This window comes from Gossypium arboreum, chromosome 12 (assembly GCF_025698485.1).
Source record: "Gossypium arboreum isolate Shixiya-1 chromosome 12, ASM2569848v2, whole genome shotgun sequence".
NCBI lineage: Eukaryota > Viridiplantae > Streptophyta > Magnoliopsida > Malvales > Malvaceae > Gossypium > Gossypium arboreum.
Genome location: NC_069081.1, coordinates 14506445 through 14577645, shown reverse-complemented (window position 1 = coordinate 14577645; position 71201 = coordinate 14506445). Strand labels below are relative to the sequence as shown.

General features: G+C 34.1%; 7 protein-coding genes and 2 non-coding genes across 13 annotated transcripts; 5 read left to right on the top strand and 4 right to left on the bottom strand.

Moving 5' to 3' along the window:
* The first annotated feature begins 960 nt into the window (after positions 1–960).
* Positions 961–2734, top strand: LOC108479949 (probable inactive leucine-rich repeat receptor kinase XIAO). The gene has a single exon (XM_017782823.2). The coding sequence runs from the start codon at positions 1225–1227 to the stop codon at positions 2584–2586; it is 1362 nt and encodes a 453-aa protein (XP_017638312.1). The 5' UTR covers positions 961–1224; the 3' UTR covers positions 2587–2734.
* Positions 2735–3361: 627 nt separating this feature from the next.
* On the top strand, positions 3362–5940 carry LOC108478730 (probable leucine-rich repeat receptor-like protein kinase At1g35710). The gene has a single exon (XM_017781200.2). It carries the CDS (start codon positions 3684–3686, stop codon positions 5613–5615), a length of 1932 nt encoding a protein of 643 aa, XP_017636689.1. The 5' UTR covers positions 3362–3683; the 3' UTR covers positions 5616–5940.
* Positions 5941–27689: 21749 nt separating this feature from the next.
* On the top strand, positions 27690–27796 carry LOC128286298 (small nucleolar RNA R71). The gene has a single exon (XR_008276841.1). It is a non-coding gene; the product is annotated as a small nucleolar RNA R71 (small nucleolar RNA).
* Positions 27797–34162: 6366 nt separating this feature from the next.
* LOC108477202 (protein FMP32, mitochondrial) lies at positions 34163–36848 on the bottom strand. 2 transcript variants are annotated; one of them, XM_017779673.2, is made up of 8 exons: positions 36165–36848; positions 35933–36064; positions 35718–35777; positions 34990–35066; positions 34827–34883; positions 34677–34743; positions 34512–34575; positions 34163–34347 (listed from the first exon to the last, which is right to left on the bottom strand). In XM_017779673.2, the coding sequence occupies exons 1-8, from the start codon at positions 36396–36398 to the stop codon at positions 34334–34336; spliced, it is 705 nt and encodes a 234-aa protein (XP_017635162.1). In that variant the 5' UTR covers positions 36399–36848; the 3' UTR covers positions 34163–34333. The 2 variants fall into 2 exon arrangements, with proteins under 2 accessions (XP_017635162.1, XP_017635161.1); XM_017779672.2 differs by having other exon boundaries at positions 34163–34575.
* A 570-nt stretch (positions 36849–37418) lies between these two features.
* On the bottom strand, positions 37419–39853 carry LOC108477058 (probable pectinesterase 53). The gene is made up of 4 exons (XM_017779486.2): positions 39050–39853; positions 38769–38958; positions 38176–38618; positions 37419–38079 (listed from the first exon to the last, which is right to left on the bottom strand). Exons 1-4 carry the CDS (start codon positions 39349–39351, stop codon positions 37929–37931), a joined length of 1086 nt encoding a protein of 361 aa, XP_017634975.1. The 5' UTR covers positions 39352–39853; the 3' UTR covers positions 37419–37928.
* Positions 39854–42137: 2284 nt separating this feature from the next.
* On the bottom strand, positions 42138–42210 carry TRNAE-CUC (transfer RNA glutamic acid (anticodon CUC)). The gene has a single exon. It is a non-coding gene; the product is annotated as a tRNA-Glu (tRNA).
* A 31-nt stretch (positions 42211–42241) lies between these two features.
* LOC108479226 (protein CHAPERONE-LIKE PROTEIN OF POR1, chloroplastic) lies at positions 42242–45005 on the top strand. 4 transcript variants are annotated; one of them, XM_053022460.1, is made up of 5 exons: positions 42242–42376; positions 42874–43033; positions 43115–43215; positions 43840–44284; positions 44617–45005. In XM_053022460.1, the coding sequence occupies exons 2-5, from the start codon at positions 42888–42890 to the stop codon at positions 44771–44773; spliced, it is 849 nt and encodes a 282-aa protein (XP_052878420.1). In that variant the 5' UTR covers positions 42242–42376; positions 42874–42887; the 3' UTR covers positions 44774–45005. The 4 variants fall into 4 exon arrangements, with proteins under 4 accessions (XP_052878420.1, XP_017637182.1, XP_052878419.1 ...); XM_017781693.2 differs by having other exon boundaries at positions 43834–44284; XM_053022459.1 differs by having other exon boundaries at positions 43115–43218.
* Positions 45006–46191: 1186 nt separating this feature from the next.
* Positions 46192–48136, top strand: LOC108479225 (fructose-bisphosphate aldolase 1, chloroplastic-like). Its single transcript, NM_001330045.1, is given in 10 exon segments — positions 46192–46436; positions 46558–46827; positions 46920–47029; positions 47194–47284; positions 47371–47591; positions 47594–47601; positions 47603–47620; positions 47622–47640; positions 47727–47729; positions 47732–48136. Coding segments are annotated over 10 exon segments (1185 nt in total). The 5' UTR covers positions 46192–46265; the 3' UTR covers positions 48006–48136.
* A 500-nt stretch (positions 48137–48636) lies between these two features.
* LOC108479228 (B-box zinc finger protein 19-like) lies at positions 48637–50995 on the bottom strand. Its single transcript, XM_017781696.2, has 5 exons — positions 50446–50995; positions 49839–49935; positions 49605–49720; positions 49291–49509; positions 48637–49184 (listed from the first exon to the last, which is right to left on the bottom strand). The coding sequence occupies exons 1-5, from the start codon at positions 50536–50538 to the stop codon at positions 49179–49181; spliced, it is 531 nt and encodes a 176-aa protein (XP_017637185.1). The 5' UTR covers positions 50539–50995; the 3' UTR covers positions 48637–49178.
* Between the last annotated feature and the right edge of the window lie 20206 nt (positions 50996–71201).

Genomic DNA, 71201 nt, shown 5'->3' with positions numbered 1-71201 from the left:
GGAAACTCTTAAAAGAAATGAAAAATGGGGCTGCTTTATCTTACTACCTACTAATCCAAACAGATGCAACGTGGAAGCTAACTTCTTGGTGCGACCATTGGCTTCAAAACTAGCTACACTAGTCGAATGATTGTGTTGTTAATTGAGCTTCCTCAACCGTTGCTGGGGTGGTAATCAGCTATATAAAATGGGGACTCCTACTAAAATGCTATCTCATCTTTAAAATGGATTTCAAAGTTTAATATTTAATAGTTTTAAATTTGGACTCTTTTCCAAGTTGACTTACTGCTAAATCGTGTTTCAAAGGATCTATGGACGACTGCCTTTAAAAGCTACTTATGGTTGTTTCGAGAGACGCTGCTCATAAACTCTTTGATGTCGTATGATTATTTGTAGTAGTGGATGTGTTAAATGATTTTATAAGGTATAAGAGTATGGGAGAACATCATTAAAATTTTGTAAAAGGATTTGGCAATTAAATTATGAAAGGAATTGTTGATAGTCTAAGCTCTAAAAAATTTTGTACTCAAGGGATTGCAATATGTAGTGTATTATATGTGATGGTAACTTAGCATTTAGCAATAAGCATGTAAATTAATAAATAATCTTAATTTTCGGTTTATATGTTTAAATTAAACTTTAACAATAATTTATATTAATTCTTTAAGAAATATTTAAATTTTATATTTAATGTAATTTAAATACTATTTAATTTATTTTATTATTTAATATTATATTTAAAATAAATATTTTAATTTCTCCATAATATTGTTTAATAACAATATAGAACACCATAATTTTTATAGTACTTTTTCAGAAACACTTTTCTAATTCTTATATATATATATATATATATGATAATGTAACATTCAAGTAATATATGAATAGAACAGCAGCTCACATCTGTCGTCAAACCTCACGATTATAATAATTCAAGTATGAAAAGCTTTTCCAAGAAAAAAAATTCAACAAAAAACCTTTCCATATATTGAACGAAAACAGGAAAAGCTTTTCCGTCTCGTTCTATCAGTTGCCTAAATCATTCAAATGATCCAAATTTAAATACGGGATTTAATTTACACTCTGACAATTGCCCGTGAATCCACTCACTAAAAGTTACTCCGTTTTTCTTCCCAGAGTGGCAGAAACGTACTCCAAAACCCATCTTTCTCTTGTCTCCCTTATTTTCTTGCTCTGTCTCTCTCAAATCAATTTCCTTTTCTTATGAACGGCCCTCGTTCGCTGGGTTTCTCACCCTCTCTTTTGCACTTTAAAATGAACTTCCCTTTCACTTCCCAATCCCATTGTGAAATAAAAATGGCTACTTCAAAATTCTTTCTATCTTCTCTTCTTCTGTTACTTTTTGTTCATGGAGTTTTGCCAAGAGCAGAATCCAAGACGTACTGGGGAGATGTTGATGCCTTGAAACAACTCAAAAATGGAGTCCAACCTAATTCTGTGAGTCCGGGTTCTTGCTTGGGTTCTTGGGATTTCACATTTGACCCATGTGACAGCCTCTTCAGTGAAAGATTCACCTGCGGTTTCAGGTGCGACCTTACAGTTTCTGGGTTGAGCCGAGTCACGGAGGTTACTCTCGACTCTGCTGGTTATATCGGTTCTCTCTCTTCCATTTCCTGGAACCTCCCTTACTTGCAAACCCTTGACCTCTCCAACAATTTATTCTCCGGCAGGATTCCAGGCTCACTTTCCAACCTGACTCGGTTAACTCGGCTGGGTCTTTCAAGGAATGCATTTTCCGGTGAGGTACCAGCCTCGATTGGGTCCTTGTCTGCTCTTGAAGAACTCTACCTCGATAACAACAACCTACAAGGTCCTATCCCCGCGACTTTTAATGGTCTTGGTAGCTTGAAAAGGCTCGAAACTCAATCAAACAACATCTCTGGTGAGTTACCCGAGTTGGGTTCACTCAAAAACCTGTACTTTCTTGATGCAAGCAACAATGTCATTTCTGGGTATTTGCCTACAACGCCGCCACCTTCTTTAGTCCAAATTTCCATGAGGAACAACATGATTGAAGGCACAATCCCTCCAAGTCTTAAATATTTGAACTTTCTGCAAGTATTAGACCTGAGTCACAATAAACTCACCGGCTCAGTCCCTTATTTCCTCTTTAACCACCCATCTCTTCAACAACTCACTCTCGCATTCAACTCCTTTGATTCTTTACAAGCTCCCTCTAATCTAGGCACCCAAAGTGAGCTTATTGCTGTTGACTTGAGCAATAACGAGCTCCAAGGCTGGTTACCTCCTTTCTTGCCATTAGTGCCAAAGCTGTCAGCTTTATCCATGGAAAACAACAAGTTTTCGGGTATGATCCCTATCCAATACGCATTGAGAGCGGCTCTGCCTGCCTCCGGAATTGCCCCGTTTGCAAGACTGTTGCTTGGAGGGAACTACTTGTTCGGACCAATTCCAGGGCCATTGCTGGTACTCAAACCAGACACTGCAAATGTCAGCCTTGCGGACAACTGCTTGATCAGGTGCCCATCGCGTTTCTTTTTCTGCCAAGGTGCTGACCAGAAATCTTTAATGGAATGCAAGAGTTTTGGTTCTGTAATCCCTTGAATCATGTTATTTCAGCAATGTTTTTAGTTGAAACATCCATGTGTGTCTTTCTTGTCTAAGATTCCTTCTCTATTGTTCTCAGTTCGGGCTTGTTAGTTTTCAGTTTGTTAGTGGGAAATCTAAAAGAAAATCTTTGTTTTCGCATAAATTGTAATAATTTTGTATATTTTCAATATTTTGATTTTGCTCACATGGTCTTATGGGCGTGGGGGTATACGCTAGTAAACAATATAGTACTTGGGCCCTACTTGTCCTTTGAGGCTTATCAGATAGGTCCAGATAATTGCCAACCTTATTCGGTTTATTTTAGGTAACTCTTGGCCCAATTAAAGGACTTATTGCACCAATTAGTGGCTTGGATTGATAAATTTGATTACTTGAAATGTTTTGTAAGAATAATCTGCCTTTTCGTATGAACAAAGCTATGCTTCCTTATCATATCCCGTGACTGTAGAGAAATAAATGACCTGAAAGGCACAGTTCAAAGTGCATGTCGAGACAATTTTTTCCCCCCTCGCTTGTATTTACAGCTATGAAATACAGAATCAATGAAGCTGTGGGTATATATCACCTGTTGAAATATGCATGAGTTGTGATACCATTAATGCTTTACATGAATGGAGCCCGCGAATATTATTACGCTTTCAGGTCCCGCTCCCATGTAAAAATGAGATTACTGTTAACTATTCATTGGTCGAAAGTGGGATCAAACTTATCATGTCTGCAAACACAGTGCAATAATTTTTACTGGTTCCTTAACTCAAAAGCTAAGCCGATGGTCATCAATCATCATGCTTCAGTTCATAGACAAATACAAAGGATGCTAAAAAATATAATTAAGTATTTACTTTGATTCATTTGTTGCTTAAACATTAAGATCCAAAATTTTATCACAGCCGCCTCTTCCAGGTTGGCCAATAGGCTTATATTGTATGCAACTGGCTGGAAGTTCCCCCGATAGGCTAATATCCATTAATATTAACTTAATGAAAGCCGGATTAATCACATGGCAGCACTGTTTTCAATATCTGGCAACTTGCCTTCAAATGAATATATAATAAGATTGGACTTTCAGGTTCATGATTTCATAGTCATCAATGGAGATTTCATTTCATAACAATATGTTTTCTCTACTTCTTTTGCTCTTACCGTCACTATCTTTCTCACCATCAGCCTGGGCGGCCTGCAATGCAGTGGACAAAGAAGCATTACTGGGATTCAAGCGCACCATCACAGCTGACCCTTCACGACTATTGCAATCATGGATATCATCAACTGATTGCTGCACATCCTGGAAAGGGGTCGCTTGCAATTCTGTGGGAAGAGTTGTCAATGTCACACGCTCGGGCCTTGTTTCGGATGACGACGACCTTTTGGATACATTCATGAATGGAACTTTGTCTCCCTCCCTTGGGAACCTATCCTATCTTCAACTTCTTGACCTTAGCAATCTCAAAAACTTGAATGGACCAATACCACTGGAATTTGGCAAGTTAAGGCGTCTTACTCATCTTTTTCTCAATTCAAACCAGCTTACAGGGTCGATACCGGCAACATTCAAGCACTTATCTCGGCTGGAAAGGCTTTTCCTCAACAACAACCATATTTCTGGTATTATACCTTTCTCTGTTATTGGATCCTTAACAGCACTCACCGAACTTGGTCTTTCGGAAAACCAATTGAGAGGATCAATTCCAGCAACAATAGGGAAGTTGGTATTATTGACAAAGCTTGATCTTCATGCTAACAATCTTTCTGGCAGTTTGCCTACAACTATAGGCAAGCTTAAGAGCCTCAAATATCTGGACTTATCCCAAAACACGATAAAAGGCAGCATTCCTAAATCCATAAGAGGACTTTCAGCATTAGTACTCCTAGATCTCAATCAAAACCAGATTACAGGAAGCATCCCTTCATCGATTTCGGGGCTCATCTCTCTTCAGTTTTGCCGCATATCAGAAAACAAGCTGACAGGAAGTTTACCTCCATCCATTGGCCACCTCCCAAGCATTCAGAGGCTAATCCTTGAGAACAACAAGCTAACTGGGAAATTACCAGCTACAATGGGCCACCTTGTCACTCTTACTGAATTATTCTTGTCGAATAATCGTATTACCAGCAAGATTCCTTCTAGTTTCAGCAATTTGCAAAGCCTTCAAACATTAGATTTATCTAGAAACCATCTCTCTGGTGAACTTCCTACAGAGCTGGCCAAGTTGCAGAACTTACAGACATTGGATCTGTCGTTTAATCCTCTTGGACTAGTTAGCATACCAAAATGGTTTGCTAAATTGAAACTTTTTCGGCTTATGTTGGCGAAAACTGGGATTAGAGGGTCTCTTCCGAGGTGGTTATCTTCTACATCCATTTCTACGCTAGATTTATCAGCTAATGCTTTGACAGGGAAACTACCGCCTTGGATTGGGAATATGACCAGCCTTTCTTTACTTAATTTATCAAATAACGGCCTTCACTCATCAATTCCAGCTGAATTCAAGAATCTTAGGCGTCTAATGGACCTTGATCTTCATTCAAACAAGTTCTCCGGTAACCTGGATACAATTTTCTCCAAAGGAACTGATGACCCTATAGGCCATTACAACTCTATTGATCTATCTGACAATATGTTCGCTGGTCCTATTAATGACTCCGTTCTACAGAGCTCTGCAATGGATTCTATTACATCGCTTGTTCTGTCATATAATCTGCTAAAAGGATCAATACCAAAATCCATAGGGAAGTTGAGTGAGCTGAGAATCTTGAAGGTGGTAAGCAATGGCCTTTCAGGGAAGATACCAGTGGAGCTTGGTGATGCCATGGGATTGACCACAATTTTGCTTTCGAGGAACAACCTCATGGGGAGCATCCCAGGGAAGGTGATCAATTTGAATGAGCTCAAGGAATTTGACGTGTCGCATAATCAATTAAGAGGGGAAATTCCTCCCCATAAAGCCATAATCCCTGTATCTTCATTTATTGGTAATCCTGGATTATGTGGAGCCCCTCTTCCACCTTGTGAACGTTCATAGTATTTTTCATAAACAAATTTATAATAACATGGATATTTTCAATGGAAGTATTATGGTGTTTCTCAATAATATGGATATTTTCAATGGAAGTATTATTGATCCTCCATTTCTTTCCTCATCATCTTACACGACTAGACTATCATTACTTTTCGGATGTGAATGTTAGATATCAATACGAGTCTAACATGATTTTTTTCAACCTTTTTTTTTTTAATTTGATCCTATTCCCATTTCCATGTTAAGATATTTATCTAAACCAGATTTTCAAAAGATAAACAATTAGTACTAGAAGACAAGGGAAAGAAAAGTGTGAAGAGTTTTATCTAAACAGGTGAGTTTTAATTTTATATGGAAGCAGTACTGTGAAATTGTAATCTCATGCTTGTTTTGTAGTGTCAAAGAATGGAGAAAAGCTGTTTTGTAACGGCTACATCTCTCACTAAAGACTTTAAAATAGTATTTATTATTGTTAATGGGCAGGTTCATTAGGCATGCTTGTTTCACTAACTGCAGACACTTCAGTCCAGACTATTACAAATAGAGCAACGGACGGATCTTAGGATTTAAACAAATGGTCTGTAATCATAAACATGAAGACAAATGTCTTCTAACGAAGCCAATATAGTCAGAGCTAACATGGCTACTTCTAAAGGCTACATGAAACTGAGATACTGACAGACCACTTTTTAACTGCTCCCACTTGGAGGGCCAACATTTCCACTGACATGTTTTTCCCTGGGGAAATAATATAACAATACAAGGAGATCAAAGTGTTGCAGGGCTTCCCTGTGTTGAATACAGAAATGGGCCAAGGCCATTTGAGAGGCCTAAACAGACCATGTATTGCAGAAAATTTTCATTAAGCTCTAAAATGAATACTGCATCATCATGGTGCATACTATATCAAAGGATACTGAATACAATTGAAACTTTTTGTTCGTCTTTTCTCCGTTGAACACAACTTTTTATTTAGTCTCTACATATAGAGAACTTGAACACAGATAAGATTAAGCAGGGAAAAGCATGATTATTTTGATGCCTAAAATGCATCACTGATGGAAAAGTAGTTTAGAAGTTGGGAGAAGCTGAACGGTAGTTGTCAGAATGCAAATGTAGAGGCAAATTCCATTTAATGTGCATGGTTTGGCTTCAGTAAAGGAGAACTAGTCCGCCCTCCAAATGATTTTTTTGACCCACCACATCCCCAAATCCAGCATCTACCCTGGTTGCCACCTCCCCAACCCCAACCTCCTCCTCCTCCTCCATTCCCACCACCTCCCCCACCACCGCTGCCTCCACCTCCTCCTCCTCCTCCTCCTCCACCATTCCCACTCCCTCCCCGCCTCCTCCACCTCCCCTACCACCATTGCCTCCTCCACCTCCTCCTCCACCATTCCCACCCCTCCCCGCCTCCTCCCCTCCATTTCCTCCGCCCCATCCTTGACCATGACCATTGCCGTTTCCTCCGCCACCTCCACCTCCTCCCCACTGCCTCCACCACCTCCCCACCCCCACCTCCACCACCATTTCCACCACCTCCGCCACCTCCTCCCCTCCATTGCCCCTACCTTTTCTTTTCCAGTGTGGTTTTCCTTTTCCTCTACCATTGCTATTGCCACTGCCACCTCCACCATTTCCCCCACCACCGCCGCCGACACCACCAGTGTCTCCTCCTTTCCCTCCACTGTGAACATTACCGTTGCTTTGGACAAAAATTTCTTGAGAAAAATTCGTTCCTTTTTCTTGTACATTATCAATAAAAGCATGGTTCTCACTTGAGACCATATTGCTGGAACTAGCATTGGACCACCCAGGAACCCCATTGTCTCTCTCAAATCCATCCATTCCATCAACGCTACATGGGCTGATCATCAACACCACCGCAAGTAGAACCAAACCCCTTACTTCTCTTGTTACTTCCATTCTCGGTCTCAACTTGAGAATGCAAGAATTCACCCCCTCCAATCCTTTTATATATTCTTTGATTGTTATAGTAAAACAAGCAAAACTACAGCTTGGAACAGTCCCCACACGAACAAACTTGAAGTTACCAATACCGAACAGCACCTTCAAAAAGGCTGCAAAAGTGGGACAAAGAGATGAAACTATTCCTTGAATCACAATATGTCCCCACGCTATCCATTTTCCCCTGGCTAATGCAGTCTTTAAGCATACACCGACTCCAATTTAAGCTCTCTGCTTTCTTGATCTTGTTTAACAACGCTATGACTCCATACTATTTTAAACTGATACAACAATAAACAAAAGCATATGTTTTCTTGTCAAGCAACCTTGAACTTCAAGGACACCCATTGAAATGGTGATTTTATTTCCCAAAAAGAAACTAAAGACTAGGCATGCACGATAAGCCCTTCTTGAACATTCCAATTCTGAATATGCCGAAACACTATTAAATTGCTTTAGGGACTCTTAACGTATGAGATCATCGAAGTGACTTTATTTAAAATAATCATACACTTGCAGCCTGCAGGCATTGAAATAGTAGAGAAATTGTTTTCATGGTGACCTACCAGGATTATGGCATAAACCAGCGGACAGCTCATTTTAACGGGACGAGTTTATATTATAATCTTAAAAGATGAGGATATTTAATTGAAGAATACATCAGAATAGTGGAGGTAGCTTGAGCAATGCCCTAAACATATCCAGTGTGAGGTAGGAGAGGAAGATCATGGCTTTTGCTTGACGAATGAAATTTGGGGTAGTAGTGGTGGCCATGTGCGGCTGAGAAAGATAACATGCAGATTGGAGAGGCCATTCCAAATTTAAGTTTAATTTAGTAGTTGTATTCTTGAGGATGTATAAGTGTAAACTTGGTGAAGTGCAATACAGATAGATAAGGTCCTCTAAGGACAATTTATTATTATTATTTTGTTCTAAACTAAGGATAATGGTTATGAAACATAGACCCCATGTGATGGAAAATTCCCATTGCTTCAAGTAACTATTTATCATTGTTATTATTAGATGATTTATGGTTTATATTTAGAGTTTGTAATTTTTTTATAACTTTATTTTTAAAATTTAAATTTGTAATATTTTTAGAATATAATGTAACTTTTCACTGCACGTTATTATTTTTATTATTATTGTTATTATTATTATTATTATTATTATAAAAGAGTTCATAACTTTAAACTAAGAGAAAGAATTACTAATGTTGAGATACTATAAATTTATTAAATTTCAAGTCTTAAACATAATGTTGTATAAATTAATAGGATAATAACAAATTTAGTTTTTAAAGTTTATATATTTTATCAATTTAATTATTAATTTTATTTTAAAATTAAATTTGGTCTTCCAAAATGGTAGATTTGTTATTTAGTCCCTTTAAATTTTATGATATTATATATTAGTATAGTGATATATTGCACTTTGCCCCTTCCCCCAAAAAAATTATGATTCATCTCTGGCCCTTCCTAGAACAATTTTTTGGCTTCGCCCCTTCCCTCAACCTCTAATAAGAGTCACATTTGACCATCAACCTTTTACAGAATATTCAAATTATTTTTTAATGAAAATATTGAGTAAAATGTTATTTAAAATGACAATTCATGTATACTTAGACTAATTGTTTTTTCTAATTTTATCAATTTTATATTTTTCTGAATTTTATATTTTTAATATTTTATACTTTTAAATTATTTGTTGGCATAACATATATAAAAATAGTGTCATGTTAACATGAAATATATGTAGACTATTACATAGGTTACGACGCCCAAATAGTTTAAGAAAACTAATGTTTTAGTCTATATTTTCATTTAAAAAAAAAGGTGATTTGACTTTTTTTTAAAAGTCATGGTCAATTTTAACTAAAAAAAGAAAATAAGAACCAAATTAACAAGAAACACTTCTAAGATAAAGTCATTGCTAAGCAAGATGCTTTTGAATTTTTCAAAAGTGTTTTTGGGACAAAAAATCCAAAGAATTTTTTGTCCCAAAAGCAAAAGCAGACAATTTTAACTTTTATTGAAAAGTGCTTTTTTGCCCCAAAAGTACTTTTGAAAAGCATTGTTAAACCAACCCTAAGTCATTTTCATTAGATATAGGTATTAAATTCATATCAATTGCTGTAATTCATTATTTTACCGAATTATTCCTTAAGATAAACGTTAGTCATAAAAAGACTTAGAAAAATCACAAAACTCCAAATATCTTAAGGGAACGTAGTGTCCTAACCAAACACGCTAGATACGCAAAAATACCTAAACTCTAAAGATGTACATATAGTATCAGAACTCTAGAAAACCCATACACATAATACAGACAAAATCCATCTGAAACACCAAATAATAGAAATGAACAGTATTGCTAGACCCAAGTGGCATGTCATTTATATCTGACTATTTTAACTTATGTTTATTATGGTATCGAAATATCAAACTAGAGTTTAGCCAAATGCTCTGTCATAATTTGTTATGTCAAATTAGGCTCCTTAGTATGCTTAAAGAGCTTGTTCCGAGTAATTTATATGTTCTTGTCATGTTTTTACTTAGTTTTCGATCTTTTCCTTAATAAGTTAAATAGTATGTTTTATGCTACTTTTGAGACCCAAAATGGACAAATACACCATAGGGACCCTAACAATTGATTGAGTGTTGTAGGGAGTCAACGGTGAACCGAATGTGAACAAAAATATCACCTAGAAGGAGGTATCACGATATCAAAGCATGAAAGTCGTGATACCCTTGACAGTATTGAAATGAGAAGAACTGGGACCATCTACAGTGGTATCGCGTACCCAACATCCAAGGCAACCCCACATTTCAAAACTGATAAGGGTATCGTGATACCGGACCAGGGATATCACGATGCCACGGTCGTGAAGGAAAAAAATGACTGTAAGAGTAGTAATTGTCCAACTTCAACACCAATAAAAAACACACGTTAAGGGGCATTTTGTTCAACAAAAATATGGTATGATGCCTGATAAAAAAGGCCAAAGTTGGCTAGAGAGACACACACAAGACATTTTAGAGACACACACAAGACATTTTAGACACAAGTTTTAGCTTAGTTTTCTTAGTTTTTTCTTCATCTTTTTAAGGTTTAGTCTTTTTCATAGCTGTAGGGTTTAGTTTTTCTACATTTCTTGGTTTTCTTTGTATTTTCTTAGTTTACGATTTAGTCTTTGAAGTTTTTATAAGTTTCTTTATCTCTTGTGGTTATATTGACTTTGAGATGTTTTTATTTACAATTATGAACTAGTTCTCTAGATACCTAGGGGGATCAACCTTATGATAAAGTCTGTTATTTGATTTCTGTTTTACGAGATAAATACTTGAATCTTGTTCTCAGTTATGTGTGTTTATCTCTTGTTTTAATATTTTCGGGATATTAATTCATGTTTAATATGCTTAAATCAGAGGAGGAAAAGTCAATGTTTAAGAGTAGATATAGCATAATTGAGCGGAGTTGCATGCAATTCTAGAAATAGGAGGACATAAATCTACCGGATTAGAGTCAACTCAAATAGGGAATCCATAGATCAAGTTAATGTGATAATAGGGGTTTTAATTAGAAAGAAATTTCAATTAACCAACCTAGAGTCAGTTGCTCTTAGTCTTGAAAGGGATATTAGCATAATTTAAGAATTTCTATGGATCAAGATAACAATTGAATAAATCGTTTAATTCAAATTCATAATGATAGATGAAGTCTAGGTGGATTCTTTCCTAGATATTTTTTAGCTTCTTGATTATTTTTTAATTATCTTCCCAATTTATTCTTTACTGAGTTCTTTAGTTAATTAATTTAGTAGATTTTAACTTAAACCAATCACTCCAATTTGTTGGTTAAATAATAGGAAAACAGTAATTACTAGTACTTTTAGTCCTCGTGGATACGATATCTTTACTCACCATAGCTATACTATTTATCGATAGGTGCACTTGCCTTTTTCGTATTTTTAGTTAGCTTCGTAACTATCAGTCAGTTGAATTATACGCATGTAAATTATCAATATTCACGTAATTAATTAAATGCTTATGATGGAAATGTAATGACCTAAATTTTACCGATGTCGAAATAGTGTATTTTGGTCTTTATTTCTTAAAAGTAGATTCGTAAATATTTATTTAAAAATATTTACTGTAAAATGAGTGGTTAATTAGAGTTTAATTAAGTAAATTTAATTTAATTAAGAATAATTGGATAAAAGGATTAAATTGAATGAAGTGTGAAAGTTTAATTATAGAATAAAGAAAATTAAAAGGACTAAATAAGTAAATAAACCAAAAGAGTACCAAGTGTATGGTAAAAATAAAATACAAGTATAATAAATATAATACACACATTTGTAATACATATATGTATTTGCTTATTATTTAAGTAAATATTAATGTATTTATTATTATTAAATTAATATTATATGATAAATAAATAAAAAGTTGACAAATGTATGGTATGTATTGTGACATGTGTGATACTAATATACATACATTTGTAAAATACATGTATATTTATTTATTATATAAGTATATTATTAAATAATATATTATATAATAAATAGATTAGTGAAAGACAAGTGTGATATTATAATGGATACAAATGTTAAAAGAATATTTGTTATTAAATAGATTTTTATAATAGATAATTATTAAGTTATTATATTATATATATTTATATATAATGGTTTAATGAAATAAAGAAAGAAAAGAATAGAAATAGAAACAGAATAGGCCAAACGAAAAGCAGTGAAAGAAAGAAAGAAAAGAGAAAAGAAAGAAGAAAGGGAAAATTGAAGGTTTGAAGCTTGAGGTTTAAATAGGTATGTCAATTTAGTCATTTTTACTTAATTTTGATGTTTTAGAAGCTTTAGAACAAAGTTTTGATGAAATTAAGTTGATATTTTAAAAGTTATTAGATTTCTAGATAATGTTCATGTTGAGTAAAATGATGAAATAAGGGTTAAATTGATAGAAATTCAAGTTAGAAATGAAATAAGGATTGAATTGTAAAGTAATTCATAAATTTTATGTTGTAGGGACCAAATTGATGAAATTTTAAATTAAGAAAATATGCTTGAAAATTAATAGTTAAGTATGAGTTTGAACAAAATTTGAATAGAAATGAAGTATGAATTAAGATAGAAAAAGTAAGTGAATTTAGTTAAGATTAAATTGAAATTAAAGTAGAAATTTAATAGAAATTGTATTAATTAGATGTAAATTAGTAGTGAATTAACGAATATGAATTGTTTTAATTCTCATAGCTAACGTTGTCTCGGGAAATCTCGGCTAAGCAAGGGAGAAAATACGGTTTGTATTTTTATAATCCAAACCTAGTTATTAATTGTTATATTTTTTTTATTCAATGCATTTAATAAATGTTGAAGTGAGAATTATTGTGTTTATAATGGAAATGGATTAATTTGGTATGTGATGAATTTATATTGATTGAATTAAATTGAATCATATATTATAAATATATATATATATATATATATATGTGTGTGTGTGTGTGTGTGTGTGTGTGTGTGTGTGTGTGTGTGTGTGTGTGTGATGGGAATTATTTGTATTGTGTCTTTATAATTGAAATGAATTGATTTAGTGTGTGATAAATTTATATTGAATTGATTTATGAATATATGTGAATGTTTGAATTGAAATGAATATTGATGTGGAAATTGAATAATAAATATTTGTTATATTGGAAAATATATGTAGTTGGAAGTGTGATGAAATTGATAGAAAATTGTGATTATTGTGAAATTGAATATTTATTAGTGAAAAGTGAATGAAATTATATTGAATTGAAAAAAATATAGTTAATTAATTAAAATATGAATTAATTGAAAACTGGAAAGTGAATTAAATACCCTATTAACTAGTCGGGCTAGTCGGATATAGTCGGCATGCCATAGGATATGGAAGAGTACGGGTTTTTGCCGGCTTATTGATCAGGCACTTACGTGCCGACTACTGTTACTGTTACCGTTACTGTTACCGATTCGGCACTTTGTGTGTTGGATATTGTTCCTGTTACCGTTATTGTTACTGTTTCTGATTTGTTCCGATGAGGTACTCTGTGTACCGTACTGCTACTCTTACTGTTATTGTTCTGGCTTCGGCCGATGAGGCACTATGTGTCGTACTGGTGTGTTGGTTGGATCCGTGTATCCGTATAGGTCCGAGTCATGTTAATAGGGGTAAATAAAGGAACTGGAAAGATTGATATTCTTGAATAATTTAATTGTTACTGTATATTTGATTTTCTTGAATAATTGATCTTCTTGGATAACCGATCAATTAATTGATACTGAATAACTAACTATTACTAAATAAATAATTGTTCTGATTGACTGATCGTTAATGAATATTACTGATTGATTAATTGCTATTGAAAAATAATAAATGATTTTGAATTTAAAGTAGACCAAAACATTGGTTGGAAAGTGAATGTTTGAATACTCATTGAGTTTGAATAGTTCAATATATATAAATTAATATGTTTTATAATTGTTTAAGTGTTCAGATTATAGAAATACCACTGAGTGTATACTCAGCGTACGGTTTGTTTCCGTGTGCAGGTTAAGTTAAGGTTAGATCATTGAATCAGCATCCCAGGCCGATCCTGAATTCGATGAGGTAAAGCATGTTGACTATTGGTAATGGCATGCACCTAGGATGTCTTATGAGAGTCATTTAGGTTGTGAAAGTATTGATAAAATAAGTAGATTATGATTGGAAATGGTATATAGTATGAATTTGAAATTTGAAAGAAAAATTCGTAGTAATTCTCATTTAGTCCTGAATTGATTTTACTGTTCATATTGGACGCGATGGCCCATTAAAGGGACGTCATCTTAAAATTATGATGAGTCTGAACGTTTATATTTAATTAATGTCTGTATTGTACTGTACTGATTGGTAATGTCTCATAACCCTGTTCCAGCGACGGTATGGGGTTAGAGGTCGTTACAGGAAAAGTGGATAATTGACTTTCACTACTCATTGAAGCTAAGAAATTTGTCCAAAAGTGAATTATTTATTCTATGAATAATGAAAATTATGGTAACAAATTAATATTTTTTAGATATATATTTGAAAGTTGAAGATAACGTGTATATTTGATATAAATTATTTATTTGTTCGTTAAGGTTGTTAGCATTTATATGTGATAGCATATTGTATATCTACTCAAAGGAAAACTTAGATTGATTGCATCTCTAAAATCAATATTTGAGCATTTATGTATTGTTTTGCTTTTATGTATTATTTTGCAACTATTTCTCTTTGTTAGTAAGTTTCATCTATTACTTTATGTAATGGGAATGATCAAACAAATTGAGCCTTAATTTTTTTTTGCGAATGACTACTACCAATAGCATTAATACTACAATTCCAAAAACTAAAAGTGCGAAAGAATATCTTATGTTTGTGAAAGAATGTTTTCATTCTGCAGATAAGTCACTCGCTGGTACCTTAATGGCACAACTCACGACCATGAAGTATGATCGGTCGAGAGGAATGCAAGAACATGGCACCGGGATGGCTAATATTGTAGCAAGGCTAAAGACCATAGGAATGATGGTGGACGACTCTTTGAACTCACTACCTCTAAATTATGGGTAATTCCAAATTAACTATAACACTATTAAAGATAAGTGAGATGTTAATGAATCAACCAGTAAGCTTGTTCAGAAGGAAGCAATGTGAATGATTCAAGGAAGTAATTTCATTAACCTTGTGGGTCAAAGAGCTGACAAAGGACTTAAGGCAAAAACCAGTAAGTTTAAGAAAATAAAAAACTCTCTTGTCAATGTCTCTAATGGTGAGAAAAATGAATGAATAGCAGATAAGTGTCATTTCTATAAGAAAGTAGGACATTATCAGAAAGCTTTCCAAAAACGTAAAGCTTGGTTTAAATAGAAAAGTAAATTTTATGTTCTGTATGTTTCAAATCAAACTTAACTGAAGTTCCTAATAATACTTGGTGGTTTAATTCTGATGCTACTATTCATGTATCAAACATGATGCAGGGATTCCTATATATGAGAAATCATATGAAGGTTTCAATTGAAGGCATAGGGACTTATAGTTTGGTCTTGGATACTTGTTATCACTTAAACCTATTTCAAACTCTTTAAGTACCTTCAGTTTCTAGAAACCTTATATCTATTTCAAAACCTTGACTTTTTTAGATTTTGTGTTAAGTTTGGGCTTAGTTTTTTCAGTTTATTTAACAATAATATCATTTTAGGTTCAAGAAACATTATTGATGGTTTATTTAAATCGAAACTTGATAATGTCTTTGTAGAATCCTTGTTGATCATATTAATGTTGGAATTAAGTGTAATATACTAAATGAAAATTCTGCTTACTTGTGGCATAAACGTTTGGGCCATGTATTCAAAGAAAGGTAAAAAGGATTATTAAATAATAAAATTTTATTGAATCTAGATTTTACTGATCTTGGTGTATGTGTGGATTGCTTTAAGGGAAAGCAAACCAAATATACTAAGAAAGACGCCATAAGAAGTACCTAGCTTCTTAAAATAATACACATTGATATATGTGGGCCTTTTAATATTTGATAGCCGTGAAACTAACTAAAAATTCGACTAAGGCAAGCGCACTTATCGAACAGTAGTATAGTTATGGTGACACCGGGAATATCGTATCCACGAGGACTAAAAGTACTAGTAATTAGTATCTTTTTATTATCTAACCTAAAAATTAAAAGATGTTTTTAAACTAAAACTAATTATCTAATTAACTAATATTACGACAGAGATTAAAGTTGGAAAATACTTTTTAGAAGACCGATGGAGAAGACAATACCCAAGGAAGAATCTACCTAGACTTCACTTATTACTTCTAAATTAGACGATTTATTCACTTGACTTAATCCGTAGAAATCCCTAGTTTATGTTATTATCTCTCTCGAGACTAAAAACAACTGACTCTAGGTTGATTAATCGAAATCTCTTTCTAATTAAAATCCCTATTTTAAAACCCCTATTGTCGCATTAACTCGATCTATGGATTCCCTTATTAGATTTGACTCTAATCTAGCAGATTTATATCGTCCTATCTCTAGAATTGCATGCAATTCTGCTTAATTATGAATGATTTACTCTTAAATAGAGACTTTTGCTCCATGAATAAGCACATCAAAAACCTGAATTAACATCCTGGAATATTAAAACAAGGGTTAAAACTCACAATTAAGAATAAGAACAAGTATTTATCATATAATTCAAATAGTAATAAGATTCATTTTAGGTTTTATCTCCCTTAGGTATTTAGGGAGTTTAGTTCATAATAATGGAAAACATCTCAAAATCGAGAAAACAACAAAACATAAAGAAACCCAAAGAACTTCTAGGGAAATTGAATGGAGATCTTCAGTCTTAAAGTAGATCCGGCTTCCAAGCTGATTCCGATGGCTATACTTGAGTATCTCCTACCTTCTACTCTACATGTACCCTTTGATCCTCTTCTCGGGTGTTTATATAGACTTTGGAATGCCCAAAATAGCCTAAAATTACCTTTTTTCGAATAGAATTAGACTTTGGCTCGACAGGGACACGGCCGTGTGCCACACCCGTGTGCAGATGCTCAGGTCGTGTACAATTCTGACTTGGTTTAATGTCGACACGGTCATGACACACGGGCGTGTGGTTTACCTGTGTAAAAATGCCTAGACCGTGTGAAACACTGAATTAGGCCCAATTTGTCCGTTTTTGGCCTGTTTCATGCTCTTTTTACCTTCCTATGCTCGTCTAAGTAAAAAAACATGAATTTAAGGGATTAAGAGCATCGAATTCAATGAAACTAAGAAAAAATCATCCATAAATATGTTAAACATGGGGTAATAATATGTATATATTATGGTTTATCAAATATCCCCACACTTAAGCATTTGCTTGTCCTCAAGCAAAATCCTCAACTCTCAATTAAAATAAATTCTTCTCAACTTATAATTCTCATTAATAATGTATTTAAATAAACCACAAGTAATCATATATTGAGAGTCTAACTAAAAGAACATCAAAGTTTCACACAATCCGAGTTGAGCATTTTAATCATAAAATTATAGGTATCACCCTTTATCTAAGTAATTACCTTTAATTCCAAATCAACGAGGGTTGACATCCTCACTAAAGATTCACTCAAATCATTCAAAGTGTTTAAGGTTTAGTAATTAGCCCTCAACAGTTAAGCATGAAAAGTTATTACCATAGGCTTGCATGAAAATCAAATCTGCACCACTATAAATAAGATGATACACAAATCACAAGGTCTTTAACAGGGTTGTAATAGGGCTTGGGTTAAAGGTGTGGATAAAGGCTGAAAAAGAGAGGGTTAGAATCGAGATTAATTTAATAAGTTACCGAACTTAGAATAATAAAGCTAATTACTGAATTAAAAAAAATTGCCAAAATTAAAACTATCCAAAACTAATGAAATGAGATTTTCTCTCAATATAATGACTTTAACTTATCTAAGCTCTTTAGAACAATATGTAACTGAATGAATATAAATATACGAATTTTTTTTTTAAGAATAAGAACAAGTACAATAATGGAAAGTACATAATAAGAAATAATTCAGGAACTGAAATGAAAGAACATAGTTAGGTAACTAATCAAATCAAATCTCGATAAAAAAAAGGAATTCAATAAAAAAAGGAGAAATCAAAAAGGGTTAAGTTGTGGGCTAACATTAAATGAAAAATCAAAAAACAATGGTTAAGGCTCAAAGTGGTTCATTAGGGGTCAATTATGTGGGTAGGCTTTTTATGGGGTAAACGGGTTAAAACCTAAGTGCCTTTATCATCTCAATATATCAACTCAAGGGTGTGGTCTTGACATGCATAATCGAATCAAGTTCTAGAATAACAAATCAATGTTGACACACTCATAACCAATAAAATCAGTGAGCAAGAAAGATATATGCTCTAAAAGGCTCAAAATCTCACAAAAATTATGGGTATTTGATGTCAATCCTGTAAATTCAAAACTTCAAGATAATACCTCAATTCAGGGAAACAACCTAGCAATTTTAATTCTCAAAATTCAACTTATCATGCTTGATTCTCTAATGCCTTTAAAGTTTAAACAATCAATGCACAATTCCCTATGATTAAATTCAAAACATATTAATAAAAATTTTAAATCAATCAGAATTTACTCTAATAATAGTCTGAGGAAATTAATTGAGAATGAGATAAAAATTTAGGGATTTTCCAAGAATCATATAAATAACCTCCCCACACTTAGAATGTACATTGTCCTCAATGTACGAAGATAGATAATAATAATATAAGCATAGTATCAGAAGATAGGGGGGTTGGGGTGAACAAGGATGGAGAAAGGAAAGAAATGAAGAAATATAGGGAAGAAAAGTGGGGTGTTGGTCACCGGAAGTTCATCGGAGAGTGGTGGCCGGAGTGGAGGGGATGAATAGTGGGGAAGATGAATAGTGGTAGTGGGGTTTTAAATAGGAAAGAGGGAAAAATTAGGGTTAGAGGAGGGGGATAAATGGGGACCACGGTCGTGTAAGCCCCGTTTTGGGCCACACGGCTGTGGCCCACGCCCATGTGGTGTGTTCCTAGCCCATTTTTTTTGTGAATTTTAAGTCAATGTCGCACACGGTCTCTTAGAGACGCCCGTGTCTCAAGGCCGTGTGGTGCACACGACCGTATTGCACGGTTGTGTGCACGTTCGTTTTCTTCTCCCACGCCCATGTTAATGAATTGTGCTTGTGGTCTGATGTTTTAAGTCAGTATCACACACGGCCTGTGGACATGCCCGTGTGTCTCACACGACCGCATCGCATGGCCATGTGGTGCTTCATTCGCTTTTTCTATGCCTGTTGTAGGTCCAGCACGCCCGTTTCTGGTAATCAAGATTGCGCATGATTTTCGGGCACAGCTGTGGCTTCAGTCCGTGTTGTATTCTAATATTGGAAGTTTCAATTGTTTGTGTAAATTACCACACGGCCTTAGGCACGTCCGTGTTCATAATCGTGGGACGTCCACGACCGCCTCGTACGGTCATGGTAATTTTAATGCATGTCGTGCCTCTGCTGGTTTTTGAGAAATTAAAGTGCAGTTTCACCACGGTTTGGGACACGCCCACGTCCCTAGCCATGTGATGCATACGACCATATCGTATAGTCGTGGCTATTTATCGGAGCTCGTGTGTCATCTTGGCTTGGGGAAAATGTTTGTTCTGTTTTAGTACGGCCATGGCCACGCCCGTGTGTCCTTCCCGTGGTGCTCCCCTAGCCTTGAGCACGCCCGTGTGCTAGGCCGTGTGTGCCAAGAATACCTGCTGTTAGATTGTAAAACAAATAGAAAAACAAACTAAAGTTACTTAGTGCGGTTAGTGCTTGGGTTGCCCCTTAAAAAGTACTTATTTAGAGTCTAAGCTCGACTTTACCTTGTGGGTATGTTAGGCCGGTTCGCGGAGTGGTAGCTTCTCTCTATTGTTTTTAAAATTCTCACTGTTATAAAGTTTAAGACAATGTTCATTTACCTTGAAAGTGCCTTGGGTTGGGTGACTTACCTCTATTGTGCCATATGGAAAAACAGTTTAGACTACGAAAGGACCTGACCATCGTGATTTAAGCTTCCCATGAAACAATTTGAGCCTTGAGTTGTATAATAGGATAAGATCTCCTACTTCAAATTGCTTGTGTTACTTTAAACGAGCATCATGGCGGCGCTTCGTTGCTTCATTGTATAATCGTGAGTTCTCATAGGCATTAGCTCGCCATTCATCTAACTTGTTCAGCTGCATCAATCTCTTTTCACCTGCGAGTTTGGGATCAAAGTTTAGAAATTTTATAGCCCAAAATGCTTTATGTTCTAGTTCAAACAGTAAATGACAACTCTTCCCATAAACAAGTCTGTAAGGAGATGTTCCTATAGGGGTCTTAAAAGCAATTCTATAGGCTCATAAAGCATCATCTATTTTCTTTGCACAATCCTTCCTATTTGACTCTACAATCTTTTTTAGGATACATTTGAGCTCTTGGTTCACGACTTTGACTTGTCCACTAGTTTGAGGATGGTAAGGGGTAGCTGTTCTTTGGTAAACTCCATATTTCTTAAGGGTTTTATCAAATTGAGCATTACAAAAATGAGTAACCCCTATCACTGATAATTGTTCTAAGTGTTCCAAATCGAGAGAAGAGTTTCTTAAAGAACCTTACCACCATTCTAGCATCATTAGTAGGTAAGGCTTGGGCTTTCACCCATTTAGACATATAATCAACGGCTACTAAGATATATTTATTCCCAAATGAGCTAGGGAATGGACCCATGAAGTCAATACCTCATACATCAAATATTTCACATGAAAGCATGTACGTTTGAGGCATTTCGTCATGTTTAGAGATATTACCTGTTTGTTGGTATTTATCACAAGAAGTAACATACCTGTTGGTGTCTATGAATAGTGTGGGCAAATAAAAACTTGATTCGAGTGTTTTATGTGCAGTCCTAGTACCACTGTAATATCCTTCAGTTGGTTTTGAGTGGCAATGTTCCAAGATTCTAATTGCTTCTGACTTCGTAACGCATCTTCTAATAACTTGATCTGCACATATACGAAAAAGAAAATGATCTTCCCAAAAATAGTTTTTCACATCAGTAAAGAAGCGTTTCTTTTGTTGATGTGTCAACCCTTTTGGTGCAATGTTAGCAGCTAAATAATTCGCAATGTCTACAAACCAAGGTTCCTCAGAGTCAGATATAGCAAAGAGTTGTTCTTCAGGGAATGAGTCATTTATCTCCTATTCTCCAAGTCCCTTGAGATGTGGGTTTTCTAATCTAGATAGATGATCTGCTGTAAGATTTTCTGCTCCTTTCTTATCTTGAATACTTAAATCGAATTCCTGCAACAATAAAATCCATATTATTAGTAGAGTTTTTGCATCTGTTTTATTAAGGCGGTATCGAATAACTGAATGGTCAGTGTAAATAAAAACTTTAGATAATATCAAATTTGGTTCAAATTTATCAAATGCAAAAACCACAGCCAACAATTCTTTCTCAGTCATTGAATAATTTTCTTCTGCGGCTGTCAAAGTTTTGCTAGCATAATAGATTGGTTGAAAATGCTTGTCTTTATGCTGTCCAAGAACCGCACCCATTGCAAAATCACTCGCATCACACATTAGCTCAAAGGGTAGATTCCAATAAGGTGCAACTACAATTGGAGCATTAATTAATTTATCTTTAAGAGTATTAAATGCTTCTAAACATTCCCGACTGAAACTGAAAGGCACATCTGTTTCTAGTAAATTCGTTAAAGGCTTAGCTATTTTAGAAAAATCTTTAATAAACCTTCTATAAAATCCAGCATGACCTAAAAAGGTTCGAATATCCTTAACTGAACTAGGGGGAGGTAATTTCTCAATAGTTTCAACTTTCATTTTGTCAACCTCGATTCCCTTACTAGAAATTTTATGGCCTAACACAATCCCTTCACGAACCATGAAGTGACATTTTTCCTAATTCAGCACTAGGTTCATTTCCTCACATCTTATTAGCACTCATTTTAAATTTTTAAGGCAAAGATGGAAAAAATTACCGAATACCGAGAAGTCATCCATAAATACCTCCGTAATGTCTTCCACGAGTTCATCAAAAATGGCTAACACGCATCACTGAAAAGTAACAGGAGCATTGCATAATCCAAAAGGCATTTGTCGATAAGCAAACGTACCGTATGGACATGTAAATGTCGTTTTCTCTTGGTCCTCAAGAGCTATTGGTATTTGGAAGTAACTAGAGAGTCCATCTAGGAAGCAATAATACATATGCCCAAATAATCTTTCCAACATCTGATCAATGAACGGTAAGGGAAAACGGTCTTTTCTTGTGGCATCGTTTAATTTCCTATAATTAATGCAAACTCTCCATCTTGTGATTGTTCGCGTTGGAATTAATTCATTCTTCTCATTGGCCACAACAGTCATGCCTCCTTTCTTAGGAACAACATGCACAGGGCTCACCCAAGAACTGTCAGAAATAGGATAAATAATTCCAGCATCTAGAAGTTTAATTACCTCGGCTTTTACAACTTCTTTCATGTTGGAATTCATTCGCCTTTGAGCTTGCACACAAAGTTTATACTCATCTTCCATTAAAATTTTATGTATGCAAAAAGAAGGACTGATCCTTCTTATGTCAGAAATCTTCCAAGCTATGGCTCTTTTGTGCTCCTTCAACACTTGGAGTAACTCGTCCTTTTTGGTTGGCTGTAAATCTAAATCAATAATCACTGTTAATGTGAAATTATTTCCAAAAAATGCATATTCTAAGTGATCTAGCGGTTGCTTTAATTCCAATTTAGGAGGTTCTTCAACAGAGGGCTTTAATTTTAATTCATTGTTTACCTCAATACCCTCGTAACTCTTCTGTCTCAGTGAATGCTCATTGGAATTTAGTTCAGATTTTATCGTACCTATCGCAGAATCATCATAATTTACCTCCTCCCCTTGGGCAAGACACAGTTCCAACGTGTCCTTATGTACGATTTCCTGTAGAGAATCTTGAGTAGCATGATCAATAGAATAAATAAAATAACAGGAGTCATCTTGTTCCCTAGAAAATCTAATGGCATCATAAATTTTAAAAATAATTTCTTCGTCACCTACCCTCAGCACAAGCTTACCGTCACCCACATCAATAACAACCCTAGTAGTGGCTAAAAATGGGCGACCTAAAATTAAAGGCACCTCAACATCCTAATCCATGTCAAGCACAAAAAAATCAACAGGGAATATGAATTTATCTACTTTTACAAGCACATCCTCTATAATACCCCTAGGATATTTAATAGATCTGTCAGCTAGTTGAATACTCATCCTAGTAGGTTTTGGTTCCTCAACACCAAGTTGCTTGAACATTTTGTAGGGCATCAGATTAATGCTAGCGCCTAAATCAGCTAGTGCCTTCTCAACATTTAAACTACCAATTAAGCAGGGAATAATAAAATTTCCTGGATCTTTTAATTTGGTCGGCAGTTTATTTTGGAGTATGGCCGAGCACTCCTCGTTGAGTTCCATTGGAGACAATTCTTCAAACTTTCTTTTATTTGTTAGGAGCTCCTTCAAAAATTTTACGTATGTAGGCATTTGCGAGATAGCTTCAACAAAAGGTAAGTTAATATGTAACTGTTTAAAAAGTTCAAGAAATTTACCGAATTGTGCATCCATGTGGTCTTTTTTCAACTTTTTTGGGTACGAGATTGGTGGTTTATATTCCCTCAACACCTTTTTTTATTGTTTTCGGGTTTCACCTCCTCATCTTCTTTTCTGTCAGCTTCTGGTGGCAACTTCTTTGCAATTTCAGTTAACATCTTCCCACTCCTTAATGTAACTATTTTCACATCCACTTTTGGATTGGGTTCGGTGTTACAAGGTAAACTCCCCGGTGGTCTTTCTGAAACCATCTTAGCCAACTGTCCTATTTGATTCTCGAGCCCTTGAATTGATGCTTGCTAATTTTTAAGTGCAATTTCAGTGTTTTGAAAATGAGTCTCCGCTACTGAAATAAACTTTTTCATCACCTCCTCAAGGTTCGGCTTTTTCTCTTGCTGCTAAGGTTGTTGTTGGAAGCTTGGAGGGGGTGGTGGTCTCTGATTGCCTTGGCCTCCCCATGAGAAATTTGGGTGGTTCCTCTAACCTGCATTGTAAGTATTACTATAAGGATTATTTTGAGGCCGAGGATTATTACTCATATAATTCATTTGCTCATTCTCCATGTTAGGGCTGTAGGATGGATATTCTAAATTGCTCATTCCTCATCCACTTACATTGCATTGCATTACTGGATGAACCTGTGTAGAACCAAGTAAGCCATCTGTAATACCCCCTACCCGTATTCATTGCCGGAATAGGGTACGAGGCATTACCGGAGTTTACGAATTAACTTTTTTTAACTCAATATAGCCCCTTTATAGATATCTAACCTTCCCTGCAATATTAAACCGAGACCAATCCACATCAACCAATCCAATTCAACATATTTTCAAGATAGATTCATGCATTTTTATAAGATAACCTCATCACATACCAAAACCAAGATTTGTTAGCCATACCAATGGCTGACCTTACATTCATATCACATTAACATTTACTTTATTAGCTTATACATGCCATTGATTTCCAAAATAAAGTTTCTTGATATACCGAAATCTTGAAGTTGATAGTGTGATGTGTCTCCAACCAAATTCGACCTCCGAGCTCTTAACACTACAAAACAGGGAAAAAAGAAATAAGGTAAGCACTTTATGCTTAATAAGCTCATGTAACAAGAATTATACTTACCTAATATTTTCAATTCAATACAATAAACATTCAAATATCCATTCAATGCATTATTACCCTAACATGCACAAACTCAACATTCAAGTTAGTATAATAATTTCCATGTGTCAATAATGTACATACCATGATTGATGAGCTCATCGATACCATGATTTCCATTCTCTTGTTATTTTTCCATATTTATCCCATTAAATTTCTTAGAATTTCGATGGATTTTTAGAGGTACACTTTTAGTGTACATTTCCGGGTCCGTCAATTCATATTCATGTACACATATTTCCATTTCAGAGAGCACACTCCTACGAACCTCATCTTTATAGCGAGATTACCAATCCAGGCTAAATCCCCTGTAATATAAACTCATAGAGTATTGTTGGGATTACCAGTTCAGACTAAATCCCCTACAACGACAATTACTCTAATGAGCTTGGATCTGAATTACCAGTCCAGGCTAAATTCAGACCCTAATTCGGATTACCTGTCCGGGCTAAATCCATTTTCTACATATTCTTCGGAAGGGCTATATCAGAATAGGATCACCTGTCCGGGCTAGATCCTTTTTACCGTCAATTCCTTTTCAGAGATCCATCGAAATTTCCTTTCATTCAATCGGGATTTCTTCCCATTTTTATCAAATATATCAATATTTCATCAATTTTCATACAATGAACATTAAAATCATATTCACATCAATAACATACATTTCAAGCATCTAAGAATATAATTCAAGTTACACGAACTTACCTCGATACTTGTTCGTATACACAAATCTACTGATCCCGAACTTTTTCTTTACCTTGATCTAACTTCGTATTTGAATTTTCAGGATCTAAATAAATAAATTTAAATATAAATTTAATACATTTCATGTTCATATGCAACATTCTTTATAATTCAACTATTATTTATAGTTCATTCAAAAGTGTCTACTTGAGTCATAGTCACTAAATTATTTTTATCTTGAGCTAAAAAACTCCAAATTAGGATATGCTAATTTTTCTTCAAACTAGACTCACATATCTTCTTACCATAAAATTTTCAGGATTTTTGGTCTAGCCAATAAGTACAGTTTATTCTTTAAAGTTACCCCTGTTCTGCTGTTTGACAGTTCTGACCCTTCTTTACTAAAAATTAATTATCTATTCATACAAGATTCAAATGATGTTCTCCTTTGTTTCTATTAAAAACATACTCATTCAGGATTCTAGAAATATAAATTTAAGACCATAATTATTTTTATTCATTTTTTTATGATTTTTCAAAGTGAAAATAGGGGAACCCGAATTCATTCTGACCTTTTCTCACAAAATTTATTATATCTAATGATTTACAAATCCATTTATTACACCGCTTCTTCTATGAGAAATTAGACTCAATAAGCTTCAATTCCATATCTTTTTTATCTTTTAATTAGATTTCTAAAATTTATGGTGATTTTTTAAAGTTAGTGTATTTCTACTGTCCAAAACTATTTTAGTGCAAGCTGTTTATTACCATTTTTTCCCTAAGCTTTTAATAAATAATAATTTCGTCCCTACTCAATTAGCCTCTTAATTGAGCTAATTTTTCTCAATTAACACTTTATTCTATCACTTTAAACTACCTTATAACCTTTGGGAATCAGAATTTCAGCACTAGACTTTAATTCCAAACATTTTTACAATTAGATCCTAAAAATCAATTTCTATTGAAATTACCTAATAAAATCATCTTATAAACAAATTAAAGCTTAAATTTTATTCTATTTCATCATAAACTTACAGCACTCAACCATGGTGACTTTCAGTTTCATCCATAAAATAAAAAACTAATGAATTTAATAGTAGGACCTAGTTGTAAAAGTCTTAAAAACACAAAAATTATAAGAAAAAGGCAAGGATTAACTCACTTGGTGCAAAAAATATGGAATACTCTCCTATGGTGTTTTGGCTGATGAGAATGAAGAAAAATGAAGAGAAATCTAGATATTTCCTATTTAGTCCTATCTTTATTTAGTTAATTATGCAATATTCCAAATTTGCCCTTAAATCATCAATTTTCCTACTGATTTCATGCCCTTGCCGTCCAGACCAAATAAATTTTGGGTCTAATTGCCTTTTAAATCCTCTCTCATTAGACACTTAAGCTATTTAATCATTCTAGCAACTTTTACACCTTTTCCAATTTAGTCCTTTTCATTTAATTACCTACCCAAACGTTAAAATTTTCTAACAAAATTTTAATATCACATCACTAACATTTTATAAATATTTATAAAAATATTTCCTACTCAGTTTTACGAGATCAAGGCCTCGATACTTTGTTTTTACCCAATTCCTTCAATAATTCCTTTTTTTCTAACTAACCACTAAATCGGTAAAATTTTTCTATCGATATTTTAATACGATTTTCCTATCATATAAATATTCATGCAAAAATAGTAAAATAAATTTCTCTTTAAATCGAATTTGTGGTTACGAAACCACTGTTCCGATAACCTTGAATTTAGGCCATTACACCATCAATTTTTCTATTCAAAAGTTCTACCTGATTGGAAAGCATAGTAACCGAATCAACGTTAAAAACGTCGGCTGCTTTTTTCGGCTTTGTCCTCATGACTTGCCACTGATAATTGTTTAGTGGAATCTCTTCTATGAACTCATAAGCTTCTTCAGGTGTCTTATTATTGATAGTTCCACCAGTAGCTATGTTGATCATTTGTCTAGTCGAGGGATTCAAATCGTTGTGGAAAGTTTGAACTTGCAGCCAAAGAGGCAACCCATGATAAGGGCACCTTCTCAATAGATCCTTGTATCTTTGTCATACATCATAAAGTGTTTCTAAATCCATCTGCATAAAAGAAGAGATATCATTCCTTAATTTAGTTGTTTTAGCCGACGGAAAATATTTAAGCAAAAATTTTTCAGTCATTTGTTCCCAAGTGGTGATTGACCCTCGTGGTAACGAGTCCAACCACTGTTTAGCCTTATTCCTTAATGAAAAGGGAAACAACCGAAGGTGAATGGCATCGTCAGAAACACCATTAATCTTAAAAGTGTCGCAAAATTTCAGGAAATTTGCTAAATGAGTGTTTGGATCCTCGTCCTGCAAACCATCAAACTGAACAAACTGTTGTATCATTTGAATAGTGTTAGGTTTTAGTTCAAAATTATTTGCAGCAACAGCTAACAGCAGGTCCAACTATACTCGATTCAGTTCCTGTTAAAGCAGGTTTAGTATAATCATACATAGTACGAGGAGCGGGATTCTAATCTACTGGATTTACAGCAACTACAGAAGGTAACAGATTATTCTAATTTTCAGCCATCTCCTCGGTATTAGTGTGAATATCGCCCTCTCGCTCTTCCTCTATGTATTGTAGACTTCACCTTATTTCTCTTCGGTTTCTACTAGTTGTACTCTCGATCTCACTATCAAAAAGAAAAGGTCCTGACGGGTTTCTTCTAGTCATAAATTATAAAAACCTGCCAGAAGTAAATAAAAGAAAATTTAGTAATTAAATTGCAATAAAAATAAAAAATGGCTAAAGTAATAAAAATTAAGCGTTCCTAATATCTTAGTCTCTGGCAACGGCGCCAAAAACTTGATGGTCGTGAAACTAACTAAAAATTCGACTAAGGCAAGCGCACCTATTGAAAATAGTATAATTATGGTGAGACCGGGAATATCGTATCCACGAGGACTAAAAGTACCAGTAATTGCTGTCTTTTTATTATATAACCTAAGAATTAAAGGATGTTTTTAAACTAAAACTAATTATCTAATTAACTAAGATTATGACAGAGATTAAAGTTGGAAAATACTTTTTAGAAGACCGATAGAGAAAACAATACACAAGGAAGAATCCACCTAGACTTCACTTATTACTTCTGAATTAGACGATTTATTCACTTGACTTAATTCGTAGAAATCCCTAGTTTATGTTATTATCTCTCTCAAGAATAAAAAAAACTGACTCTAGGTTGATTAATCGAAATCTCTTTCTAATTAAAACCCCTATTGTCGCATTAACTCAGTCTATGAATTCCCTTATTAGATTTGACTCTAATCTGGAAGATTTATATCGTCTTATCTCTAGAATTGCATGCAACTCCGCTTAATTATGAATGATCTACTATTAAACAGAGACTTTTGCTCCACTGAATAAACACATCAAAAACCTGAATTAATATCCTGGAATATTAAAACAAGGGTTAAAACTCACAATTAAGAATAAGAACAAGCATTTATCATATAATTCAAATAGTAATAAGATTCGTCTTAGGTTTCATCTCCCTTAGGTATTTAGGGAGTTTAGTTCATAATAATGGAAAACATCTCAAAATTGGGAAAACAACAAAACATAAAGAAACCCAAAGAACTTCTAGGGAAATTGAATGAAGATCTTCAGTCTTGAAGTAGACCCGAATTCCGAGCTGATTCCGATGGCTATCCTTGAGTATCTCCTGCCTTCTACTCTACGTATCCCCTTTGATCCTCTTCCCGGGTGTTTATATAGACTTTGGAATGCCCAAAATAGCCTAAAATTACCCTTTTTCTGAATAGAATTAGACTTTGGCTCAACAGGGACACGGCTGTGTGCCACGCTCGTGTGCAGCTGCTCAGGCCGTGTGCAATTCTGACTTGGTTTAATGTTGACATGGCCATGACACACGGGCGTGTGGTTTACCCGTGTGAAAATGCCTAAGCTGTGTGAAACACTGAATTAGGCCTAATTTGTCCGTTTTTGGCCCGTTTGATGCTCTTTTTGCCTTCCTATGCTCGCCTAAGTATAAAACATGAATTTAAGAGATTAGGAGCATCGAATTTAATGAAACTAAGGAAAAATCATCCATAAATATGTTAAACATGGTGTAAAAAATATGTATATATTATGGTTTATCAATATTCCATCTTTTAATGGAGAAAAATAGGTTATTACCCTTATTGATGATTTTTCAAGATAATGTTACATGTATTTGCTTGATGAAAAACCTCAATTAGTAAATGCTCTTGACATATACATTAATAAGGATGAAAGACAATTAGATAGAAAAGTGAAAATAGGAAGATCTGGTAGAAGTGGTGAATTTTATGGGACATCTATTGAATCTGGACAATGTCCAAGTTCATTTGCAAAATTCTTTGAAATTCGTGGCATATGTGCACAGTATTCTATGCCAGACACACCTCAACAAAATAGTGTGGCAGGAAAGCGTAATCGAACTTTTGATGTGTTGCGAAACTAACTAAAAATTTGATTAATGCAAGTACACCTATCAATTAATAGTATAGCTATGGTGAGCAAAGATATTCTAACGAAGAATAAAAGTACTAGTAATTATCGTCTTTCTATTATTTAACCAAATAATTCGAGTGATTGATTAAACTAAAAATAACAAAATTAATTAACTAACGAACACGACAAAGAACAAATCACGAAAATAATCGAGTAACAAACAAGAAGCGAAACAATATCCAAGAAAGAATTTACCTAGATTTCATTTGTCACAATCAATCTAAATTACGCAATTTCTTTACTTAGTGACTTGATCCGTAGAAATTCCTAAATTATGCAAATATCTCTTTCGAGCATAATAGCAATTGACTCATGCTGTGGATTGCATGCTATAGATTTATTTGAAATTTATTTCTAATTAAAACCACTATTGTCACATTAACTCATGCTATGGATTTCATTTGAAATTTATCACTAAATAAAACTCCTATTATCACATTAACTCATGCTATGGATTCCCCTATTAAATTTTGACTCTAATCTGGTAGATTTATGTTATTCTATTTCTAGGATTGCATGCAACTCCACTCAATTACGCAAGATCTACTTTAAACAGGGTCTATTCAACCATCGATTTAAGCACATCAAATATGGATCAATAATCTAAAAATACTAAACCAAGAATTAAGCACACATAATTGAGAACAAGAAACTAAGTATTTATTGCGTAAAATAAAAATCCAAAAGACAAAATCCATTATAGGATTCATCTCCCCTAGGTATTTAGAAAATTAGCCCATGGTTGAAAATAAAAAACATCTTAGATACAATATAACCAAAAGAAACAAAGAAACTCATGATAATCTCCTAATAAATTAAATAGGAATTTTCTATCTTGACGAAAATCTGCTTCAAACTGGCTTCAATTGTGTTGTTCGAGTCGTTTTCTTAAATATTCTATGAAGGCTTACTCCTATCTTCTTATTTTTATCATATATGTCTTAGAATGCCCCAAAAACCTAAAAATAGTGATTTTTTGTAGTTCAGTATGTAACTTCACAAAATTGACATAACCTACAACATGCCCATACAGGTCACATGGTTGTGTTTTCTGGCCATGTGAAATGGTTCAACCCGTGTGGTTTGGTCGTGTAGAATGGTTCAACCCGTGTAGCTCATGTAGCTTGCTATGACACTCAGATTTTCTCTCGTTTTTCACTCTTTCTGCTCACAAGTGCTCTATTAAGCATTAAAACATGAATTTAAAGGATTAAAAGTATAAAATTTACAATTAACATCAACTAATCACCCAAAAAAGCATTAAGAATATGGTTAAAACATATTACTTTTAGCACTTATCAACTTTATTAAATATGTTTGGGAGTATGATGATTAACTCTTCATTACTTATATCATTGAGGATGCATGCACTTAAATTTGTTATATGGTTATTAAATAGGGTTCCTAGTAAGGCAGTTCCATAAACTCCTTTTGAGTTAAGGATTGAAAGAAAATTTAGCCTTAGGCACCTACATGTTTGGAGTTGTTAAGCAGAAACAAGAAAATATAATCCATGTGAAAGAAAATTTGAATCTCGTATGATAAGTGGATACTTTATTGGTTATCTAGAGAAACCTAAATGATGTAGGTTTTACGTACCAATCATAGTTCGAGAACCGTAGAAATTGGTAATCATAGATTCCTTAAAAATGGTGAAGTTAGTGAGAGTGTTTCAAAATAAGTTGTGGATATAAAAGAAATTGGAGTAGAATTTCCCACACTTATAATTTTCTTTTATCCACAACTACCACAAATGTTGTTCCAACAATTAATCAATGTTCTAATAATGTTGAACAACATATAAATGATGAAACACATCTAGAAGAAACTAACTCACAAAAATTTGATGAAAATGAACCACAAATAATGTCATTAAGAAAATCTTAAAGAGAGAAAATAGGTTATTCTTGATGATTTTGTGGTTTATTTGCAAGAATCAAAATTTGATATTGAAATCAATAAAGATCCAGTTTCGTTTTCACAGGTCATAAATAGTGATGAGTTTGATAAATGGCTAAGTGCCATGAAAGATGACATGAAATCTATGGAATAAAACAAAGTCTGGAACATTGTTGAATTGCCAAAAGGTTCAAAATGAGTTGAATGTAAATGAGTTTTTTAAAACCAACCATGACTTAAATGACAATATCGGACAAAATAAGGCTAAACTTGTTGCCAAAAGTTACACTCAGAAGGATGATATTGATTAGAAAAAAAAAAAAAACCTTTCTTACCAATCTCTAAGAAAACCTCCTTAAAAATTATTTTGGTGTTGGTGGCTTATTATGATTTAGAGTTACGTCAAATGAATGTGAAAATAAAATTTTCAAATGGAGATCTTGAGGAAGAAGTTTTTATGGACCAACATGAAGGTTTTACAGTTGAATGAAAAGGTCATATGGTGTGTAAACTTAAGAATTCATATATGGACTTAAAAAAAACTTCGCAGCAATGGTACATCAAGTTTAATGATAATATAGTCTTTTGGATTTCAAGTAAACATTATTGATCGATGTATATACCAAAAGATTAGTGGGAGCAAGTTTATTCTTAGTTATATATTTTGACGATATTTTGCTTGCTACAAATGATTTTGGTATATTGCATGAGACAAATTTTTTTCTCTCGAATAATTTTGAAATGAAAGATATGGGAGAGACATCCTATGTGATAGGAATTGAAATATTCCATGATAGGTCACAAGGATTGTTAAGATTGTCCCAGGAAAACTATATTAAAAGATTTTAAAGAGCTTAAATATGTATAACTATTCAGTAGAATTGTTCCTATATATGTATAACTATTCAATAGGAATATGTATAACTATTCAGAGAGATTAAATAGAATCAATTCTTTATAATTATGTTGTGGGTTGTTTGAATAAAGAATCACATGCTCATGTATAGAAGATCTAATTGGTTGAAAATAATTGGATATTAGGATTTAGATTTTACTAGATGTCTTGATAGCAAGAGATACACTTTTAGCTATTTATTTATATAGTTGATGAAGCTATGTCATGGAAAAGTGCTAAATCATTTACGATGGCATCATCTACGATCAAAGTAGAATTTGTGGCATGTTTTAGGGTTACTATTCATGCATTATGGTTGAGGAATTCTATTTAGAGACTTGGGGTAGTCGACACCTTTACCAAGCCGCTGAAAATTTATTGTGATAATTCTGCAACAATATTTTTCTCCAAAAAATGACAAATATTCTAAAAGTGCAAAACATATGGAATTAAAATATTTTGTTGTTAAGGAGGAAGTTCAAAAACAAAGAGTGTCCATAAAGCGTACTAGTATTGATCTTATGATAGCAAATTCATTAACTAAAGGCTTACAACCAAAGACATTTAAATATATATATATATATATATATATATATATATATATATATAGAATAGGTCTTGGTTGTATTGATGAATGAAATTTTATAATATTGTGACACTGTGAGCTAATTATGGTGATTTTGAAATAAAATGAACATATTTCTTGTTTATTATGATCTTGTGCACATAAATTTTAAAATTATTTAAAACGGGAATACATTTATGATTACTTAAAAGAAGTATGTGACTTAAGCTACATACAACTGCCATAACTCACATTTGCATTTCACAATAATGTGGTAATGATGATGAGTTTTAGATTTTTTTATGCGCGCTCAATGTTTATTATATTAAAGTTTTTGTTTTATCTCATTAGCCAAGTGGGAGAATGGAAGATTTTAACCCAATTAAGTCTAAAATAACGTGACCAAATTTAAAGGAGATAAAGTTTTTAGTTTTAATAGAAGTAAAAGTCATTCATTCGGTTATTGATGGAAGTATCGGATTAAAAGTTGATAATTATAAATTGATCTACCTCCACCACACAAAACTATAGATAAAATTATAGCCACCATCACTTAGGGTTTGTGTGATAAAGTTGAACAGGACTTAAAAGTAGCTAGTAAAATCATATTGGACTTCTCATTTCTTTTCAAAAAAATTTGAACAAAGAACACCCAATATATGTATTCTTCCTTTTGCAAAAGGAGAGTTAAGGTTCAAACTTGATGTCTGTCTCTACCCAAACCCTCACCCATTCCAATCCTAATGGCACAAAAGAACAGCTTCACAAGAAATGAGCTGTTTTCCATTGTAAAGAAAAAATTAGAAAATAAATAAATGAAATATAAAAAGAGCTATGGTTTCTTCCCCTTTTGAGGTTATACTGAGTATGCTAACATTGCAGGTTCAGATCAGTATACGAACTACAGCAAGACCAACAGCAGTTATGGAAACAAGTGTACCTATGCAGTATTTTATCAAGTCATATTTTGCACCTTCCAATTGAGCCTCTAATGCGTGAATTTCCTGAAAAAAAAAGTTTTATAATAGGACTAAAGAAAACAAAAAATGTCATGAATTCAATTAAATAAACCAAAACCATTTCTGGTTCACGGAAAAACACTAACCCGATCAAGTTTGTTAGTGAGGTTAGATGTTACAGCATTCTGATTTGTAAGCTCATCCCTTATTCTCCTGCAGTTGTTAGAGAACACACATGCATTATACTGTTTCGAGTGGATTTTATGGGAAAATAAACGTATCTTTCACTTTCTTACCCTCTTTCAAGATTCAAATCCAATCTATGTTCAGCAGTGACTTTGTCAATTTCATGTCTGCGTCATAACCAATACCCTTATCAGGGGATGATCGTAATAGGGAATATGCACATTCAGATTGTTACAGGCAAATGGAGATACATGTTAGACTCAAAAGTCAGACCTTAATTCACTGCGCATCTTCTCTATATCATGTCGAAGCTTCTCGTTCTCATGTTGCAACAAAGAAAAATGGTGCTCCTGCATAACTTAGTGTTCAGAAAGATCACTCATTTGAACAGACAAAGAGGCATCAACTCAGATCCAATCCTTGGTCAGCATCACAAGAATTGTTTAATATTCAACACTTACCTGTTTTTCCTCTTTCCCTAAAAAGTAGTTCTCAAGAGATGTTCCCATCAATAATACAGAAAACATCAGGTCTAATACCAATGATTTTTCAAATTTGATTTTAATAGTAGAGCTTTACAGAAGTGTAAATATAAAGAAACCCATGTTGTTGGCAGAGCAGAGCATCAGTTGACTAATTTGAAATCTCACAATAATCTTTGGTGTATGGCCACCGTTAATCAACTTACTGAAGCAATTTCATCTAATCTAAAACCATCATTCTATACTGTTTCTCCCATTCAAGCAATCAAATGTTAATAGTTGGAAACAAGTTTCAAAGTCCCAAAGCAAGTTATCACAGCATGAAGGGGAGCCTAAACATGTTAACACTTTGGATAGCAATTTGCTAGGTGCCAAGAATTCAGCTTTCCTCCATCAATAAGAAACAATTCAACCTAAAGGGATTCAATTAATACAAAACGTATAGATAAATAAAAGCACAAACATCAATAAGTTCTCAGATTCCACTTACAATAATCAATGTACAGAAGTGGTACAAACCTGAGAACCTTGAACTTCTGACTTTAGCTTGGAAAGATTGGCTTCTTGAGTCATTTCACTCTACCAAAGGGCAACCTTTTACGAGTTAATAAAAGAAAATAGGAATAAAATTTTGGAAAAGCAAATAAACAGATAAGATTTATTCCATATAACCCGCCTTGCATTGTAACAACAAAGTGAAGTTTTGCAAAGCGAATAAGAGAAAAAACCCATACTTTCTGCATCTCAGACTTGGAAACAACGGAAAGAGACAGATTTTCCAAGCTGCCATTCAAAACTTCAGTTATGGCAGCTGTTATGGCCTCGGCTTGCTTCGAAGGCAGACCTTCAGCCTCTAATCTCCTAACCTAAGGATAATGCACCCTTTCATTATTCTCAACATTGAAATTTCCCAGTATCATCTTTTCAACATCTTTAAAAAAACAAAAAAGAAATCTTTGAAATTACCAAAGCTAATGTGTCGATGAGAAACAATCTCTTTCCATTTGATTTTACGAGCTGCTGAGAAACCTGTCTCCATTGTGAGAAGGGACAAGGAGAAAGTGACAATCGAATGGCTGAGGGAGGAAACGTCGAGGCATCAAGAGGGGAAACCACTCCTTTGAATCTGCTAACTCCCCCTATCGTCCAGGAATTAGGTCCGATTTGACCCACCCGTTTACAAGCGGCCACGGCGGCCATTAAATGGGAAATTTGAATAGAATAAAAAAAAATGCAAACTGAAAATCCCAAGGAAGAACCCACCAATCTCGTACAGATTGTGAAGAGAAAGTTTTAAGAAGAAAAGGAAAAGATGGGTTAGTAGTTATAAGACCATTTGGTTTAGAATGACATGAAACCCAAAAAACAAGAATCTGCTGCCGCAGAGTTTGAGGAAGAAGATAAAAATGAGGATGGGATTTCGAGCAGCCAAAGAAAGTTTTAGTAATGGGGGCATTGCTAATGCTAGCTAAAAGGGGGGGGGGGGGGGATGCCATTGGTGGCTATTGTCTCGGGAAATGGAAGGAGATATTTCACGGTGGTTTCATCACTATTAATTTCAAGGAAAGAAATCCTTTTTGACTTTTCAAGACCACAGAGGCTCAAAATTAGTAACTTCTAAATCATGGGATCTGCTTGTTTTTCTGTTTTTCCGACAGTAATACTATTTTTTGGGTATTGGGTACTAAATAAAATTAAGAGCAAAAATCAAATTTAAGAAAGTTCAAATTTCATTTTGATAAATTACATATATCTGTCACTTTAAAATTAAAATATTCATCATTATAATTTTTTATTTAATTATTTTAATTAAAATAATTATTCAAATTAATCACATTCATTAAAAATTCTTTTAATTTATTAATAGATTATTGATATGACACATTAATTTATCGAATAATTGATATTAAATATTTTGACTTTTAACTAAAAATAGAGAATTATCTATCATTAGAGATTACCGCTTATTGAAATTTTTGATATCCAACTTGACATGCGATTTGCCAATTTTTTGATTGGGTGAGTCTCTAAGTTTTATTTTCATATATTGTATTTGTATGTTTTAGGAGTGAAACTGGTTTCTACATGCGTCACAGGACTGAATTTTAGTCTAACAAAGCTTAAACAGAAGCCAATTTCAACTCTTGAAAAACATATATTGATGCTTAAAAACAGTAAGTGAAGCAAGCAAGAATCTCAAGAAAGAAAGCACAAGCAAAATGAAGTAAATGCTCTCTGTGTTATTAATGAATGAATGAAGGATTACAAAAGTTTATATTTATAGTTGAGTTTAGCTGCATCTCACAGTAGAGACCAAATTATTCCAACAAATCAAATTCAAATCTATCTGCAAACAAATTTAAACTTTTTTATAATCCAACAGGTTGACCAAATGGTTATTCACTCTGCATCTGATCCTCCTCCAACACCAACTCTTTCTGCTCATTATTTCTACAATTACTTTATTTGATGGCCAGCTACATATTCCAGATAAAACCCCAACACCCCAAATTAACATGAACCATCTCCCTGTCTCCCTCTGCATCTAAAGCACACGGATTTGTTGCACACACAGTATGGGAAATCAATGGTAAATAAATATTGATTTGTTCTTGTTATTATTCTTCCGTTTTAAGAGGATAAATACATTGTCGGTTGGCTTCTGCTCAAGTTGGTTGACTTGAAGAACTACTTGGTTTATAAACTAGAGCTCGAAGAATATACGTATCCTCATAAAACCGGAAGCCAACTATGCCCATCAATGAAATCAATTGAAATAAACGGTTTTGCCTCCTGTCGTGTAAGTTCTCTCGCCCACGAAACTCGCCCACCAAATTCAGCTCCAGGTCCTGAGCACTTATACTGTCCGTAAAACACAGTCCTGCAATTTAATTCGACACATTAATCGAACTTGTCAGCTACCTAAATTGAAGAGTTAATCAAATGAAGGAAAGAAGGTTCTTTTTTTCTTCTTTACATTTCTCTATTTTTGTCTCCCCAGTCATACCATCCTCTAGGGGTGATGATCTTGTCCATGTAAGTATAAACAAAGACCACCCTAGAGAAAACGCCCCAAGCCCGACCGAGATAAAGGGCGCCCGATCCCGTGACCTTGCATTTAACGAAGGAGAAGCCTGTTTCCTCAAGCATGCTTTCCCTTTTCTGGGCTGTCAAGGCTCCATAGCTGTTGGTTACGACATGCAAGTGGCAGTGTTTATACAGGGAAAGCCCATTTCCGAATATGAAATCTACCGAACCTTGGATGTAGCAGTGTCTGAAGTAGTGCCTGCCAATGTGATCGTAAAGAGTATCTTGTGCTCCAATAAACTTGCAACCGATAAAGGCTGATGCATCTGCTGATATCCTCAGTGCCACTGCTTGCTTTCCTAATGCACCTGACGGCGGTAATGGTGCTTTGTTCTACCAAAGACAATCTACAACTTAACATAAAGATTATGGCTGAAAAAGAACTAAGAAGAACGACATTGATGATTAACATAAATATAGGATGAAAGAACTGCTTCAAATTGGAAGTTGACATGAGACTGTAATCTAAAGATAATGGCTGACCTTGAAGGTTATGTTCTCTGCAATGAAATATGGAGAATTAATGGCGAATGTTGCAGAACCATAGGTGCCCAGTGAATGGCCTGACTGCCCCATTTTGTCAGCTGTGTCATCCCACTCAATCACGGTTTTGTCTGCACCAGCACCTACTATTGTAATGTAAGCCATGGTTGCAGGGATTTCAATCTTCTCTCTGCATTTGTCTTTAAAATTCCTAATTAGAAACTAAATGGCTATCTGCCACCTGTAAGTAACAAAGCTATAGAACAAACTCTAGATTTTACCTGTAAATTCCTGCTCCAATGGAGATTACAACCCGACAGTGATTAACGACTGGAATCGAACTAATAGCCTTTTTCACTGTGGCAAACTCCTCAAGACTTGGTTTTTTGTTTACTCTTATGGTTAAGCAGGGCTTTAATTTGTTCTTGGGTTTTCCGAAGAGAGAGTGCTTGAACGAAGACTTTTGTTTAACCCAGTTCATATAGTCTTTTTCAATCACCTCATATTGGCTAAGCCTGTTTGAGGTTACTGCAAAACTTGCACCACCCAACACCAAGATAAACATGAATAGCCTCATTATCATTTTTCAATTGCCAGTAAAGCTACCAGGACTGCTTGAAGGATATTGATTGATTCTGGGTTTTATAGTTAAATGAGAATGGAGCTCATTGCATGGGTATTGAACTTAAAAACTTTTTGGTTGCTGTGGAATATTTAACGACCCCAAAAACCCAAAGAGGATGATGGAGTTGTAATTTAATGACTGGCAAGGGTTGCCTTGTATCTTGATGGGCTCTCCCTACCTGCCATTCCCTTTAGACCAAGCGGTGACTTCCAGTCGGTTCTTTTTGTCAGTTCATGGTTTTGCCAGGCATTTGCAAGAATCCTAGCACAGGTCATTTGCTAGGGGTATTCCGTGAATGTATCATGGATGTACTCATTTTTCACTTTCAGCTTAAACATACATTACAAGATTGAAAGCAACAAGAGCTCCAAGACCAAAAATGAAGATGATGGACCCCCTTCCAATTCCCTTCTTTTCCTCCTAAACAGAAGTAACCCACGTTAGTCCATCCTGGTGTGAAGTTACTAACACACAATAGAATTTACTTTTGATATAATAATTGCTGGCAAGTTTTGTCATGGGAATTTTTTGGGGTTTTCACTTTTCACTGCGCTTTGACATTTTGGGTATCAATGGACAGTGGTGCAGAAAGTAGACAACATAAATAATGGACGTGGGCCATATTTAATGTCTCTTCCTATTTGTAGGTTGCTAATGAGCTAAGAGAAACAACCAATGCAAACGAAATTGTTACCGGGCACAGGCGGAACAATATGACAAAATTATAAGTTTTGGATTGAATCGAAAGAAAATTTTTTAAATTAATTGAGTTGATGAATTATATTTTATTATTTTAATTTGATTTAATTTTTTTTGAATTGAATCGAGTGAGATAGAATTCGAATCGAATCGAATTAAATATATTTGTTTAAGTTAAATTAAAAAATATTTTAAGCCATTGTAATCATCATGTTATCTCTGTAATCAAATTTGTCTATTATAAAATTTTAACACGAATATTTTATGATATCATCAATAATTCAATTTTAGTAAAAATTATAAATATTCAATATGATAAAACAGTTCAATAATATAAATAATACAAAATGTGAAATTTCATTTAATAATATAAATAATATATATAAATAAAATTATTATTATTTAGGTTTAGGAATATTTTTTGGATGATTTTAATTTTTTATTCAAGGGTAAAGGATGAGAAGTAAAAGTTTAGGGAGAAAATAAAAAATTTTAGAAGTTGAGGGAGTAAAATTTGGAGGGGGAATAAATAGGAGGAGTAAAATTTTGAAAGGAAAAAATTCAAAAAAACGAGGGGATGGGTTGGGGTATTCAATCGGTTAACTGACCCGAACTACAATTAACCGAATTAACCAATCCTTTTAAACCTTTAACCGTTAACCAAACAGAAATTTTTTCAAAAAAAATTATCCAAGCTGAACTTTTTCGGTTAATTCGGTTGGTTAACCAAAATTTATATATATTTTTTATTTTTGGTTAAAACAATTATAAAACATATAAAAAGTTAACCGACTTAATCGACCAATTAATTTATATTTCCAAAAACTTAACCGAACAGACCAAATACTTATATATTATAATATTATTTATTAAATGCGGTTAATTCGGTTAACCGATCGATTTCGAACTGAATTAACCGTTAACCGAACTTTCAAAAAATTATTAACCAACTCCTAACCGAATTAATTCAGTTAACCGACCGATTAACCGAATTCGATCGGTTAATTGAATTAATTTGGTTTTATCCGAAATTTGCACACCCTTAAGGATGGTTTAGGGTAAAAGGGGGTAGAATAGGAGGGAAGCAAAAGTTATGAAAGAAAGTGGGAGACAGTAAAAGTTCTGGGAAGAAAGTGAAGAAATTTAGGAGTTTTGAGTAATAAAATAAATTATTATAGTTTGATATTCGGTTTATTTGAATTATTCGAATTATTCGAATTTGAAAATTAAATTCGATTCAAACTCGAAATTTGAAAAATAAATTCGAGTTGACTCAAATAACTCGAAATTTAAATTTTTTTGAGTCTAATCGTGTTTTACTCACCCTTAATTGTAATTGAGATGATGATGAAAATTTTACCTCTTTTCTTGTCTCAAACTATTACCAAGTTTTGCTTCAATTCATACAATCTAGAGATTCGTACAAAATATATATTAATATTATAATTATGAATGATAATAACATTAATAATCCGGAAAAGTCCGGGTTTGGATCTTTGGTTTCATTGTTATATCAAATATGCTTAAAGCAAACATGAAACAATTTTTTTTCTTTTGAAACATCTGAATAGGGACTGGAAACTCGAAAAATAAGCAGAGAAAACATGGATAGATAAACAAAGACAAATTGCAGGTTTTGAGCCCACTTTTGATTTGGTCATGTGTCTTAGAGGCTTTGAATTGTGTGGTGCATCTTTCTTGTTTATTGTTGTGTTAGAAGTGGCAGAGAGTGCAATTCTGAAACTAATTCATAGGACCTCCCTGCTGCCTTATTTCCAATTACTTACCTTTACTCAGACAGAGTGGCAGAATTTAAATCTTCGCATACTCTTGTGTGGCGAAAAGAGAAATACAATTCAGCCATTTCTATATCTTAGTAGCAATCAAACATCCAATAGGATGATGAGTAACAAAAACCCATACCAAAGTGAGCAAGCAAAAGAACAAAAAAAGCAAAAATAATAGTAAGCAAGCTGTAACAAAACCCATACCAGTAACAAAGTAAGCAAGCAAAATGGGGAAAAAGAACAAAATGAGCAAAACATTTCCGTTGCCGGGACTCGAACCCGGGTCTCTCGGGTGAGAGCCGAGTATCCTAACCAACTAGACTACAACGGATCGATGATGTAAGATTCCTTTGTTTTATATATTTATTAATTATTTGTCATTTTAACAGGTAACCAGGGTTTAGGTTGTTTCCCCATGGTTCTCACACTCTGCTTCCCTATCCATTACAACACTTTCTAGCTCGACCCGACTTTGTATTTTCAGTCATCTCAACAAGGTATGTTTTTTCTCCTCAATATCTTTCTCAAGCACTTTGATTTCGGCTTCTGAATGCTTACTGTGTAACACCGAATAATCTGTGAGCCATGGGTTGAATTATTCTTACATTCATGCGGCCCTTGGCCTTTAGTTCTCAATTGATGTGGAAAAGTTAATTGCTTTCTAGCCCTTCGTTCCTGCGATTTTAGCTAAAGTATAGTTGAGTTGATAATAGGTCGTTTCTCTGATTAGCGTTTTGATTGTATATTCTTAAGGATTTTCAAACTACACTATTGATTGAGTCGTAGGAAAAGAAACGAAATGTTCCTTTTAGATGTTGTCAAGGAGGATGAATGAATGAATTCATATTAGATTCAATGTAATGGAGTATACTGCTTAATTTTACAGAGGATGTAAAATAGGCATTCTGGCATTCTAACTTTTGTTTTTAATCTTTTATGCAATTCTAGTTGCCATATAATGTGGCTAATTGAGGCTTTTTTTCATGGAAAACAGCGAGTACTATAAAAATGAGTGTCTCTGGACTGATTGCCAGTCCCTCAAGATGTTGCCTTCGGCTATCTGACTGCAATCAAGGGTTGGTGTGCAGGCAAGTTCCATCTAGTCCAATTGCCAGCAAACCTAAGGCGAAATTTGGCAAGCTTCATCTTGAAAGGTAGTGCTCTAGTAACATGAACTAGTAAACTTTGGGTTTGGTTATGTGATGCCATGATCATTTTTTTGTATTATGGTGCAGAAGTAGGTTGACAGTTTCTTTCAGAAGGTGGAAGATGCAGAAAACTCATCTGATCAAATGTGCAATGGATGCTTCCTATGGCGATATGGCTAGTGAATCAGGTGGTAATATTCATTACAAGGACTGAACCTTTTTCTTTTTTTCCTTTTTTTCATTTTGGATTTATTGTTTTGATTAGCTTTGAATAAGTACACATGCTATGTTAATAACCTTTTGTTGGAAGTTGAAACAATTTGAAAAACCTTTTTTACTTGCTAGTTTCTGCCTTGAAGAGATGTTGCACATGGTGTAAAGTTTAAACTAGCAACTATTTTGCATTGATGTATATTTAATCGTTTCTTTGGATCGATGATTGAGGGGAAATTATCTTAGTAAGTGTATATCCTTTCATAAGTCGGTGATATCTGATTCTGAGTTCAAGATTGAATAATTTCTTTGTGATTCGGATATACTGTAAGCACAGCTGTCGCATAGCTTTTGTTCTTTGAGCATGAAGGTAGTTTAACCCTGACATTGTTGGTTTCTTAATCAACTTGGATATACTTCTTATGTGTGTGTTTGCCAGGAGCCTACAAATTGCTCTTTGCTTATGGAGAATTGTTCCACTGAATTGTACTTTTTTCCTGATTTATTGTTGCTGACCCCATTTTATTAAACTTTGATATTTATTGTTAAAAGGTATTTACCTTATGGAATTTATTCAATAACTGCCTTTGCAGGAGCAGCTATGTTTCCTAGAATTAATGTTCGGGACCCATACAAACGGCTAGGAATAAGCAGGGAGGCTTCAGAAGATGAAATTCAAGCAGCACGGAACTTCCTTATTAGTAAATATGGGGGGCACAAACCAAGTGTGGATGCAATTGAAGCAGCCCATGACAAAATAATTATGCAGAAGTTCTATGAAAGGAAGAACCCAAAAATTGACATCAAGAAAAAGGTCAGGGAAGTCAAACAATCCCGAGTTGTACAGGCTGTGACAAGCAGATTCCAAACTCCAGCCACTAAGTTCATTGTAAAAACATCCATAGCATTTATAGTGCTTGGAGTTCTCACTGTTCTATTCCCAACTGAAGAAGGCCCAACCCTGCAAGTAGCTATATCACTGATAGCTACCTTCTATTTCATACATGATAGGTTGAAGAGCAAAATCCGAACTCTACTTTATGGGTATGTGATAACTTTATGGTGTTAACCTAAAATGTAACATGGTACCCTTGATATTTCTTTCCAAGGCATTTTGTCCTTCCTTCTTTTCTCTTTAACCCTCATCATAATACTGTTTTTAGTCGGCTATGAGATTAACATCAATGCTTAATACTTGTCAAGAAGATGAATGTTCCTTAGAGATCCTTCCATCTATGATCTATGGAAACAGCAAACAGCTTCATTTCATGTTGTCTCGCCTCTTCTAAACGCATTCCTCAAACATCTTTGCTATTGAACCCCAAATTTTTGGACCGTTAACATGCTTTAGTAATCAATTTGTTGCTGCATTGCAGGGCTGGAGCTTTTATATTCTCCTGGTTGCTGGGAACCTTCTTGATGGTATCAGTGATTCCACCTATTCCTATTCTTAAGGGCCCAAGGAGTTTTGAAGTGCTGACATCATTGATAACCTATGTGCTACTCTGGGTTTCATCTACATATCTTAAGTAGTGCTAAAGCACCAGGTTTTCTTATTATAAACTCCCAATTTTGAAGTAATGGATAACCAAAGATTTTCTTGGTAGTAGCTCATTGATCATGTTATTTTAGCTTATGAGAGCTGTGTCATATTTCTACTTTGGGCATTGATACTAAAGCATAGTTTGTGGATAATTTTTTTTTTGTTGACTGGTAAAAAATGTAAAACCAGTTCAAAGTAAAGATAGGTTGTTGATTTTCTGAATTGTGGTTTCTTATATGCTTTTACTTCTTGTTCTTTTCCCATCTTTGTGACTAAGATTCTAAATTGCCATGGAATCTTTCTCTAGATTTTCTTTTTTTTTATATGAACAGAGAATTTGTTTGTGGGGTTGAGAATTGGTTAGACAGAAGTTTATATGCTTTACTTGAATAACCTGAGCTCTAAGATGCCCCAGAGATTTAGCGGCTAAGAATAGCTGTGGGATTGTTCATAAGTGTTTTGAGGATTTTTAGTTGCATGGTGTCTGAATCTGTTCCACAATGACTCCTTGATGTCCTTTGAGGAGCTTTTCTCTTCTCCACAATCAATGGTGTCTGCTTATTTGTTTTATTAGTTGCATTTTCCATATGCATACAGTTGCCAGATCTTTAGATTATGGGGCCTATGATGTCTACAAGAGAATTGCTTGGTCATTAGCTCACTTCTGCAGCTTGAGGTAACCAATGAGGCTACCACTGATTCTTTACCGCTTCCCCTTACAATCGCTAGAGAATTGATTGAAAACTGTCCTTGTCAGACAAGTTTGCACCTTGTCGTAAGGCTGCAGAATTAGTGGTCCCTGGCCACCTGTTGCTTCGAAATACTATACTATACTATACGTGTTTTTGGTGCATGTAGAAGAGGTGCTTCAAGCATTGAGACTATTGTCATTTATTTATGTTCATCTTCACTTCCCATCAGCATGTTTGTAACCAGGAGACTCTACAACTTGATTTCTTTATTTGAAAGATAATGAATGCATCAAATTGGTTTCGAGCAGGAAGTTAATTTGCTGGCTAATCAGAAGAAAAATATAAATATTCCAAAGGTGTTTACAACCCTTTTAGTAGGTTGTCTGCATCTTGCCTTTTGGGTGATTTTAAGAAAGAAAAAAACTCAAAATAATAACAAACAAAAATCAAACAGCTACAAAAAAGATCAGGGTTTTGGCATTGATTTCATTTTTATTTTCCTGGTTTTACAAATTTTAGAAAATTAAACCTTTTATTTCAAGACACAAATTCCACAAGATATGTATGTCTTAAACCCCTACCTCACAATCACATCAGCCACACCTCTGCCATACCAAGTTGCCAAGTAAGCATCCATCATGTCAGTTGATGATTGGCCCATGTATAACAGCCTCATGCAAGATATCTCTTGGCAGGGGCTAGCAACTATAATTTAGAGAATTGGAGCTTAAACGTTGTGTCAAAAAAGCTTGAGCTGAGAGATAAGAGAAAGCACTGAAAAAGCAAAACCATGGCCTCTGCTTCTCTCCTCAAGACTTCACCAGTTTTAGACAAGTCTGAGTGGGTTAAGGGTCACACCCTTCGCCAACCTTCCACTTCTGTGGTGAGGTGCCACCCTGTTGCACCCTCCGGACTAACTGTGCGTGCAAGCTCATATGCCGATGAGCTTGTCAAGACTGCTGTAAGTGTTCATATAGTTCTAAGCTCTTCCACAATTTGCTCAAGATATATGCTAATACTAAGAAACTGAGCATTTGCTGAAAGAAAGAACAATGATTTTACTAATTGTTGGATGTTTGTAGAAAGCTATTGCTTCTCCTGGCCGTGGAATTTTGGCCATGGATGAGTCCAACGCTACCTGTGGGAAACGTTTGGCCTCAATCGGGCTAGAAAACACGGAGGCTAACCGCCAAGCCTACAGGACGTTGCTTGTTTCAGCTCCTGGCCTTGGTCAGTACATCTCAGGTGCCATCCTCTTTGAGGAAACCCTCTATCAAACCACAATTGATGGCAAGAAGATGGTTGATGTTCTTGTTGAGCAGAACATAGTCCCTGGTATCAAGGTCGACAAGGTAAATCTCATGTCCCATTTTATGGAGGAACATCTGGTTTTTATTTCTAAGTTGTATATGTTACTAGGAGCATGATAATATAAACCCTACAGGGTCTTGTTCCACTGGCTGGTTCAAACAACGAGTCATGGTGCCAAGGTCTTGATGGCCTCGCTCCACGTTCAGCTGCATACTACCAACAAGGAGCTCGTTTTGCAAAATGGTGAGGTTTTTATTCATATGGCCCTCCGTTCGAAAATTTTTCAGATTTCCGTTAGCGTTTCCCTTGTGTTATCCATACAGACAAGTGACATAAGGATTACATACATATATTCTCATTCATTCGTTATGTTTATGCTATTAGTATGCTTCCAAATGTTATTATAGGCGTACTGTGGTAAGCATTCCCAATGGACCAACCGAACTTGCTGTGAAGGAAGCAGCCTGGGGACTTGCTCGCTATGCCGCCATCTCTCAGGTAAGATGAACTAAATTTTATCACAGTACTGTCTCAATTGCATTTTCTTTGGCACTAGATAATCTTTTGGATGTTTGGTCATGCAGGACAATGGATTGGTTCCAATTGTTGAGCCAGAGATCTTGCTTGATGGTGATCACGGAATTGACAGGACTTTCGAAGTAGCCAAAAAGGTATGGGCTGAGGTTTTCTTCTATCTTGCACAGAACAATGTGATGTTTCAAGGTATCCTCCTGAAGCCAAGTATGGTCACTCCCGGTGCGGAGTGCAAGGACAGGGCTACTCCTCAACAAGTTGCTGATTACACCCTCAGCCTCCTCCGCCAAAGAATCCCTCCAGCTGTCCCTGGAATCATGGTAATTGGCTACGATAATATAAGTTCTTTAACATGCCTAGAGGAAACTTAGCAGCTAATGGTTGTTTGGTTGCATTTTTTTGGCAGTTTTTGTCTGGTGGGCAGTCTGAAGTTGAGGCTACCTTGAACTTGAATGCAATGAACCAAGCTCCAAACCCATGGCATGTGTCATTCTCATATGCAAGAGCCCTTCAAAACACTTGCCTGAAGAAGTGGGGAGGCAGGCCTGAGAATGTGAAGGATGCTCAGGAAGCGCTGCTCATCCGAGCAAAGGCCAACTCTCTTGCTCAACTCGGAAAGTACACTGGCGAAGGAGAGTCAGAGGAGGCCAAGCAAGGAATGTTTGTCAAGGGTTATGTCTATTAGCATGTTTGTATCTTCAACAGCTCAATGAATTTCCTGCACTGAAAATTTAATTGAAAGAGCAGAACACTGATCTTTCATTATAAACGCCTTTGTTTTCCCCATTTTTCCCTCTTAATAATTATGTTAAAGCATAAGAATTAGACCAATCCATACAAAAACTAATGTGAGCTCTGTGATCGTGCACGTGGAATACTAATCTAACTGCAAAATGTGACTTCAACCATAACTTTGCTCATCCTCAGGGAAATAAGACAAGTGCATTAACACCCATATCAGATACAGACAAGGTTTTGAATATTTAGGAAGAATGCTCACATGACATAACTCAGGCCCAACCTGGCTACTGTGAGAAGATATTCTGTTATACTGAAATTGTCCATACCCTTATTTCAAACTGTACGAAGAGTCTCACATGTCTAGACGTTGCTTCAACATGTATTGTTAGCCTCCATCCCTTCTGCTACCATTTGTCATCATCAGTGCTCCATCTGCTTCTCCTTATCCTTATCAGTAGGCTGAAATGGGAATCCCACAACTGTAATGTTTTCCATACATAACTTGCATCAGGATTTGGTTATTTGGACCGTCCTCCTATACAAGTATAGCACTACTCAAGTATTAATCATAGGCATTCTCAAATAGTCCTATTTGCTTTATAAGTCAAACAAAAAACAAATTTTACAAGAATGTTTAATAACATTATGGAATCCACAAATGTACCATTCATCAATGAAATCTCTCAGTTAGACTTAAAAACCAAGCAGATGTTTGTCAACAATGAAACTGTCGGTACTTCCAAGAACTAAAACAACGCAACTAGCACTGAAATCATTATCTTTAGGAGAAATTCCAAAAATATTATCTTAGTCTTTGTTAATACAAGCCAATTATTCTTTAAGGTACAACATTTTCTGTTCTAAATTCTATCATCCTCCATTTGACCTCATGAACTTTATGAAGATCTCCAACACCCTTTTATGAATTTTCCATATCTATCCTCTCAGCCCGATTCTGCAATCTGATTGAGAAGTCATACAATCCTCATACATAGCTTTGAATCTTTCCACGGATATTGAAACAACCGCATCGCCATTGCAAATGAAAAGCAGAGGGCCTCCAAGTTCCAACCAAGACAGCCTCTTAGTCACACTCCTTAATAAATAATTGCAGATATTACCCCTAAACATGTTGAAAGAACAATTACACCATGTGTTTCAAATGCAGTGAAAGAAAAAGATAAGCATGTTTATATAGGTATAGAAAATAGTTTAAAAGTAGTTCTAACCTGATTGTTTGAGGCTTGCCCATGTATTCGATGAGGCTTCATATTTAAATCTATCATTTTAGTATCGGTTTCGAGATGGCCAACAGCAGCAGCAGCAGCATCTGCCCCATGAACAGGAGAGACCTTGTGATTTTGTTGCTTCTCTCGAACAGGTGTTTTAGGTGGATGATTTTGGCCTCTTCTGGTCTCATCTATATGAGCAGGTTTATCCCCTGGAAACTATATAAAGGACGAGAAATCAAATTCCAATGGCACATTAAAACTCCAGGAGAGAATATATGACCCAAATTCTTTACAGAGATTAAGTAACAAACCTCTACTCTCTGCCTTAAGAGAAGATTTCTTCCATGAGTTCTTTTACCTCCAACATGTACAATCATATCACATTGCAAACAAAGGGAACTTCCATCTATCTCGCAGTAAAAGAAAGCTACATTGGTAGCCAAGAGATGATGAACGTAAGTTTAAGAAACTTGAAACTTCTAATGGAGCTGATATAGCAACAAAGCTCTATAATGAAAGGAAAAGACAAAAAGACACCTGCATACCAGGTGCATTTTCACATATGTCACAGCGAGGAACATCACTGGGATTTGCCAAACCAACCCGGACATGTCGGCTAGCAAGTTTATTGCACATGTGGACCTGTTTAAAGCAAGGGTTAAAATTTTCACCTGCAATCTATAACAACGAAAGAATTGAAAATCTAATCCATAACAAGTTTGAAGACGCATCCTTTTGGTAACAATGCAAACGAGGTTTTTGAGATGAATAAAATCAAAAGATATAGCAATATATTTTTATCAATATTTGCAATTCCAGCTAGAGTTTATAGAAAGAATAATCTGAACAGTTGCTTGCTTATGCTAGAAGTAAGTAGTACAGAAGAAAGCGCTTAAAAGACTCAATTTTGAAGAAGAAAAGAGGGACCTTTAGTTGGGTTTAATGGAAAACCAGATTCTGTCAAGTATCTAGAAATAAACAATGGGACTTTCATGCAACCATGTCAAAATCCTGCCTCCTAAACAGAAGAAGAACAGACCACAAAATCCCACATGGGGTGGGGGGTCCATTAACAGGTAAAACAGACATCCCCCCCACCCCCCCAGATGTATATTTACATGAAAAATAGAATCAATTGAAGAAAGAACCAACCTTTTCATCACAGGGACGGCAAAGAGCAGCTTCATCCGCAGCACAGAAGACAATAGCAGGAGCACTTTCACAAGCATCGCAAAGGATTCGCATAATTCTCTCTCACTCTCATTCTCTCCTAATCCACAAGCAAAACTATTCCTCTCTCTCTTTTACACAAAATAATAATAAGACACCCCAGAAACAAAAGAACCACCCCAAGTAAAAAGCAAATGAAAACAGGCCAGTTTTATAATCAAATGAATATGATAAGTAGAGGCCGCTGTTGTCGGTGTTGGTTGGTGATAATGATGATGATGGCAGGCAAAGACTAGGACTGGTGATAAGGGAGAAAAAATAATATATGTTTTTCTTTTCTTTTATAATATTAGGAAAAGATTAGAGGAAATCTATAAAATGGCAACAAAGACAACAAATGAAATAATGATAGAGAGAGAGAGGAGGGGCTGGAAGTGGAGGTGTTATTAAAGTTTGGTTTGATTGATTTGGGTATTTGCTTTGCTCCCTTAATGAGATGAGCACCACAAGTTTTCAAAGAAAGACTTGGCTTTTATTAGTTTTGAGTGGTTGAGCGCGTCTCTTGCTCACCACTCACGTATCTGCAATGGGACCCTGTTTTTTCCTCTTCTTCCCACGTGTATACATCCATGGTGAGATGGTGGTGTGAGCAGGGAATTTTGTTAAGTTGTCATAAAGCACTCAAAACAACTTCTCTTATAAAGTGGGCTGTCTGGCTGATGATACCTTGTAAGGAAGCATATCTAGTTTCTATGATTGTTATACAATTCCCAAATCCTTTGGTTGGATGGTTGTATCCCATTTAATCCTATCTAGATTTTTTTTAATGACAAATGTATTTTTCATGTGTCTTCTATATTTTATGAAAATTAATTATTTCAACTTTATAATTGTCATTTTCAATAATATAATCTGAGAGAGTTATTTTCTTGAAAACTTTTTTCTTTTATCTTTCTTTTTCTTGACAATTTATGGTCTAATAATAAATATCAATTATCTAAGTTTATGTATTAAAGCAATAACAAAAGGATGAAATTTTACATATTTCACCCTGCACAATGAAGGTTCAACTATAGTCATGGTAAAATTGAAGTTACCAAAATTATTTAGTCTTGGTCCATTGCTATGATTGATTGGCTAAGGCTAAGGTGGATAAGGATGGGGTTTAAAACAGAATCAACGGTTAATTTTAATAATAATAATAAAAGTTAGAGGTGGCAAACAATTGCATTTCGAACACTAAATTTGTAACAGATCGATTTTAGGGTTAATTGGAACAGTAGTTACGAAACTACTATTTCGAAGCCATAAAAATTATTTTAATATTATTTTATGTGTGATGACATGATTATAAAGGTGCATGAAAAATTTGGTGAATTAATTTTAGCGTTTGAGAGCTTAATCGCGAAAAAAGACTAAATCGCATAAAGTGCAAAAGTCCTATTTTAATAGTTAAAGGTGTCAAATAGCTAGAGAACCAAAATTGAGGGGTCTTTAAAGGGTAAATAGGCCCTAAAAAGAGTGCTTGGCCGGCCATAGGGACAAGAATGGTCAAAAAGGCAAATTAGGTGGGTTTTGGTAGTTATTTGACTAAAATAGAGATAAAAAAAAAAAAATGATATAATCCCTTTTCACCATTTCCTCTCCACCGAAAATTCAGCCATTGTTGGGGTTTGAAAGCTTGAAAATTTCAGCAACTTGTAACCCTCTCAAGTAAGTGATTTTGATGGTCTTTCTTGATTATTTTTGTATTTTTTAGAACCCTTGTTGCATGAGCTTTCAAATGAGGGGACTATTTTGTAAAATGGTTGAAAGTCTTTGTAACACCCCTAACCCGTATCCGCTGCCAGAACAGGGTTTCGGAGCATTACTACTATTTACAGATCACTAAAAAAAATTTTAAATACTTACCGATTCAATGCATCATATAAATAAATATATTATCATTCAATCAACAGTTTGACACTTGTATAAGCATCAAACAGCAACATTGTTAGTATACTTGCACATATCTCATATAAATTCAGCATTGATATATCTATTTTCTCGACATATCGCACTTGAGTTTAATAATAGTCTCAACTTACATAAATTCCTTGTATCAACATATCAAAGATAATCATATATGTACATGTCATGAAACATATCATGCTCTTATCGTTTCTTCATAAGCATATATCATTCATTTCATTATATCAATATTTCATGCTCCATCATTTGCATATATTTTATGTATATTTATTCCAGTAATAGCTTATATCAAACTTAACATAAATTATATTCCATGTACTTATACTTATTTCGTTTATCTATCTTCATAATTATTTCATATAACCATTCGTCATCTGATACATATTACCTGAATATCAGTTGTTCAACAGATGTTAGAGCATCTCCCATCCACGGTCTTATTTATCTTTGACATGATGCCATAGTGTCTTTCAACTATGGTCTTACTCATTTTCTGTCATGTTGCCATGGTATCTTTCAACTATGGTCTTGTTCATTTCATATCAAGTTGCCATGGCATCTTTCAACCATGGTCTTACACATTTCATATCAGGTTGCCATGGTATCTTTCAACCATGGTCTTACACATTTCATATCAGAGAGCACACTCCTACGAACCTCATCCTTACAGTGGGATTACCAGTCCAGGCTAAATCCCCTGTAATATAAACTCATAGAGTATTGTCGGGATTACCAGTCCAGGCTAAATCCCATGCAACGACAATTACTCTAATGAGCTTGGATCTGAATTACCAGTCCAGGCTAAATTCAGACCCTAATTCGGATTACCCGTCCGAGCTAAATCCATTTTACACATATTCTTCGGGAGGGCTATATCAGGATAGGATCACCCGTCCGAGCTAGATCCTTTTTACCGTCAATTCCTTTTCAGAGATCCATCGAATTTTCCTTTCATTCAAACGGGATTTCTTCCCATTTTATCAAATATATCAATGTTTCATAAATTTCCATATAATGAACATTCAAATCATATTCATATCAAAACATGCATTTCAAGCATTTAAGAATATAATTCAAGTTACGAACTTACCTCATTGCTTGTTTGTGTTTATAATTTCATTAATCCGATATCTTTTCTTTTCCACGATCAAGTCTCATATTTGAGTCGTCGGATCTTTATAAATAAATTTGATCATCATTTTCATTCATTTCATCTTCTAATGCATTTAATTAATGCTCTAGGCAAAATTACCATTTTGCCCTTAAACTTTAATTAATGACGATTTAGTCCTTAGGGTCGGAAAATAAAATTCTTGCAATTTAATCCTTATTTCCAGCTATTATTCTCATATATATTGATAACAGTCCATGAATTCTATAAAATATCGAATTTTCCATAATTTCAACACTTTTCAATTTAATCCCTAAAACATGTTTTCCCCGATCTCGAACTAAATTAATAATTTCATTCAATTTTGTAATTTAAATAATAAAATAATCCATTTCATGCAATTTGGTCATTTCGACATTTTATAAAATTACCCATAAAGTTTTGCTTTTATTCAATTTAGTCCCTAAGCCTAAAATATGCAAATTAGCCATGCTTAATGAATATTCATATATGTTTTCCTCCTCCTCCTCTCCATTCCACATCCTTGATGTATGTAGCACACTTGTAAGTAACATTATCTATAATCTTTATTATTTACTTCTATGAATATTCAAGTCATCCATCCATGTCATAGTCACTAAATTATTTATATCTGGAGCTATAGGACTCCAAATTAAGATCCGATAATTTCCTGAAACTAGACTCATATATCTTCTTACCATAAAATTTTAAGAATTTTGGTTTAGTAAATAAATCTGATTTATTCTTTTCTTTAAAGTTACCCCTATTCTCATCATCGGCATGATTTGTGACCCTTCTTCACTAAAAGTTAATTATCTCCTTGTACAGAATTCGAATGATGTTCATATTTGTTTCTATTGAAAATAGACTCATTCAGGATTCTAAAAATATAAATTTAAGCCCCTAATTATTTTTATCCAATTTTTTTATGATTTTACAAATTTAGAATAGGGGAACCCAAAATCATTCTGACCTTGTCTCACAAAATTCATCATATCTCATGATTTAGAATTCCATTGCTTACATAATTTATTCTATAAGAAACTAGACTTAAGAAGCTTTAATTTCATATTTTATTCATCCTATAATTTGATTTCTACAATTTTTTATGATTTTTCAAAGTTAGACTACTACTGCTGTCCAAAACTGTTTTAGTACAAGATATTAATTACCATGTTATAACATCCTTATTTTCTTTTTCTACACCATTTCTCATCACTTTCTCTTAGTTTTTCTTCACTAACATATCAAGACCATAGGACCTTATGTAAGAAAACTCTACTATAACATTATTTCCATGCTTTATCAATAATAACAAACTTAAAAACATATTGAAATCTTGATTACTTACCTTTTCTTATTGACTTCAATCTTTAACTTGATTTTTCTCTCTCCTCCAGGTTCGATTTCTTGAATCCAACTTGATATTCTTGCTCCCCATCATCTCCTTGCTATCTTTCGCTCTTGATGGCTATGGAAATTCTTTCAATTTTTAGGTGAAAATAATGAATTTTTGGTGGAAGGACTAAATTATAAAGAAAGCAAACTTCTTTTCTTCTTCTTATCTTACGTTAGTTTGCATGGGAAAGGAAATGTTCTTCATCTTTCCTTCCTTTTATACTAAATAAATAATAATATAATAATAATAAACATCTCATAAAATATTAATAAAATAATATTTATCTAATTAATTAATTTAAAATATCATCAACATAATCATTACATTCTAGAATTCTCTCTCTTACTAATTGACCATTTTGCCCTTCATGATCTTTTAGAATTCCATCCTTGAGTCATCACTTAATTTGGTAAAATTGCAATTTAGTCCCTCATAATTTTTTTACCTATTCAATTTGGTCCTAATTCATCAAATTTTCTTGGTTTCTAGATCATTCCACCCTTAAAATATTTGCACCATTAGTCCTTCAACTTTTTTATATTTACACTTCAACCCCTTAAATTTAAAGTATTTACTCTTGTGCAACAAGACTTTTCTCATCTTTGCAATTTAGTCCTTTCTTGAATTAATATATCATAATATACTTCTCAATATTGACATCACTCAAAAATTCCCTTTTTGTCACTTTATTTCCTTATTTTACTATATCACGAATAATATTTTACTGTAAAAATTTTCGGGGTATTACAGTCTAAGGTTTTACCATGAGAGTGTTCATGTTGTTTTCTGAAATTTTATGGAAGAAAATGAATCATGGTTATGAAATAAACAACTTTTGTGAATGGACTTCTCATGAAAACCCTAATAGGACCATTTTGTAAAGTTTGTAAAATAAATAATAATATTGTGAAATATTAGGAATTTGGGGTTGTCATAAGAGAAATAAATGGTCTGTTAGGCTTGGCTAATAAGGAAACTCGATAAAAATTGATTTTTGGGTTTAGGGGTAAAATGGTCATTTTGTGAAAGTCTAGGGGCAAAATGGTCATTTTCCCAAATTATGAATTGTTGAGTACCTAGATCGATAAAATAATTAAAATTGTGAATTTTTTTCAATTTAGATCAAGAATTACACAATCTAGGCCTAGACTGGAGAAAAATAAAGCTAACAGACTAAAACCGACTAGTCACCTACATTTTGATTACCGAGGTAAGTTGTTTGTAAATAATGCAACTAAATTGTTATCAATTGTGCATGAATTTTACAGCATAAATTGCTTAATTGTGGAAATGAAAATACATGATTATAATTGAGATAATAGAACTCCCGGGTGAACCTTAGGAACAAATTGGATATTCATGCCATGACATTTGGGTCATTTGTGTGCTAGTGTAAGACATGTCTGGGACATGCATCAACCACATTATGAGAGCCAGTGTAAGACCATGTCTGGGACATGGCATCGGCATTGAGACGAGAGCTAGTGTAAAACATGTCTGGGACATGCATCAACTATAAGATGTGTCAGTGTAAGACCATGTCTGGGACATGGCATCGGAACGTATAGAGGTGTCAGTATAAGACCATGTCTGGGATATGACATCAGCACGGATATGTGAGAGCTAGTGTAAGACCATGTCTGGGACATGGCGTCGGCCTAGATTTCGATAGTCAGTGTAAGACCATGTTTAGGACATGACATCAACTTGATAGATAAGCCAGTGTAAGACTATGTCTGAGACATGGCATCAACATTATACCTTATGTTTGAGGCTTAGTGAATATCTGCTAACATTCCAAATGGTTCAACGGTGAGTGTGGCAGTTTAAGTTAAACGAGAAGAGTATAAACATGTTGTGAGTGGTACTGGTACCTATTTGAAATGTATGAGATGTGAGTTCAATATGTGCTATGTGAATTGTATTGGATAGTGATGAGTAAGTTGTGCTTATGCCTACTTTAGTACTATGAGTATGATGATGAATGGTAAAGTTGTTGTTATATTTATTGCATGCAACTTACTAAGCTTTATGCTTACTCACTCTCCTTTCCATTTTCTTATAGTGCCGCCTAATTAGCTCAAGGACCATCAGACGTCAGAGGCATCGATCACACTATCACCAACAGCACTTGGTATAGTTAGATCTTTTGTTTTGACTATGGCATGTATAGGACCCTGACTTTTGAGTTTTGTGTCATTGTTAATTGGACAAATGTGTTGGCTTACTTTAGCATTTGATTCGTTTTGTATAAGGCCATGGAAAATGGCTAATATTGAAAGTTATTATGTGAATGTAAGTCAGTCTGTCATGAATGTGAATTTGTTGGCATGGTTAAATATGTAACGTATATAGGTCTTAACTATGGTTGTTTGGTTGAGAACTCATATTAAGTAAATCTTTGATATGTTAGATTGTGTTTCAGGGTGGCAAAGGCATTGTAGATAGCCTTATATTGTCCACACGGGTAGACACACGGGCGTGTGTCTAGGCCGTGTGAGACACATGGTTAGCCCCATAGGCATGTTGTTCAACCGTGTGTCCCCTGCACATAAAAATTTGCAAGTCAGAATGCATGGTAGTAAACACATGGGCATAGACACAGCCGTGTGTCTCAGCCATGTAGAGGACATGGCCTCTAGCCACGGACGTGTGCCTTGGCCGTGCGCCCCAAATTGAGTGCTGACGTTAGAAACAGAATGTCAAGGTTTTTAGACACGGTTAAGACATGGACGTGCCATGGCCATGTGAGGGACACTGGCCATAGACACGGGCATGTGTCAGGCTGTGTGAAAACCCCTGTAGGTTCGAATTTAGAATTTAATTCACATGAGCATGGGACATGGGCGTGTCCCTAGATGCTTAGGCAGTGTGTGTCACACGGGCCATCAGCACGGCAATGTTATAATGACCACACGGGTGTGTGCCCTGTTCCAAGAGTTATTTTTATTTAGTCGGTTTAAGGATCTGAGTTGGTTCCAAATGGTTTCCAATGAAAGTTTAAGGCCTCGTAGGCGAGTTTAAACAAAGTTCAAAAGAGCCTTAAATTTGATCAAGTCTTAGTGACTCAAAAACGATTGTATGCATGTGATTAAGTATGGTAATGCCTCGTGCCTAGTCCTGGCTTCGGACTCGAGTAAGGGGTGTTACAAAATTTCTCTTTATATTAAAGTAGATGCCTTATTGTCAACTTTTATCCTTCTATTAGTTAAACAAGACTTATTATTCTTTCCCCACCTACAAAAACACCTATGAACTTCAGAAAATAGGATCTTTTATTAAAATATTATAAGAATAATTTTTTTTTAAATATGTAATTTTCAAACTTTTTTCCATTTTTTGGAGGATTATTTTAATATTCATATTATGGGATATAAATTCTTCATGCAATTCAGATTCCTAACTGTAATACACATGTAGTTAGGGCCACAAGCAATAATTCTTGACTCAATGTCGATACTCATAAGTTGCAAGGCACTTTTTTTTATAAATACTTCACTCTATTCTCTTTTATTTTTACTAAAGATTCTCTAGAAAACTAAATTCTCCCACTTAGAAAAAAAATCTTAAATTTTTCTACTTTCACCTTCCATAAAAAGGTAATATTTTTGGAATTAGATCAATAGTCGAACCAGTTAGACCATCGGTTCTTAGTTCGGTAGATCCAGATAGTTCGAAGAAAATAAATTATTAAAAGATTTACAAAAATAAAAATATTAAAAACTTATAAACCCAGTCCAATTGATCCATACCATGAGTCAACTGATTTTATGCCTTTTACCGAATCGATACCTCTAATTGATTCCTAATTTAGTCTGATTCAGACAACATTGTAAAAATGGTTGTTTTAAGGTTTCAAGAAGAACATATAACTTATCGTACTATAAATGTGATAAATTTGTTCACTCGATTTTTTTTTTAAATTTTCTTAGTATAACATTTTGTTACATTTATATTCTATCATTATGAAACTTTTTTAGATTCAAGTAAATTTTTTTTTTTTACATTTTGAACAACAAGATTGAACAATTTTGTGCTCGACATAATCTTAGGTTCCCCAAATTGGATGGATGTATTGAAGACCACTTAAGGAGCGTTGATTTATTAATGACTTTTAGAATAGCCAAGCTTGAAATAATGCTGAAGTTGCTTGGCGTTTTACTAGAAAGATGGAGGCCGGAAATGCATGCATTTCACTTTCTATGCAAGAAAGCAACTATAATGTTGGAAGATGATGCTTTAATAACCAACATTCTAATTAGTGAATAACAGTAATCAAAGAGAGCAACATTGGCCAATTGTAGCTTTGTTATCAATTGTTAAGTGTTTGGCCAGATGAGGACCAAAATGAATATGATGGGAATAGTATAAAATTCACTTGGTTGAAGACACTAGTCAAATTGACCCTTTTAGGTAATGCAACTATTGAGATGATAAATCAATATGCTAGTGTCACAAGGCTAGACTTAAGTCTCACAAATCGCACGACCTTAGGCGATTACTTTGCTTCAAATCTACTTAAGTCAAACTAACTCTCGCAAAAGTGAGAATTCTTACAGAAATTTTCCAAGGCACCGAAATATAGCGGAAGCAAACTTGAAACGAAAGAGCAATGAAGAAAAACAAAGCCAAAGGAAATAACACACACCAAATGTTTCAGTAAATGCTCTCAAATATATTCACAACTATGAATGGAATGATTACAAATGAGGGGGAAGGCCTCTATTTATAGTTGAGCTCCCCTAAAACTGACGGTACAGATTGAGTTACATCGACGGTCGATATTAGAGCCTATCTACAATTGAGAATCCTAAGGGATTTAAACTCTATACAATCTTATCCTTTGGGATTTACACTGTTTACCCTGGTAACTCTAGTTTTACTGGAGTGTTTCATTAGGCCACCAAGGCCTCAAGTAGATGGGCTTTTCCATGGGTTCCACGAGTTAGGCCAGCTTAATCGGGTTAAATGAGCCCCATTTCATCAATTGACCTCTATGGGACATTTTTTGCACAATCGTCACGGGCTTTGATCCACAGCTCGTGACATTCTCCTCCACTCATTCTCACAATGCCCTCATTGTATCCCCGAAATGGCATTAGTTTAACTCACCTCAAAACTTTCTCAATGCCTCGTTTGATTCCTGACTAGCCTCTTTTTCAGGTAGTCCTACCCCTCAGAATACTTACATTGGCTTCCGTCGTCTCCTAACTCGAATCATTTCTCTCTTTTTTGGTACATCTCGTTCACAAGAGCTCGCCACTCTTACTTGCCCACTTATGACCTCTTTCAATCGGGATCCCCTTAATTCACGCAAATAGGCTTCGCATTCCCATATTTAACACCAAGTTAACCTTGAGTATATTGGCCAAATCTGGTTTATAAGCCCCTCGGTTTACCCGCTTCAGAACTTTGAAAGAGCTATTATGTCCTTGCTAAGTTAATAAGTCAGAATGAAAAACACTACAAAAGTGTTTGAGATTTACCTCACTCGTTGCATTTACTCGTCTCAATTACCCAGTTTGCATTGGAAGTCCAATGCACAACTTACTTTTCTTTTAAGTGGTAGCCCAACTGATAACTCAACAGGCTTCATATCAGTTTGTAGCCTCTCTAAAATTTACACGAAGGTCTTCATAGAACTCATTCGATCTACCGAGCCAATGTTCTTTCCCTCATGATATCCTCGAATAGTTGGATTTTCGAAAATATCTTCATTTCGCTCCTCATGTCTCGGCTTACCAACACAACACATTGCTGTTGTCGAGTATCCAGGATGCATATATAGTCGACAAAATGAACCAAAAAAGCATTAATCTTGTCAAATAAATTTAAGCTAAGAACAAAGTCATAATCATCCAAGTGAATTACCTCGAAGTATTCCTTACCTTTCCATTAACCAATCTGCATCTCAACTTTTTGTGCTACTCCTACAGTTGGGACCATTTTGGAATTAACAATCTTGATCTTCTTAGTTGATTCACTAACTGAAAGATCAAGTTTACCCATAGCTTTTTTTGATATGAACAGGTTCGATGCCCTCGTATTAATAAGAGCACTCTTCCTCTAACCTGCGATGTTGATGTCCACATACATCAATTTTTTCTACTTACGATCCCTCTTCTCTTTCACAGAATTGAGTATCATTGATCCAAACTTCAAAGCCTCACTCTCTGTTTTCGCTTCCACTTCTTTACTGATCACGAAAGTCTTAAATTGCTCTAGAAAGTCCTGCATCCTATGCAGACCACAGCATAAGAAGGACTTCATCGGCTTATTTTCATTCTTTTTTCCCCTCTTAGCTTTGATCCCATACAGGATTGAACCAAGCCTCATTGGTACTTTTTCTAGTTCATCATCGTCTTTAATAGTAGAAAACATGAACCACTTCAGATAGTCCCTTTCCATATGTAGACCTTCATAAAGGAAGCATTTCAATGGCCTTATAATAACCCTTTTTTAGAGGTGTCAGATTAGTGGTTTTGGGACCACAATTCCAAATAGTAAGCCAATAAATATTATTTATATAATATTTTTTAGTCTATTAGAGTGTCGTATTAAAGTTTGATTTAGTTATTTTGATGTTTGGTTGGTTAATTAGGTAAAAAGGACTAAATCGCAAAAGGTGAAAAGTCAATTGTTGTTAGTTTAAATGTGTTAATTGGATGACCTTATATAGTAATCAGATCATAAGAAATTATAATGGATGGTTAAGGGCTATTTTTTAATGAAATTTAAAAGTTTGACTTAAGGTTAATTTGGTAATTAAATAAATATTAACTTAAACAAAATAGGGAAAAAAATCTTTTTCTTCTTCATCTTACAATTTTCTATTGAAATACTAATGAAATAAAATCTAAGAGTGTTCAATTTATGTCCTTCCTTGCATGTAAGTGATTTTGGCTTTCGTTTTTAGTGAATTTTATGTTTTTGAGATCATTGTAGCTTAATCTAGCTAACCTAGGGACTACTTTGTAAAATTTTTAAAGGTTTTGGAACTTTTCATTTATGATTTTTAAGTGTTCTTGAGGTTGGTGGATATATTCATAAGTTTGGTTGTTAAATAAGATTATTTTGTAAAGTAATTTTAGTTAGTTTTGAACTTAAGGACTAAATTGATAAAATATAAAAGTTAAGAAGGAATTATTATGAAATTTAGTCATTTAAGGACTGTTAAGGGACTACATTGAATTTGGAATTAGGTTTTAAAGTAAATTGTGAAAAAAATATGTAAGTTTTAGTTTTAGGGACTAAATTGCATAAAATGTAAAAGTTTAGGGTAATATTGTAAAATTTTAATAAAGGGGTCATATGCATGAATCTAAATTTGTTAAGGTATTTAAATGGTTAAATGAATTAAAATTATCATATAGATCAAGAAACGGATCAACTGGTAAACAAACGTGGAAAAGGAAAAATTGTTGAATAGTCCTTGGTGTCGTGGTTGTTGTTGATTCAGTTCAGGTAAGTTCGTATAGTCAATAAACTAATTTAATTGTTTCCTTTGTGATTTAGTGAGTTATGTATGTTCTTGAATGAATTTCCTTGTATAATAATCTTAAAAATTAGATTGATAAAAATGCAATGAACTTGTATTTGAGGTATGTGGTCGAAAATGTGAATTATATGATTGATTTCATGTGAATGTGATAATGATTAAATAACTAAATGATAAGGTTATAAATTGAGGCCTATATGAACTTAGTGAACAACTGGGATACAAATGACATGTCATTAAAATTGTTACCATTTCAGGTGTTGGTTTTGGATGTCCTACTGATGGCTTAGATCCTGCATTTGTTGTGGATTCTTCACAGCTCATGTGAGTAGCATCGTGTAGCTTACCATCCTAACCCACAACTTGTGTGAGCAAGCCCATTTCACAACTCGTGTGAGCATTGTTATCCCGCGTATCCAATGTTATTTCATTGTGGTTTATCGAGTGTAAACCAGATATGTGAAATGAATATATGAATTGGTAAATGATTATATGATATGACAACTAATGATATGTAATGGAAAGTTGTTATATGCAAAATAATATGCTTACCAAGTGTGGTTACTTGTATATTTTTTATAATCATGAAATAATTATATGTTTCTTATGTGAATGTCACTAACCTTGTGATATTTGTGACTTGCATAGGCCATCAACGAACATATGCTCTTGTTTGTGTGATTGTATATTCAATGTTTATGTTGTATTGAACTCGATAAGTTAAGTAAATTTTCGTATGAACTTACAAAGCACTATGTTGCTTACATTCATTATGTTTGGTTTCTCGTAGATCATAGGAAGTTGTTGTCGGTTGGAAGTCAAGTCGGAGCTCATATTATCCATTCATTGACTCGGTAGATTTTTGATAATTTTGTGTTAGGTTATAAGTGGCATGTAAATAAGTATTTTGGGTTACAAGTGTGGAAGTACAAGTTTGTGTTTTGAAATGGTACGTAATGTTAAGTGCAAGTTGTATTTGAGATAAGGTGATATATATATTGGTCATTTGGTTAATTTTGCTTAAGGTTTGTATTGATGAGGATAGTTGAATGTGTATAATTGTATATGGTATTTGAATGATGTTTGAACGGTGTTGAATGTTAGATAACAAATGTTTGAATTAAGATGCCAATTGTTGCATATTGGTTAGGCACTTAGGAATGTAACACCCTAATCCCGAATACGGAATACTTGAATACTAAGGCGCTACATCAGGTCACCGGAGTAACCCAACAAAATTTTCAAATAATTTTAAAACATTGAAATACATTTTATATAAAAGAAAATATCATACATAGTTATACTAAAAATAGTAATAAAAGTAGTTATACAAAAATATGGAGCTCCAATATCATCATATATCAAAATAGTCAAAATAACAAAAATAATAAATAAGTTACAGACTTATAAAAAAAAATACAAGTAAGGCCTTAGGAATACTATGCCCACTAATAGATAAGGTACTATACTCTGAATACATGATGCTAGGAATCTCTCGTTGATGATGTTCCTTGGACACGAACAAAAGTCTACAAATCTGAACATTAAGACAAATTCGAAGGCTGAGCTTTATAGACTTAGTGGTACACAAAAAATCTACCATACTTCAATCAATACTAAATATAAGCATGCAAATCACATGTATACATAGAAACATGGCATGAGTATCAAACAATTAAATCACGAGTCATTAAATCTACATAACCAAGTCGCTTGCATATCAAACTTGTCAAACTTGTTAGATTGCACATACTGCTCAAATAATCGTGTATTCGGATAGTCCCACGCCACTAATGGCCGCTAGTTAGGTTAGAGCCCGAAGGCTGAGCGCAAACAATGCATCAAACATATAATCACAAAAATAAAACCATGAAATTCGAGTCTCATACTCATTTCAACTTGCTTATCATTCCAGCTAAAATATTAACTAATGAGATGTGACTATCTGCTATCTTGACATTCTGACCTTTTCTCATTCAAAAATTAATAACTCTTAATTTATAATTCTAAACCAATCTCTGTTTGTTTTAAACGAAACTATACTGGCTCACAGTTACAACGATGTATAGATCACTTTTTAATTATTTTTACAGAATTTATGGTGAATTTTTAAATTTACTGTTCATGTAATAATTTATTTCTGGCAGATTTCACAACTAAGTTTTTAGCTTCATTTTAAATCATTCAAACATGATTTCCACCCAAAGGCATATAACATGCATGCATTATCACACAAGCATCATATTTATGACTTACCAAGAAGGATAAAAGAGTTAGAGGGTACCATCTTGATGGAAGAACACCAACAAAGTTTCTTGCCTAGCTATCCACCACTTTGCCTTTACCCTTAGCTTTAAAAGATTCACCACCCTCTTTAACTGATAACCATGTAACACACAAGATTCCCCACAAAAAATAAGAGTTGATAGGATGTAAAATACATACTTTAAATAAATAAATAAATAAAATATGAGAAGATAGGTAGATATTTCCTCAAACTCAAACCCTTACAAACACCCCAAAACATTCAACTTCATCTTTGATGAACATAGATATCTTTTTCTTCCATGGGACTTGAAAAAAAATTAGATCAAGACCCTTACCTTCTTTGGGATTTAGAGGATGAAAAATTGGTGAGAACTCACTCAAATCTCTTTCCCTCTACATGACTTGCTAAGGAAAAATAGATGGAGAAAAGAAGAAAAAAATGAAGAAATGTAAAAAGAAAAAAAAATAATAGGGTGATTATAATTTAGGGAAAAATAGGGACAAATCCACTTTATCCCATACCTCAATCTATCAAACCATCTTTTCCCATTAATTGGGAGAAGACTTTTATTAAAAAAATGGTAAAATTACCATATTAGCCATCCATCTTCCCCCTACTTCACACAAGCTTCTCATCATCTTTAATTTCTTATAAAAAGGTCTAAAATTCACTCAAATTGTAACGCCCCAAAATTTAAATTTTTTGATTTTGCGAATGTGGGACACAACTGTGTATCTGCTTCAGTGGTTAAGTGTTCTGGGTGTGTTTGAGAGGTCTTAAGTTCAAGTCATACCTTTGGAAAATTTTGAGTTTTTTTCTGAATAAAGCCTTAACCTTGCTCAGTAGGCTTATGTTTAATTATTGATAAGTTTATATCAGAATGGGCTTGCTGGTTTGGTGGTTAAGTAGAGTGTTAGTATGCTGAAGGCTTTGAATTCGAATCCCTACGCGAGCAAGGGAGTTTATTTTTGCTCGCTTTTCAGGAAGAGTTTTAGTGGGGTTAAAATTCTGAGAAGTGGGTTAGTGGATGAGTAAATTAAGGGATTTAGTGTTTGTTTCAAAAGTTTTTCCCTCTTTTGAAAATTCTCTACCGTTTCTTCATCTTTCTCCTTTCTTATAGCCGAATTCTTCTCCTTCCTCCCTACCTTTGTCGTTTTTTTTTTGTTTTCCCTGCTGCAATCGTTCCTCTGTTGTGCAACCTTCGTTTTTATCTATTCGGTAAGTGGAATAAGGTGGATTTGGTTCTCTTGTATTAACTCCTTATTTATGATGCTGTTAATGTTGATTAGGGGATTAATCGAGGACTCATGGTCGCTGGTTGGATACTTAGTTGCGTAGTAACGCTGTTGCTCAGTTGAAGGTAAATTTTTCGAGAGTTTTGGGTCTAATGTCTCGATTTGGTTTCATTTGAGTTTCGTTTTAACACTGAAATTGGGCAAAAATCAATTTTTAGGTTCTGGAGTTCTTAGGGTTGCTTTAACATTGTTTCGATACCAAGTGTGTACCCGAAAATGTAGAAAACGAGATTTTAGCGAAAGTTGAAATTGCAAACTGTCGACACCACATGGCGTGTGGTCACCCATGTGGTAGGCCGTGTAAGGGGACACGACCGTGTGAACAACAAGCCAGGCTGTGCTCGCATGACATGATCGTGCGATGGCCGGATAGGCCGTGTGCAACACATGGGGTAGACTATATTGGGTCGTGTGGGCCACACGAGGGTGTAGATCCACCAAAGTAGTCTACATGGACATGTGGGATTCTGGGCTATGCCATGTGAACCCACTGTAGGGTCGGTAAGCATTATCTAGACCCCTAAATGTATGATCTGAATGTATGTGATGCATGAATAATAATGCATGATTACTGGTTTATATATGTATACATTTGACTGATGGTTGCAAAAAAGCATGGAATAATGTATGTTTGCATTGCATCGGGTTAGGATGATGATATTTGGAGGAAGTGTACTGAAAGGCTCACAAGCCTAATATACTGGCAGCTCAGCTGCAAATTACTATTTGTGCCTCATTTGGTACTATTTGGAGTGCAGGAATGGGTGGGTTGATTTAATCCCCATATGGAGTGTAGGGTGGGAAGGAGATGGTGTGTAGAGGCTGGTTGGGTAGGATTTTGTGCATACATGTACTGATACTGTAATGGGCTAAGGCCCATTTGCCACTGATACCGAAAAGGACTAAGGCCCAGTCTGAGTAATTTAGTTTTTATTTTGTCACACGGCCATAGTCTGTTACATGGTATAAAGACAAGACCGAGTCACTCCACCTACATAGTTTTAGCCCTTGCACACGGTTAGACAATATGGCTATGTCCCGTAGCTTCGCACAGCCTTAACCTGTCACACGGCTTGGCCACACGGTTGTATGACCCCTGTTTTGTATTTTTATTTCATTTTTCTGAAATGTTTCAAATAAGTCTCTACTTTGTTTTATATTGTTTTATAGCTTCTATAAGCTCGATTTAAAATCGATAGTATATGAATAACATGTTTTTGGTTATATGTTCTATGATTTGCAATCATTTAGGGATATTTTTGCATTGATATAGCAATATTCTATTTTGTTTTGTATAGTAGCATACAGTAACCCTAATTTGACGAAAGAGACGGGTGAGGGGTGGTACAGGCCCCTCGATTTATTGTTGGGTTTCTTTTTCCTATTTTGTGGTTTCTCATTGTCAGCACTATCATTGCAATTCATAACTTGTCCTTCTTCATTTTCCTTACCATTGCCTTCTCGCTTGGGCTTGAAAGAATTGAACTTGTCTTTCCTCGGAACAAGCTCGATTAAGGACTTTACCACGACCATAACTTTAGACAGTTGTTAGACCCATCGACATTCTAATTCTTGCTTAACCCACAACTTCAAACTACCTATGAAAAAAATTCCTCCTTCTCACTCAGATCCATAATTTCGAGAATCAGTTCATTGAACTCCTTCACATAATCTTAAATTTTACCTTGTTGTGAAAACCAATGCAACTTAGCCCGAGCCTCCTTCTTAGCATTTTGAAGATAAAATTGCTCATTAAACTCACTTTTGAAACTCCTCCCAAGTCCCAATTGTGACCTGACCATGCTTTTCATCTGTGGACCTACACCGCCGTCATAAAATTTCAAAATCAGTAAAATATTGAGCAATAATATTTACCTTAGCATCATCTTCATTGATGCCCACAGCACGAAAGTATTACTCTATCTCCCACAAGAAATTATCCACTTCCCTTGCGGCCCTTGCCCCCTTAAACTTTTTTAGTTTTGGGACATCAATCTCTTGATTCAATGTTGTAGTCAACACCCCTTTACCCACGACAGCTCAACACATAGCAAGCTCTAACTCGAGCTCCTTAGTTTTTATGCTCAAAGCCCTCGTCGTGACCATTTTTTCCTCATTCAAAGCCATCACCAAGGCCTCAAGAACATTTTCCCTCATTGTTAGCTTATCTGTAGTGGAATTCAACACCTCGCATCTCTTCCACATTGGAACCAAGAGTCTCCAACATGGCTTCCTTGAACTGCTCTTCCATGGACTCCTTGAGATTGACCATTCATTCTTCCAAAGCCAACAACATGTCCCTCGATTGGCTAGCTTTCTTGGCCCTATCACAAGTTACCATGGAATCACTTTGATCGGTTACTTCTTTCAACATCTCGAATGGTGCCTTCATAACCTTAGCTTTGATACCAACTTTTACAAGGCTAGAACTTAAGTCTCGCAAATTGTGCGACCTTAGGCGATTTCTTTGTTCCAAATCTGCCTAAGTCAGCCTAACCCTTGCAAAATGAAAATTCTCACATAAATTCTCTAAGGCACCAAAATATAACAAAAGCAAACTCAAAACAAAAAAAGTAACAAAGAACAAAAAAGACAAAGGAAAATAACACATACCCAGTGTTTGAGTAATACTTTCAAATATATTCACAACAATGAATGGAATGATTACAAATGAGGGGGAAAACCTCTATTTATAGTTGAGCTCACCCAAAAACAACGGTACAGATTGAGTTACATCAATGGTCGAGATTAGAGTTTATCTATAATTGAGAGTCCCAAGAGATTTAAACTCTATACAATCTTATCCCTTTAAAATTTACATTGTTTACCCTAGTAACTCTGGTTTTTCTTAAGTGTTTTACTTGTAGCGACGTAAAAATTTTGCTTCCGGTCGCTAATTGTGGCAATTTAGTGAAAACTTGAAAACTGAAATTTAATTTTGAAATAAGGTGGGAGTCGCCACCGATCCTTTTTCCTAGGTGTGATCGGACACCTATTAGATTTCTTTTTTTTTAAACAAAAAGAAGGCCGAATTTAGGTCTACGTCAAAAGCCAGAGAAAAATTAGGGTTCGAGTCGATTCTGCGAGGAAGGTATTAGCACCTCGACGCCCAAAATTGGTATCTTGTTAAACACGTGTTGTCTTGATCTTCAAAAATACGAGTTCAATGTAAGATTTAGTCGTAATCCGATTGAAACACGAGAAATTCTAGTTTTTTAGTTTTTTAGAAGGGCATACCGTTTTAACACGAGTCGATTGATGTTCACCCAACATAGCGATGAAATCGGCGACTTAGTATTAAACCGATACGATGCCTTACTTATTAAAAAGAATAAGATTTTGAAATAATGCAAAGCAAAATAAAAATAAATAGAAAGAGATCTAGAAGTATATTGAAGCAAATATAAGTGTGACAATAATATTATAAACAACAAAGATATAATGTAATACTAGAATTAAATATGAAATGGAAACAATGAATGTATATACGGAATAATGACATTGAGAATATGTACGTAAAATAGGATGAAAAGGTTTACATGATAATACTAATATGGGTACATAATATATATATATATATATATAATATATTTAAAATGAACATATACAATATACATATATAGCAGACATATACTAATAATAGTAAAATAGTAATAATAAAAAGATATATGTACACCAAATATCATGTAATAATATTAAGATCATAAGTGGCAATATGGATAATAATAAGTATATTAATGAGTATAATAACATATGAAAATAATACTATATACATGAGAATAGTATATAAAATAGCTAAGAATATTGAAAATATATACATAATATATAACACATAGATGATGTATACATATACATTAGAAATGACAACAATATAAAATGAACTTACTAATACACTACATAGATATATACGTACATGGGTATAAATAATAAAGATATTAGAAATACTTAATATATAATATTTAAAATATATACATAATGTAAAATACATATATGACGTAGTATTAAAATATAAACACAATATATACATGAAAACACTAAAATAAGTACATAATATATATATATATATATATATATATATATATATATATAAAATATATACATAAGATAATATGTAAAAATGTAGCATAGTTTTAGAAATATATACATGATAAAATACAACACTAAAAAGGTATATGTATACATGATATAAAAATGCATTTACAATATGATGTTAAAATATTTACATAATATATACATACATACATACATAATGTTTGGAAACGTTTATTAATGATAAACATATACTTATATATTAAAGATATATACATAAATAATAAAACATATACTAACAAATATATACATGATATGTAGATATATATACAAAATAAATATTAAAACGTATGTAAGTGACAGTTATGAAAATATATACATAATTATTAAAATAAAATAATAATTGATAATAATGAAAATAACAGTATAATAATAAATACGATGATATATGAAAATAATGCTATATGTAAAAGTATATACATACTCATATAATAAAATGTATGTACTAGTATTAACAAAAATATAATAGGGATAAAAATAGCGATATCTGAACATAATATGGTATTAAAATTCATATTATATATATAACATAGTATTTGAAAATATATATACATAAGATGATATAAAAAATGTATTCATGGAATAGTATAAGAAACTTATGTAGCTAATAACATTAAAACACATACATAACATATAAAATATTTAATATATATTAGAAATGATAAATATATAAAAAAACTATTCATATACCATGTAAATACATACATATATATATAAATAATAGTGGTGTTAGAAATATACAATATAGAAATATACATACAATAGTATAAAGGGTATATAACTAATAATATTAAAATATATATAATAGTATATAAAAATATAATACTAAAAAATATATACATAATACATATAAAAGAAAAATATATACAATATAGAAAAATGTACATAATATATGCATTGTTAGAAATAAAACAACTAATAATAATCTTGCTTAAATATGTACATACGTAATAAAACATTTACTAATACTAAGAATAATAATAATAATAATAATAATAATAATAATAATAATAATAATAATAATAATAATAATAATAATATTGGAATGCAAAAAATAAATATAATATTTAAATAAGAAACAAAAA

What these genes read in the sequence shown, in the direction of transcription:
- LOC108479228 (XM_017781696.2), bottom strand. Translation starts at nt 50,538, where the DNA reads ATGCGAATCCTTTGCGATGCTTGTGAAAGTGCTCCTGCTATTGTCTTC. An exon ending in GCCGTCCCTGTGATGAAAAG is followed by an intron (nt 49,936 to 50,445) that starts GTTGGTTCTTTC and finishes TGCTTTAAACAG; the next exon opens with GTCCACATGTGCAATAAACT. An exon ending in TCTTAAGGCAGAGAGTAGAG is followed by an intron (nt 49,510 to 49,604) that starts GTTTGTTACTTA and finishes TCCTTTATATAG; the next exon opens with TTTCCAGGGGATAAACCTGC.
- LOC108478730 (XM_017781200.2), top strand. Translation starts at nt 3,684, where the DNA reads ATGGAGATTTCATTTCATAACAATATGTTTTCTCTACTTCTTTTGCTC.
- LOC108479949 (XM_017782823.2), top strand. Translation starts at nt 1,225, where the DNA reads ATGAACGGCCCTCGTTCGCTGGGTTTCTCACCCTCTCTTTTGCACTTT.
- LOC108479226 (XM_017781692.2), top strand. Translation starts at nt 42,888, where the DNA reads ATGAGTGTCTCTGGACTGATTGCCAGTCCCTCAAGATGTTGCCTTCGG. An exon ending in TATGGCTAGTGAATCAGGTG is followed by an intron (nt 43,219 to 43,833) that starts GTAATATTCATT and finishes CTGCCTTTGCAG; the next exon opens with GAGCAGCTATGTTTCCTAGA. An exon ending in ATCCGAACTCTACTTTATGG is followed by an intron (nt 44,285 to 44,616) that starts GTATGTGATAAC and finishes GCTGCATTGCAG; the next exon opens with GGCTGGAGCTTTTATATTCT.
- LOC108477202 (XM_017779672.2), bottom strand. Translation starts at nt 36,398, where the DNA reads ATGGCCGCCGTGGCCGCTTGTAAACGGGTGGGTCAAATCGGACCTAAT. An exon ending in AAGATGCGCAGTGAATTAAG is followed by an intron (nt 34,884 to 34,989) that starts GTCTGACTTTTG and finishes GTTATGACGCAG; the next exon opens with ACATGAAATTGACAAAGTCA. An exon ending in GATTTGAATCTTGAAAGAGG is followed by an intron (nt 34,744 to 34,826) that starts GTAAGAAAGTGA and finishes TAACAACTGCAG; the next exon opens with GAGAATAAGGGATGAGCTTA.
- LOC108477058 (XM_017779486.2), bottom strand. Translation starts at nt 39,351, where the DNA reads ATGATAATGAGGCTATTCATGTTTATCTTGGTGTTGGGTGGTGCAAGT. An exon ending in ATTGGAGCAGGAATTTACAG is followed by an intron (nt 38,959 to 39,049) that starts GTAAAATCTAGA and finishes AGACAAATGCAG; the next exon opens with AGAGAAGATTGAAATCCCTG. An exon ending in GGAGACAAAAATAGAGAAAT is followed by an intron (nt 38,080 to 38,175) that starts GTAAAGAAGAAA and finishes ATTAAATTGCAG; the next exon opens with GACTGTGTTTTACGGACAGT.